The sequence below is a fragment of the Anguilla anguilla genome, chromosome 15 (assembly GCF_013347855.1).
Source record: "Anguilla anguilla isolate fAngAng1 chromosome 15, fAngAng1.pri, whole genome shotgun sequence".
NCBI classification, from domain to species: domain Eukaryota; kingdom Metazoa; phylum Chordata; class Actinopteri; order Anguilliformes; family Anguillidae; genus Anguilla; species Anguilla anguilla.
Window position 1 is genome coordinate 6052342 of NC_049215.1, and position 72089 is coordinate 6124430.

At 44.5% G+C, this 72089-nt stretch overlaps 2 protein-coding genes across 2 annotated transcripts; both read left to right on the forward strand.

Annotated features, from left to right (window-relative positions):
* The first annotated feature begins 23265 nt into the window (after window positions 1-23265).
* nme9 (NME/NM23 family member 9) lies at window positions 23266-34778 on the forward strand. The gene is made up of 19 exons (XM_035392743.1): window positions 23266-23597; window positions 23688-23745; window positions 24438-24541; window positions 24823-24894; window positions 25247-25363; window positions 25502-25577; window positions 25671-25753; window positions 25859-25951; window positions 26874-27028; window positions 27496-27695; window positions 28261-28405; window positions 29110-29217; window positions 29490-29641; window positions 30976-31120; window positions 32444-32661; window positions 33143-33196; window positions 33315-33443; window positions 33545-33712; window positions 34238-34778. Exons 1-19 carry the CDS (start codon window positions 23565-23567, stop codon window positions 34252-34254), a joined length of 2127 nt encoding a protein of 708 aa, XP_035248634.1. The 5' UTR covers window positions 23266-23564; the 3' UTR covers window positions 34255-34778.
* Window positions 34779-41661: 6883 nt separating this feature from the next.
* Window positions 41662-59908, forward strand: LOC118213778 (E3 ubiquitin-protein ligase MARCH4-like). Its single transcript, XM_035392937.1, has 4 exons — window positions 41662-43572; window positions 54376-54531; window positions 54929-55121; window positions 59253-59908. The coding sequence occupies exons 1-4, from the start codon at window positions 43081-43083 to the stop codon at window positions 59672-59674; spliced, it is 1263 nt and encodes a 420-aa protein (XP_035248828.1). The 5' UTR covers window positions 41662-43080; the 3' UTR covers window positions 59675-59908.
* The last annotated feature ends 12181 nt before the right edge of the window (window positions 59909-72089 follow it).

The window sequence follows — 72089 nt, forward strand, 5'->3', positions numbered from 1 at the left end:
TGCAGCCTCTGCTGTAAATCTGGGAGTATGCAGACAAGCACAGCCAAGAAACGTTGTCAGGCCGCTGCTTCTTTTCAAACCAGTGGCCAGAAGACGAGATTTCACAGACTGGAATGTGAAAGAGGCACTTCCTGTGAGCTTGTAGACTGTAGGGGCATGATTGACCAGCAGGGGTCCCTAGTGGCACTATCCTGATTCAAACCCTAGACCAGGGAACCCGTCCACACACTGGAACAGAGCCTTAACAGAATCAGCCACCCAGCAGCCCCTCAACACCATTTTTTTTTCAATAAAATATAAAAAGTTGTATAAGTAAATGCAAAAAAAGAGTTTTTGGAGCAACACTATCTTACGTAATAGTTGAGGCATACGTCTGAGGCTCCACTTACGTTTGTCATTTTGTGCCACAGATACCTGACTTCTGACAGATTCAGTACAAGTGTCAGATCCTGTACAGATCCCGTCACAAGTGACGATGACAGCCTAAACAGAAACAATAAGGTTTCCAAAAATCTATCCAAATCTAATTTCTATGGCATCCACAGTTGTGTAAGCAACATTGCCAGACCTGGCTGATCACTTTTCCCAGACCGATCAGTGTATGCACAACATCTTTAAAGCAGCAAATGTGAATGAACTTATTATGAACCACAATAAAAAAAAACCAGGTCCATATAAGACCATAAAGCATGCTATAAAAATCCTAAACCCTGAAAAAGTTCAACAGGAAAAAAAAATGCTCAGGGGTGGACGTAGGAAGGGAGCCAAGATTCGGAGTGAAGAGGTGCGTGCCTATCCTTTCCTTTATGACACAAATGAGGTTTTAGTAACAGCCAGGTTAGTAACAGGCAGAGAAGTTAGTTGTTGAGTAGGGAGACATTGTAAATAGAACTGGATGTCAATATGTGTAAAAATAAAATAAAAATACGCATCCAAAATGACCAAAATGGACTAGAATGACACGGATGGTCTACCACTACAAATATATGGAAACATTTCAGAACACCCAGCTCTGCACTCTCTCGTGAAAATATAGCAATGATGGAAGATCCTACACTGTAGAAAATGTAATTTTCACATTTCAAAAACAGCCTTCAATAAACATTGACAGGGTTATATCAGGAGTCGGAGGACAGTCTGAGTCAGAAACTGTGCACTGTGGAGGGGTAGCCCTTGTGTATTATTTTAAAAGTAATTTAGAGCCATAACTACAATGCTTCAAACCTCAGTTGGCTGTCTAAGGACTAATACATCAACTTTTCAATTAACACCTATCTGACAATGTAATAATGATAACCAAACCAATTACACACCATGCCGCAGCACCTGGTCCATTTAAAGAGAGAGATGTGTTTCTCTCAGTCTTTCTCTTTCCTTTTTCAGAAAGGTGCCACACATTGGTCCCAACAACTGAGATATTTTCAGAAATGTAAACCCAGCAGGAGAGCCTGAGCTCGTGAGCGAGGAGAGCTAAAGTATATGAGCAGTATATATGTCTGTGGAAGTTGCTATTGACATTAAGGGCCTGATTTACTAAGACCTTTAGTACATGCAATACCTTTCAGCACAGGCAAAACTAATAACACAACCACTGATTGGTGCAAAACATTATATGTTTGCGAAAGGTTTTGCACATGCATGCTCACTAAGAACCATATTTACGAAGCATGATGCAAATTACCATCAGCGCTGCAGAATTCTGCATCCCCACATGTTTTTGATTTAATGGGGTATTTACTATAAGAATGGTCATGTAAATGAGCACAGCCACAGCGAGTGCATTTAAACGCACTGTCGGTGTTTAAGATGCAACATTACTGTACCGCTCCATCTCTGGTGAGGTCAGGTTTTGGATAGGTGTCAGGATCCATAGATGCAATGGATATGCACGGTCACCTTTAAATGTTAACACGTCTCATTAATTTAAATTTAAAAAAAGAAAAGAAAAAAAAGGTTTCAGAACACAGTTTCATTTCAAGTTGTCCAATTGCATGCTGAATAGCACACCGTGTCCAGAATCACTGTATCTCAACTTCCGTAACAAGCAAGTGTTCCTAAAGATGAAGGAGTCATGTGTATTAAAGATTTTAAAATATTCTCTCCTTTCGCAAAAGTAGGAAAGAGTCGCCATAAACGTAACTCTTAATAAATGTAACACGGTCAATAAGTGTATGTACCGTGTGGCTGTACTGCCATTTCAGGTTTGTACATTTTCATACCATGTCCACAATGTCAAAATAAAGGGGAATCTGTCTCTCTCTCTTTCTCTATTTCTGTGTGTGTGTATAAGTGTGTGAGTGTATTCACACAGACAATATATATGAGTGTGGTGATAAATGTTTCTTTTTGAATGTCAACTTCACCCTGAAAGATCATGACTCTCCAGGACATCCGTTTCATTAAGGCATTGAATCTTTTAATTGCACCATGTTTGAAGCTAATTTATGTAATTGCCTGCTTTGATTTGAAGTGGGGAGTCCTTCTCCAATCTAATCTATAAAGTAAAGCATTACTCTGAGATGCCTCTAAAGAAAAAAAGAGATACGTGTTTAATTGACATCACTTTTGCTGTATGTGTTATCACACAAGCATCACAACCCTTCCTGTAAGGGTTCTAGTTTAACTGCCATTTAACCATCAATATGAATGCTAATTTTGCATGTTTGATTCATAAACAAGCAAAGTCAGCAATATATCCTCATGGAACAAATAGGATATCCTGACATTTGATTCATGGAGTATGAAAAATTGTTGGTAGGTGTGAGAAAGCAGATGACCGGGTGTATACACTGTGTATGAGAGAGCTTGTTGTTTCTTAGATTGTGTGTCTGAATGGGACACACAAAGATAAAAACAATAAAAGATAAATCAGTGATAATCACACTTTCTGTGCTCTGTGCTGGGCAGAGGGTTTTCCCCCCTGTCAGAATGGATACACAGCTCTACCTGGACCAGAACCAGCAGCAGCAGCACCCCAGGAGGAGATACTGCCTGTGACTTATCACAGTGCATCAGCCAAACAGACCCTGTGATTCAGTCATGGTTGTGCTCCCAAAGAAATGACAAATAGACCACATGGCTTACAGGGCACAACATATGATACAAACACGTATTAAAAAGCGTAACCTCATTTAATTGGCAGAGCAGATCTAATTAGAACAAAATTATTGACAAAAAAAAAAAAAAAAACATAAATGTGACTCATGTTACCGTGCTTACACAACAGACTTTGCAGGAATATTTTATTATATCATTGGTGTTACGTAGATGCACATTGTTCAAGCATCTGTATCAAAAATATGGCCAAAGCAATTTAAAATACGCCTGGAGCCATAGAAACAATAAGCAGAATCACATGAGACGAGTCTAAAAGCTGCAGGCCATATGGACTGTGATGTGCTGTTACAGTGCACGCAGCAGCACCGGAATGAGTGTCATTTCTTTAACGAGCTCTCGTCTGCTGTACGGATCCAAGAATGCGGCTGCTAGCTGGCGTGCTGACACCCACTGCACGCACCGAGCGTGTTCAGTCACACATTCACTGCGCTGTCATGGGCGTGGTCAGGAAGGACGCAGTCCTGTTCCTTGGTTTAACGCAGTGGCTCCCAACCCCGTTCCTGGAAATTTATTTTCATTAAAACCATAGTTTGGCACACCTGATACTGCTAATTAGCAGCTCAAGGAGATCTCTAGCTGTTGATTGAGGTGTGCTTTGCTTTGTTAGGGTTGGAGTGAAAACCTACAGGACAGTATAGTCGATCTCCAGGAACAGAGTTGGAAAACATCGGCTTAACACCTTAGTTCATGTTGCATATCATATCCTACGAGCAAGCAGCAGTCACGGGTGCCTTATGTGTGAATACAAAGCCATTTTGAAAACTCTGATTTTTCAGCCTGGAGTCCCAGTGAAGGCTGGTTGTAAGAGCAGTTTTAATATTCTGGTATGAGGCCCAGAGCTTGGGGAGAGGCTGCAGGCTCAGACCGGAAAGAAATGCTTCTGCTCCTGAAAGTCCTCAAAAGCGTGCGAACCATAACATTGAAAACAGTGCTGTTCCACCCCATTCCGACTCAATGTGATAATTGTCTCTACCTCTAAGGGAATTAACAGGGAGTGTGAGGTTGTTATTTACACTTCAGCTCAGAGCGGTAGCAGTTATAGCAGTATCCCAGGAAGAATCAGTACCCCACATTGCCTGCCCAACACGCACACACACACACACACGGCAAAACCACACAGTCTGCACCGACATGTCCACAGATCACCCCCTACAGAACACCAAGCCGTACCACGGGACAAACTTGCAGTTGACAACGCGTGGACGATGCTGTACTATCAGACAGAGAACTTTGCATGAGGAAGGATCAGAAGGGATTATTCCTTCATTTATCTAGTCATGATTCTTTGCCCACTGAATCCTCCCTCCACAATAGCCAGCTACCGGATTTGTTTCTAGTGTAACTTTGGATCCTGATTATGGCTATTATGTACTTTATCTTTTGTCCTCTAAAAGTAAATATATAGGACCACACGCTGACCAAATCTTCTCGTCGGAAACAAATAGCAACCTTTATTGTTTGCAATAATTCATTGTACCTACTATAATGATACAGAACAGAGTTAAAGCAATATTTTCCCTTACACTGCTCTGAAGGCCGGATTATCAAAAAATAGGTTATTTATCTTCAACGACCCTGGGAGAGGTTTTGGGGAATGAAAGCACAGTAATGCCTGATTCATGCTTTGAACGGACACCGAATAGACCGTTTATGAGAAAAGAAGAAAACATAAAATTCCTCTCAAGATCAATGAGTTTTGAGTGCTTTCCAATTATTATGATGTGTCTTCACCTGATGACACTGTATTGATAAAACTGACTGTGCTCTGGGCACCAAAGGGAATAATGCCATCAAAAACAAATGCCTACACAAACATAAGCGCAAGCACATGTGCAGGCACATGCACAAATGTGTGTACATGTGCATCTGCTCAGGCATACTGACTCATACACCTACTCACTGAAATATACATGTACGCACATACACACACGTCGATTCATGCATGCACACACAAATACTAAATATATATATACTGTGTGTGTGTATATACTGTTTATCACACATGCTGACTCATTTAGACAGCATGCATACACATACTAATGTACACATGTGCACATGTGTAAATAAGCACAAACACAAGCATATGGTCATGCAGACACACACACACACTCACACATGCATCTGGGACTGGGGTATGCTCCTTACATTCAAGTGACAATCACTCGCACCCAGCATCCCCCCCCCCCACATACACACACAGACACTCATGCACACACACACATCTCTCTGTGAGCATATGTGTGTACTGAATAGGTCTCACACAGTCTTTCCTTGTTTTGTTGCCCTGTGTTCTTCCGGCTTCTTCTTTCCAGAACATTCCCGGGGGTTTGAATGCTTGCCCTTTGCAGGATGCTGCCGCGGCCCACGGCATAAACAGGCCAGTGGGCTGGGCTTTTCAGCCAGGCCTTTAAATGTTCATTAAGGCCGAGGGAAGGGCGTGACAGACTGAGGAAATGAGCGTCACTCTACGAGCGCTGGAGCTGAGTAACGCAGGGCGAGCGAGCGAGCGTCCACAGACGCTCCCGAGCGAGCTCGCCCAAGGCCGTTGGAAGGTCGTCCGCTTCGAACCCAGATCGGGTAGGGGTCCCTTGAAGAGCGCCAGGAGAAGAGATTGAAGTGGTAAAGACAGGCCAAAATGGAGTCTGGAATGGCGCGCCCTGGCTCTCCTCCGCACACATTTACATTCCAGAGGTAGAGATGAAGAAGGGGGCCAGCGGTCCTGCGTCGCTGGCTTTCGGCCGAGCCGCGCGGCTCCTCCGGGCAGGGGGGGGGGGACCCACCTGTGACCCGGGGCCTTTGGCAGAAACGTCTTCGGCCCGAGCCTTTCATCTCGGAGTTCACAGGAGTCGGCTGACAGCACGCTCTCTTTCATCTCGGATCCGGCCCTAATGAAGCGCTTTCCCTCGCTGGCGCGGGCGGCCGCCTCCGACACGCGCTCCCCAAGTGCTGCTTTCATCATCGGTTTACCGTCTGACTGTTTTTTTCTTTTTCGAAGAGAGCGGCGAAAGATGGCCATTCTCTTTTTCCCCCACTTCTTACCTAAAACTAGCTCTCTGACCACTGTGGGACACATTCATTATGATACATATTCAGCCCCTGGGCATATTTTTTTCTATAGCTCTGCATCAGTGGTAACCAACCCTGTTCCTGGAGATCTACCATCCTGTAGGTTTTCATTTCAACCCTAATTTAGCACACCTGACTGTACTAATTAGCAGCTGAATGCAGGTCTTTAAGCTGTTGAATGAGGTGTGCTTTGTTTGGGAAAACCTACAGGATGGTAGATCTCCAGGAACAGGGTTGGTTACCACTGCTCTACATGGACACTAAACAACTGAAAGTACAGTCCGTCGACAGGTTCAGAGCACACTGACTCTTCTGCGACACCCAAAAAGTTCCTCTCTGTAATCTGCACGTTCACCGTTTCACTCTAAAATGCTCACTCGTTAGCAAGCAATGTCTGTATTTTCTAATACTGCATTCAACTATACCCTTCCCCACTCTTCCCTGTTATGTATTTCAGTCTTGACAGTCTCCTTAAACCCGCTATGGCTAATGAGCGCACAGTTGTATTGCACCTCCATCACCAACACCACGTATTTCGCAAACAGTGGAGAGGCTGAGCGAGCGCGTCATATACGGAGCCCGTATTTGGCAGTTACGGGCTCGGAGAAGGCATCCTGGAAGATTGAGAGAGAAAATAAACGCCCCTTAAGCTTTTCAGCCGGGATTCCTTCAAAGCACCAAAATCGATTGCCAATAAACGTGAACGGTCAAAAAATAATAATAGTAAAAGGCTCTCTCATGAAGGCAGTGGACCTCCCTTCCCATGCTTGCTCGTAATCCTCCGGTCCGATGCGTTTTGCACTGCAGTGCTTTCCGCCGTGAAGACGTTTTACGGTTGGTCTGAGATGAAGCCGTGTGTCGCGACGTCGTTGGAGAGCTGCACTGTCGAGCACATGGACGATGCGAGCGTACGGGTTCATCCCGAGCATCGGGCGCCACCTGGACAACAGACAGCGCCCATCGCTCACAGACTCACGATTAACGATTCGGCGCACACTGCACAGAGCTCATATCCGCTGCATGACTCCGGCTTCACCAGCGGTCCCAGCAGACCCCCGCCATTGTGGCAGGCGGTCACGGTCCAGTGTAATTCAGGGATGATGGGACAGGCGCACGCCGCAAAAATAAAGTATCAGTCAATGTCTCAAAATGGCCCCTGTACACTTGTGCCTGTCTCTGAAAATGGAAACAATGACGTGAAAAAATGTTAAGGGGGAGGGGTGGTTATGAGGGGGAAAGCACTAAGTACAGACGAGTCCCATTGAATATGGCATGCTGTCACACTTTGTACCCAACATGACCCCTAACTGACCTTGTAAGGATGCAGAGGTCACCATACTTGGTCTTGGAGGTTTTCCTGCGGCTACGCTTAGCATGCTTATATTCATACAAAAGTGTACTGCCTATAAGATTAGGCTAGTTAGCTTGAGTCAGTGCCTAATTACTTGTTATTATTTGGTAAAGAGGCATAAATAATCAGCTGTAGTGAGTGCGAAAGAATCTCACCATAAAAGTAATGCATTCATACTCTGGCACTTCAGTTGGCTGGATAACAAGCTTGAAAACATTTATTTTTATTTGTTTATTAGCAGTGAAATACAATCGATGAATGCTATTCACAGCTGCTTTATTATTCCAGAACACCTTCATAATTTATCTCACGTTTGTGTTCATCATCCATTCTGTTTGCTCCCTTAATTGCCTTGCCTTTTTCCTAATTAAAAAAATATAGTCTGTTTTTCCTTTTATAAAACCAGCAGCCGTGCACAGGCAAGAAAAAAATCGTGGAAGCAATTTTGCACAGGAAATGAGAAAGTAATGCTTTTTTTATTGAATACATTACCAGGACCACAACCTGGCTCAGGTTTAACTGAAGTTAACCTTTTAGTGTGTCGCACTAGTGTAAAACACGAATAGTCCTAGAACTTGCACGGTGTCTGCACAGTCATTTATAACCACAATTTTTTTTTATTCAAACAAATATTGGTGTAGGAATTGTGGTCAGAAGGTTGACCTAAAGTCAAATGACATCATGCGTTATGTAAAATTGAATGTTATGTAACATGTTATGTTGTCCTTTCCAACATGACCTAAAGACAAACCTCAAAACACCAACAAGAATGCTGTGATCTCATGAACTCAGGTCATGGAGGGCTGTTGCACCTACTTTACTGTGTACTGTACATTCACACTTGTTTATTGAATTTAGTTGTTTTCGGATATGTTCCAAGCATAAAGCAACATCTAGTTTATACATATTCACACAAAAAAAGCATCATTTATAAGCATAGTCTACACAGACTTCCAGGAATTGATTTTCAAATCCTTGTGTCTAAATGTTAGAGCTTATCACGTATGTCCTTAATTTAGCCTATTAATAAAAGCAATAATCGTGAATAAAAAGTGTACCTCTTGTGTTTACTTCTGAGTCAAAGTTAAAGACAAATGATAGATCTCACCCTCGGTCCCTGAGTAATGACATCACAACACACTTTCATTTTTGCAGTCCGAATATAACACCAGGACTACAGCTTTGTTGCGAAAACTGTTTATAAGAAGTAAGAGTTGCCTTCAGGATATCAGAAAAGAAAATACATATGTAATTCAGCGAGGGAACAAGAAATAACAGTACACTCCTGAACGCGGTCACTGGCGTGTCAGTTTGTGAAGCAGTGCCAGCCAGGAAAGAGGTAATGCATTCTCGCAGGAAGCACCCCGGGGGGACGGTGTTCCTGCGAGATGGATGGAACGCCCGTTTCTCCCTGAGCCGCGAGACGGGGACACTATGAAATTCAAATAAATGAACCGCGGGTCTCGGGAAAGAGAGCTTTCCTTATAGAATATCTGCGTCAGGCTAGAGGGGCACTATCTTTTCAGCATAATTAAAATGGACGGGACCAGCGTCAGCAAACCCGTTTTTTGTTGTAAATCGACGCAGGGACTGTTTTTAGTGTGGACCCTGCCGGGACACGAGAGGATACGGATGTCCTTGTGTCTCAGGTGCTCCCCAATTTCACCTGAGCCCACATCCATTACTGAGGCCCCAGCCATCTAAAAATGCTAGCCCGTGCGCTCATCAGGTCAAAGTGCTGAAGCTACGCAGGTGTGCACTTGGTTAGCACTTGAATTGGAGGCCTCCTGAGAAAACGGAGTTGCTGCTGAAAGGAGTGTTTTGGAGTCAGCAGGGGGCGCTCTTTCCTCCGGCTGAAGTGGTGAATGTAATGCCTCTGTGCAGCGTCTGAGGCCATGTGCTCATGAAAGTGCTGTCTTTTGGATCAGACTCACTGTAGCCATCGAGGACGTCACTTTTTGAATAGGGGTGGTAACCCTGGTGCCCTGGTCAAATTATCAAACATGACTCTCTCTACCCTCCTCATGACCCCTCGTCTGACTGGCTACACAATCCCTGCATTAAAACCCTATTTCATTCCCCAAGTCACCCCAACAAAAGAGAATGAATCAACCTGGTTAAATTAATGAGCAGTATCTGTCCCCAATTAGGACAGTATAAAAAAAACGGTTGAGAACTTACCTGGGAATCAAAATTAAAACAGCCTACAGCCTACAGCCTTCTCATTCAGAAGTTAGGGTGGACCGAATTGAATTGTGAGAACTGAGAGAGAAGATTTTGTAAAGCTTTACCTTCAGAATGAAAAGCACAGACATTTAAGCCCCAGCAGTATGTGACATGACAAGGGACAAATTGCAGCGGGGCGTAACAGCGGAGCTGACGAGGGGCCTCAGAGCGCCGGGGCTCTAACCACCCTGTGGCTCTAACCACCCTGTGGCTCATTACCTCCGTGTCACGCGGTGACAGCCACCCCTGAGCGAGCACCGTCTTCAGCGTGACAGGCCTTCAACAACGTGCGCCTTCTCCATCTGTGGAGAACCGCTGTGAACAAACCTGCTAGGGCTCCCCAAACCCCAAACCCCAAACACCATTGGGTGAGGACAGGTGTCAATCAAACTGGGAGGATGATACAGGGAGAAAATCTCAATGAATGAATGAATGAATGAATGAAAATCACTTTCACACACCAGAGGCTGCTTATATATTCACTGCAGTCCACCAGCTGAGGTGTGGATTGGAGATGCATGCTGTGCTGTGAGGTTAGTCTATTAATTTCCACCTTGCAGGACTGGCAAACATAGTTAACACTAGCGTGGCCATTTGAGTTAAATGTTTTTGCTGAAGTCAATAGTCCTGCCTTTTCTACCTTTATTTCCCCTTTTAATTCTATAAGTACTATTCATGGCCTAATATGAGGGGCTTCTTGAAGACCAGATCTCTGAAATGGCGTGGCCATTCTGTGACTATATTATGCAGTATTTTCCAAAATCCAGAAATTCAGGCGAATGCAATGTTTCTGGCTAATACATCACATCTACAGTTACTGAATAAACCATGATAGGATTGTGCAATAGCAGGAGGAAACAGGGGACGCCATTAGACGGAGGAGCCACGATAGAGAGAAATATAAATGAACCAGGAAGTGAGGCAGGGGAGCACAGGCGCAGAGGGCTGGCATGGAGTCTGTCAGGATGTCCCGGGTAAAGAGGAGGCTATGAAAGACCCCCTGACGCATTAATGAAGACCAAGAACAGGACTGCTGTCACAAGGGGGACTGCACAAAGGGTCTGTCTTAACAGGCGTTTAAGTCTAGTATTGAGACTCATCTCTAAAGAAATATAATTCCTTTCTCTTTTGTACAAAATATTAGCATGTCTGAAGTTATTGTTTACTTGACAAGTGAAAATGTACTACCCCGCAGGCAAATCCTAAAGTGAGTTGTCTCTCCTCATCAGCATTATATTGGTCTTATTTCGCAAGAAATAATAGAAATAAGACTTTAAGTCTAAATATAAGGCTTGTTGACTAATTTTTTGTGGTTTTTTTTTTTTTTTTCAGGTGGGTCAGCTGGGGCCACAGCAGCAAAATCATTTCCGCGTGGAAGGGCCCCGAGGTTTACACTTTGCATCGACTCGTCCTCTGTCTCAGCATGGCCCAGCTTGTCAACTGCGTGCCACCTGGAGGCAGCCAATGAAGAGAGAGGCTTGAATGAGGTCTATCAGATATTCTGACACGGCTCCGCGAGATCAACTGAGAGATCCGGCTCCGCTACAGCGCTCGTCTTTATTCTGTGAGCGGTGACAGGGATCACACTGACTGCTTGCCTCTGTCACCCAGAGAACCAGCTGCCCAGTACTGCAGCAAGGGGAATTAGCGGTGTTGAAAATGGCCTTCTCCGGTGACTGACAGCCTTAATTAGGCCTCTCTGATACCCTGCATTTCATCAGCTCATCTACCTGCCTGTTTACAAACGTCTTGTTTAGATAACTGGTTACATGTGTGACGTGTGAGCGTATCTAAGCTAAATACGCACGAGAGAAAAAGCACCTGCAACACGCGAGTCCGGTCAAGCATTCCACTACACCTACAGTGTAACGGCCTCTGCCAGATAACATCTCTTAACGCCACGCTAACAATTCCAACAGCAGCAAAAAAGTAAAGCGGCCACATTCTGTGGTGAGGGAACATGGTAAGTGTCAGTCCATCAAGCTGTACGAGCGTAAAAATCACTGCACGGCGTAAAAATCGGCCTCAATGCTCCACGATTTTATTCACATCATAACAGTCAATGTGAAGTGAGATCTTTTCTGTCCTTTTTAAAAAATTTAGTATCATTATCAGGGCACACAGGTAGATATACATAAAAAAAGCTGTCAGCGGCTTATTTTTGTCACAAAATAAACCGACCCGTTAATCCAATGTTTTGGTGTTAAAGATAAGAAAGGCCATTGAAGGCGTGACAAAAAGCCACCGTATCCCTCAGTACCTGCCGTTCGCCGATAGGCAGCGGAGCTTTCACGCTCTCCCGTCCTTACGCCGGGTACTTTCATCTGAATTTTAAGCGCTGTGAGCACCTGCTCAGTACCACGCATCGCGGATGCAATCAGCTCCGAGGAGACGCAGAACAGCAAATCAGCCACGGCAGTGACCTCACCGGAGCTTCACGGGCAAACATGGGCTCTCAGAATACGCCGCTCATCTTTTCCCTGAGCGCACGGGCGCGATGGCGTGGGGGGGGGTGGGGGGGGGGGGAGGTCGATACGCTTTCGCGAGGAGAAGCGAAGTCCCTCTCTTCGCTTTAGCGTCATCCGAACGGTCTCTGCTCCGCACCGCGATGGGAGTTCAAAGCTAGGCGGACTCTGGCGTGGCCCCGGGGAAAGGGACTCGTTTGCGCGGCGGGAGGACTCTCGCCGACTCGCCACCATGACGGCTCTTTGCCGTTCTCAGGGAGAAGAGACACAAGTAAAATAGCGCCACGGAGTGGCAGTAAACAAAGCCACTTCAAAATGGCTACGGCCTCAGGCAACCAGGCTTTGTTATGAAAGAGTGAATCGCTGCCCCGGTAAAGAATAACGAGTGACCTTTCGGGGCTCGGATGCAGCTGTGGGAGGAGACGGCTTTCCCTTCAGATTAAAAGCAGGCGAGTTTGCCGAAACAGGGAGGGTTACCTGTACTACACCTGTCCGTGTGAGGATGGGGCTCAGTGGTACTCAATTGTAAATCAATTGCACCTATCATTTTTGGACATATTTCATACCAGAGACACCACTGCAGTCACCTAATATAAGTTACTCATACAGGGCTCAGTCCAGCCAGATGCTGAGTGGATTAACCTCATAGTCGTGTGTTGGGGAAGTTACTGGGGATGTCTCATCCCTCTTCCCTGAGTCTTTCTACCTCTCTCTCATTAGGACAACTCATGCTGACATCACAAGGTGGGAATCAAAGAACACTGATTCTCATCATGCATCAGTTAGAGACGAGAGGGACTGTAACCAAGATCTAGCTATGCTTACGCCAAACTGCTTTCACTGTAGGTAGGCTACAAGCTGAGGATTAATCGAGGAGTCTCCAAAGCAGACCAAAAGTGAAAGTTAGCGTGAGAATACAGGAAGAGGTAAGCATGTTTCTCAATGTCCATATAGAACCACATCAAAATCTTTCAGAATTTGAAAATGCGAAAATCTGGTTTTGTACAAATACCACGGGTAGTTCATTGCTGAGGAAACCTGATCCCTCTCCTAAGATACATTTTGAGTGCTGCGCATGCTTTGAAATCAAAATAATTTGCCACACTAATTAATCACTTACACTCGTACCAGGAATTTATCATTTTTCATAAGCTTGGAGAACCCGTGGAAGTTCATTTACAACCAAGTGCAGAATTGGTGAATTTCAGACACCAAACTGTTCAAGATGTTCCAGTGTCAACAGCATACAAGCAATTTGGGAGATTCAATGAGGTCAACTGCAAATTGTCATATTTTCTCACATTTGCTCGAGGACCGTAAAGCTTTCACAGGTCAGAGACTGAGCACCATGCTCTGGGTTCACACCAGGTTGCATAATCATTCCTACTGTGTGTACAGCAGTGGGCCACATATTAAGGTCAGGCCGCGATATAAGGGTGCACTTACCTTTTGTGAAAAGGACAGACCTGTTTGAGATAATGAGATGGATGGAGAAAAGAGTAATTGCCAACAGAAAAGAGAATTCTGTTCTTTCTGTTGAATGAAGGGAGGGATGAAAAGTTACTAACTGCAGTGCATAAGCTCTTTGTGCCTCGCCTTCCAGTCAGCGTTTAGAATACCCCCACCACACCAGCCCCTGTTCCCCTTCCCTCTTCTTTTCTCTCCCTGTCTTCTCCCCAAAGCAGGCTTTTCCACTGACTTCATGAAGACATGCAGAAAAATAAGATAGACAGAGCAAAAAGAAAGGCTTAGTGAACTTTAAGAGCTTTTCTGAAACAACAGCGGTTAAAAATAGTGCACCGTTTATTTTAGAATATTTGACATTTAACTTCCGCAAAAATATCTTTTATTGACTTGATCTTTTAATACGCAAGACGGATGCTACGTAAATGTTTTGAAATGCCAGTCATCCTTTAAATCTGAAAAGGTTTTGTTTGACATTGGAGCATTCATGCATGCACATGCAACAACAGGCCTCACATTCGTTACTTCTCAGCCTTATTTTGCTAGCCGTGGGCTAACTGCCATCGTGCTGTAACATTAACCCATAACGCTAATGCAACCGCACAGGCTTTTTCTCCTGAACCTTAATGACACTACTAACACAAGTCTCATCAAACAGGAAGTGTGAGAATCGGATGTGTTAGATGTGACCTTGTCTTATTGTCAGGTCTGGTTTGTAAATGAATTTTTAACAAGGTTGTCAATTATTTATTTATTTATTCATTTATTTATTACAGACTATTTGCAAATCGGCAGTAGCAGCAATAATTCATATTCCTGTTCTCTTATGATGATGCTTTCCTACTTATGCACTCACACACACACACACACACACACACACACACACACACACACACACTCACAAACAACAACTAATGCATGACTTGATGCTATCAAACACTGAACTGCAGGCTGTGGACAAAGAAAGAGCAAGCAATCTGCTTTATTTTCAACTTGACTCCGCTGAGCATCCAGATGGAAATAAATGACTTATAAATGACTTTTTCTACTGAAGAAGCCTGTCTGCTCAGTCTTTCTTTGTTTTCAATCTATATTATACCGTTTCTGCTGTTCTTGAAACCCGTGATTTTTTTTTGTTTGTTTGTCTTATGACAAGCACATGCATGAGATGTCAAGGGGAAAAAACAAAGCTTGTGAGTAAAGATGACTAATGGAAGGAAAACCCAAATTGGCGAAAAGGTTGAGCACCAAGGAGAAACGCTCCCCTAGGCCTGCCGGTAAGCGTGGAGGAGTGATGGAGAAACTGTTTGCTCTGACCCTAATGGAGAGTGATGATGCCGAAGATGATGATGGAAATTGCAGTTGTGGTGGTGGTGGCCCTGGAGTAGGCAGTAGGCAGGCGGATGGATTTCAAGGACATCGAAACTTTAAGGACGTGCGTTTCACTTGCGTCCTCATTAAATGCTCTCCAATGCGTTGGGTACAGTGATGTGGGGACGTGGGCTGCGGTGGAGGAGGGGGGTTGGGGGGAGGGGGGGGGTTATTCAAGGGAAAAGGAGGGACTCTGAAGCTGTTCTGAAGTCTTTTGTATTTCTCTTGTATCATCTGCAGAAGCCTGTAATCCCCCAGGACAGACATCGAAAGAGCAGAGAGAGGAGACATGCTGCCTACTCCTCGTTTGATCTCGGGCAACTGATTATTCTAACCGGCAGGGTACTGCATTGAGAGCATTTTAGGGTTCTAGGGACTGGGATGGAACATTTTATCAAATATTGAGAAACTTTAATGACTTGCGTGCAACCTTAAATCAAGTTGTTTACCAGCTTCACTCAGTTTCAAGCCTCAGAAATCCAAAAATATTAATAACTCCTATTATCGCACCTATTAATAAATACTCAATCACTTATACTGCTTCAAGTGGAAGAAATAGGTCCACAAAAGAATATTTTAATAAAATAAGCAATCATAATTATTTATGAAGCTGGTTACTATGGTAACATGACTACTTGGGTCTTAAGTGCTTAGTTTAACAGAATTGATCACAAATGGACCTAGCGCAGGCAGCACAGATTCACCCCAGACACACACCGTTGCTGTATGCAGAAAGTGGTTTTCCGCCCCTTGGATAAATCCGCCTAGCAAAGGCAGTGCCTCCGGGAGCTGTCTGTGGACTGGAAAAGGACCTCTACCATCTGGAGACAGCCAATAGAGCACTGAACCCATCCAGTTCATTCTGCTGCTGTTCTTTTTTTTCCTCGAGTTGAATTACAAACGCACGTACATGAACGTGGTTTGTTCTTCAAAAACGCCATTTTGAGAATTCATTTTGATGAATAATGAACTCACCAAACTGTGTGCAAAAGCAAAAAAGGGAAAATGTTGGGTAATGAGGCCCAAACAAAAGGAACCAAAGCTGTTTCTCAAGCCCTGTCCTATGCTGCCTCTGTGGGTTAGGTGATAACGCTCAGGGAAAGTTTCTAAGAGAATTCAACAATGAGAGAAGAGACCGGCCCGCTGATGAACTGTCTCGAACGGTTTATTTTGATTTAGGACATTTCAATCACCATTTCAACCAACACTCCAGGCTCCGTCAGGACAGTCCACAGAAGGAAAGAGCATTTGGCCGAGAATGAGGGCCCGAAGCCTTCCGTCTTCATCTCTGAGAAACACTGAGTGCCAGTCCCCCTGAGCTCAAACACCCTATCCTCTGAGTTCACAACAGCTTATTCACAGTGCTTGTTGAGGCCAGTCTTGTACACAAGTTTTGTGCTATTGATTTAAAACTGAAACCGATTTTAAATACATGTGCCTGGACAGCTATAGCAGCTTTGTTTTCACTCATTTTAATGTTTTTGGGAACTATGGCGAAATTTAATATGCATTTCTGGCCTATTTGTTCCATTGCAAATGTAACTCTGTAGCTCTTTGTAGACAGCTGCACGATGTGTATTGTTGTCAGTAATGCCAGACCTGGAAATACCTTTTCCGATCTTAACAGGAGATCTTATCGCTAATTTACTTTACAATATATGCCTAATTTCAAACAGGCAAGATTTTATAACTATTAAAAATGTGCATACGAATGGGGGAATACTCAATTATAAAAATGTCTGCATTGTAAACTATCAGGGACAAACAAATAGTGACATCATGGTGAAATAAAATGTGTATTTTTTTCTGTCAGTATTAACACATTTTTTTTTTTTTTTTTGCTCAGAATAGTATGAAAATGTGTGATGCGGTCATTCAAAGCAGAGAAAAGCTGCTGAATGGAATCTTGGATGGGATCGCACAGAACTGATTATTCACCCCACGGCCTGTAGCGTTCCAACCCATCGTCAGCACAAAGCCATTTGGGGTAAACGCTAAGCATGACGCAGATCCGAATTAAACGTGAAAACCCCGTCCTGCGCAGCAGGCGCATTTATGACTGGAGACATTAGCTCAAGCATTGTAAAAAGAGCGCATCCCATCCTCAGGGTCCACTCGAGTGGCAGTTAAATTGTTCTCAGTATGCCGGAGATGGGCCTGATACAAGCTGGTGAAGACTCCCGCATGCACGCCCGATTCCTCGTGGGACCTCAGCTCTGTTTCTCTGTGGAGACCGAAGCGCACGAGAGTACTCCGCGAGCTCATTTCACCGAGGCATCTTAAAGCTTTCGCTTTTAAAAAGTTCCATTATCGCAGCTTTTCCCGGGTTGTATTAGGCTACTGTGATTACCGATTATGGCTCATCACGTCTTCTCGGTTGCCAGGTTGTCTCCCTGATTTAATCCCCTCTTTCACCTCGGAGGAAAATGGCAATCAATGCAGGCTGTGATTTATTAGGTCCGAGGAACATTTGATGGTTTCTTTCTTACTTGCCGAAATAAGGATAATTTATTTCTTTTTAAATCTGATGCAATTAAAAAAAAAAATGTCTAGTGATTGAATTACATTTTAAATTTCTGGCAGCCCACTATTTGTTATCCAGTTAGATGAGGTACACAGTAAAATGTCCTGTGTGAATTCAACTCTTAAAAGGTAATACTCGGCTCCACATTCCAGAGTGAGACCAAATGCAACCTGTTAAGAGTTGAATCAACGTTTTTAGAGCTGAATTTACACGGGACCATTTTCTGTGCAGGCAATATGACTTTAATATTCATATTTAGCAAGATTACCATACATGCTGTTAGGCAACATAAAATGCATGCTCTGAATGAGCCTACCATGAGTTTATAAAGTTATATTAATCCTGAAATTACACTTCGTTCAAGCTATTGCTCAGCGCTCTACTTTGCAGGACACTCAAACTGAGATTGTGGATGATCCATGAAATCTTAGTAGTGGGCATAAATGCTCTTAAATTGAGTGAGGTTTTAAATCTCATGCTGACACTGAGGGTGGGGAAGTGTTAACGACCACACGAAACTACGGTGAATTCAAAAAGGGGGTCTCTAAGTTAACCACCAAAGTGGAAACCACTAGGTCCCAGTAAGGGACTTGAGGGGGTAACGAAAAGAAATGATCAACTCCTAAAGGAGAATCTCAACAAGGTAAATGTCTCAGCAAGAGAACGAAACTTAAGGCGTAAGGAGAGAGTAGAATTTTAGTAAAGACTGCAGTGCAGTCTGGAGAAAAGCAAAAGAAAAGGTGCCTCGTAACGAGGAAGTCAAAAAAGGCGTATTAAGAAAAATAAGGAATAAAGCTAAGTGGCTAGTAGGACCGAAGTCTTACTACTAGTCAAAACAAAAAGCTATATTCAAAATCCTATACCATTTTCCTTACCACATTTTTCTCTAAGAGAGCTTTTCACTGTTACCGGCTTTCGTGTAACATAAGTAGACACTAAAGCGAAGAACAGACCTCACGTGAGCGTATATAAGCTCTCTCAATCAGGTGCAAACAATCAGTAGTAATCACAGGGAATCTCGGAGAACCCTCAGGCGGTTCTGAAGATTACCACACTCGGTTCCCTAAATAAGCACTCAGTTTACTCAACAGGGATACCGAGTAGCCGATTAGCACCAAAAGGCGTCGATTAGCACAAACCACGACGCGGAGTCGCAAACGGAATATGGAACCATGACAGACACGTGGAAAACACGCCATCATGGTCAGTGTGAACACATTGCGGCGGTTCCTAAAAAATGACTTCCGTGAAATTCACAGCAGGCTGAGCGAAGATGCTGCTCTTCTTACACACATTGCACTGGTTACAGTGCGCATGTAGTATGTTTTGTATGTTAATAACAATTAAGGTCATATTTAAACATATCTTTGGCTACATTTTAGTTAGGGATGGTCAGAAAACATTACTCATATCCTGAGTCATGAGTTCAGAAGGGATTTGAGTCAAATCCATTTTATTTATGTCAATTTGCCAGATAAAATGGAACTCAGTTAATTAAATTGTAATTTCCCCATGATTGTTATGGGATTTTTTTTCATTTAATTAATTAATTGAATTTTGATTTGTTTCCTGAACTGAATAAAAAGTAATATTTACCTCAGCTTTGCACAGATCCCTTGAGTCAGAGGACCCATTGTACGATCTCTCTGTCTGTTGCCACCTGATACAATCTGATTGCTGTCGCTATAGACAGGCTGGTTGTATGCCCTGCCTCAAACGGATTCACAGAGGAAACAGAACAGCAGGGCTGCTAAAGAAAAGACTTGACAGAAGGAAATAGGTTTGGGACAAGGAGGTCCCAAAGGACAAGTTGGGTGCATACTGTAATCTTATCCTTGCCCAATGAACAAAGGATAGTTATATGCGTCTCAACGAAAATGTTGCAGAGCACTTTCTTATATAGTTACCATCTGGTGTTTACAACAAAGAGAAAACAGTACTTTCCATTTTTCAGCTCAGCACAGTGGCATTGAAGATAATGATTCAAAGAAGATTCAGTTGAAATTGTTTTAGATTCGGGTCTGTTGGAATTGCACAGACTTATTCATAATTACATATTCGTAATACATTTATGTCATTCTTAACAATTTAAAAAGGAATCAGACTTGTCAGTCTGAAATATCCAGACTTTAAGTAGCATAAAATACATTGCATTTTCTCAATGAAATAATAAGATATACATTACATCACATTGCAGTCATTTAGCAGATGCTCTTACCCAGAGCGACTTACACAGCTTTTACATAGCATTTACACCGCACCCACTTATACAGCTGGCCACTATATGTACTGAGGCAATGCAGGTTAAGTACCTTGCTCAAGGGTACAAAGGCAGTGTCCTACCCGGGAATCGAACCTGTGACCAAAGCCACATGTTATTGTGGCTATTAAGTTATCGTCATTAAGTTATTTATATGGGAAAGATATATACTCTCCCGTTTCTATGTTAGAAGAGAATAAGGACCACGTCTCATTGTAGTCAAAGACATTTTCATAGGAATACATTACCACACCTGAGCTGACAACAGCCAACAAGGAAACTAACGAGCATAGAATTCTACCGCTAAATGCTTCAAGCGCTCCAGCTGATTGCTGTTATTCTCGACATTCCATGAGCAGAATCATTAAGGAAACACGGGAGAGGGAACGGCCCGTTTTCGCACTCTCTTAGCCTGGTTAAACATGAAAAGAGGCAGGAGTCCCGGTATATAAGAGTGAATTTAATCTCCCGCAATCTCAGTATTCTGAAGCAGCGTGTTTTCGTAAGGTTTTAGCGAGACAACGCTGTAGAGATTATCTTACACGCGCTTTGTATAAAACAAGCAGGTTCAACTACCAGTTTAATTAGATGGCATTGTTTGCATTGCTTTGAGCAGAAGTGTAATTTAATCTTTTGGATACGAGTGCTCTGAGGCGTCTACACGAAGCAGAAATGTGGATGATTTCAGTCTCTTAGGAAACGTGTGTGGGTGGATACCTTTATTTATGGGCATCAGTCATCTACACATTGAGAAATGACTTCAGTGTGAATGCTAATATCAAGAAGACAAAGGAAGGCACACATCAAATAGCACAATGCCCCAAATAGACTGAAAATAGCTTAGTGGTTTATGGAAAGTTCTTACAGACATTATTATTTTGTGTCCACTACAAGACAGAATCAAGCTTTCCACCTTATAATTAACATTCATTCATCTATCTATCTATTCAATACAAGCAAAAATATTTTTTTGTTTAATACACATATTTTAAAGTGATAAATCCACACCTCATGCATTCTTAGCAGGCATGCCTATCAGGGAAAACACGAAATTTCTTAGCGTTTATAAAGCATAATTTTGTAGAAATGGGTGCAATATTTTTTGTCTATTCCGTTATACGCTCTTGAGTGTGCTGTGTCAGTGAATCCTCCATCCACATCCCACCACCACCCGAAACAGATTTCAAGTTTAATTAACTGACCTCTGTGCCACAGTGCTGCCATAACTAGATTCAGCCGCCCAATTTTAGTGCACTTTGCAGTTTATGAGAGGTGTGTGCCCTGTAATCCCACATTACTCGCTATTTTTTGAACTTCAGCACCAGGGACAGATACGGGTGGCAACGAAACAGTGGGGAGGAACTCTAAGATCTCCTCCAGGTTAAGTTGGTTGTACTGCAGGAAGTGATGTAGGAGAAGAGGGTTCATTAACCCTCAAATGGATGTAGCTGACACATGTTTTCAGTGACTTAAATTTAATTTGCAAAAAAATAACGTTTTAGCGAGCAGCGTCTTCAGATTAAATCAGACAAGTCACTCTTTTATAGCCTGTAGTAGGCCTACCACCCATCATTGGATTTATAGCATGTGGCCTCACTCTCCCATAATTATAGCAGTAGGTCACTGTGTTCAGGTGATTGATATAGCCAGTATGAAAGGGTATTATTTAACTGTTTTCAAGTTTTCGAACAGATTACAACCTCTTTATAATTTCTTGAATTTGAATACAAAAAAGAAAATTGTTGATTCGATGGCCAGAAAGATCAAACAGAAAGATTAACTAAGGACAGATGACTGATGGGAGTGATGTATAGAGAGGAGGGTGGATGGATGGATAGGTAGACGTATAAGTGAGATATTAGGTACGCCATGGCGAATGAGGTCGTGCGCAGCAGGCAGTAATGGATTACCCAGAGATCTCTCTGCTCGGTATTGAGCAGTGGGTAGCCCAAGCAATTGCCCTCGAACAATAACTCTCTGAGCACACAGCTTCGCTCACACATGACATATAGATAAGGGACACAAGGAGGGGATGGAGAAGAAGAAGGTCATAGTGTTTGGGAATGGACAGAAAAAGAGTGAAGAGGGGGAGAGAGAGAGAGAGAGAGATGATGTAAAATGTATGAATATGGGATTCAGTGATAGAGGGAAAAGCTACCAGTGTAATAATTGGCAGCATTGGCAAACTAAATGATGCATGCTAATCTATACGTGTGAAATTGGAATGTTGTATTACTGTGCACAGCGCAAAAGGCAGACTAACTCTTCAATAATGAAATTTTAAAAAAGAATAAAATGGATTCTGGGTAAATAACACTTCTCATTACTGCGTTTCTGCAAAGGCAGAACACATAGATGAGTCAATGGAGCATGACTATGAACATTCCCTTCCGAATTGGATTCATGTCTGCAGCTGATAGCAAGCCAGCGCGTGTATTTAATGTCCCCAACAGAATGGCTCTATTCACTTTCCCAATCTATGTCCTGAAATAAATGCCATTTCCTGTATGGCAGCTGCTCACGTGGCCGTCTATTCACAGAATGCGAGAGCAGCAGTGTGTGGCGAAGGACCAGCAGTCTGCTGAATACCACCTGAGGTCAAACTGCACTCACCAGGCTCGTTCACTGTACTACCGATTAGAATTTTTTCCAGTTCAATTCTGCCCCACAGAATGACTCAGAATCCAGTCTTAATAAGATTTAAGTGCCTTGCGAGCATAAACACACACACACACACACACACACACACACAATCAACACCCAGTCGTGGTGTAAAACAATTACCCCTCTAAGCACAGTCTGCGTGTTCCAGTCATTACTGTGTACATGTTGTCTGGATATCACCAAGCTCTTCACCTTGGGTTTCACTCGGGTGCATAACCTGCAGCTGGGACCTGGGGAGCAGAGAGCTAAGAGGAGGCATATATTATACACTAAGACGTTACTGCCCCCTGTCAGTCGCAGAGAGTATTGCGATTTAAATGAATACCATATTCATCAGCCATTGACTATATCCTACCTACATCAGTACATAACGTTTAGATCTGAATGTAGGTTTCACTGAAGTATTTTCTACACAAATCTAATCGTTATTGTGTAACAGAAATATGTCTATACTGTGTACAACATTAGCCATCTATTTAGTATACTAAGTTAGGGAACTGCTTTAAAAGCCATGAAGCAAAACCTCGAGAGCAATGTGGAACTGGTACGGCACCATGAAAGAAGACAGTGAAAGCTTGAATCCTGCGTTCGACAACCACCGTGTTTTGAGCAAAATAATGCAGCCCCCTAAAATATTCAGCTTGTCAAATGATAATGTGCAAAAAATACGCCCCGCCGCACTACTAAATGTTAGCAACATGGACGTTGAACATTGTGCGACCGTGGCGTCACGTGGCGTGAAACTGCTAGGCAACAAGGACGCCAAACAAATCTGCTTCTTTCTTACTCGCGTACAGTAAAGGAATTGATATTTATAAAGTACAGCCAGTTTAAGAACACGTCGCAGCTTTAAGGGTACTGTTGTGCTCATTAAGCTATGCATTTGTTTGACAGAATTATGCACGAACGAAAACTTTTTAAAGCTGGAATTTAATCATATAAACGCCGTTATTCCAGCCTGGCCATACAAATGATTCCAGCGTTCAACATCTAGAACGTGACTTCACTTCTTTTTTTCTTATTCTATTTTTTTCCCCCTAAAAACGAATAGTTTCAATGGCTGGCAAAAAGAAAGAAGTGAGTTTGCAGGTACGTAGAAGTTCTTGCCTGGTTTTCTCATTGCTTTGCATATTATTATGCAAAAATAAAATAGTGATTTCTTTGTACATATATTTGCAGATGACTGTCACGAACCAAGAGCAATGGGATGAAATGCTAACAATAAAGGGGCTGAATGGTAAGGATTTGGCTTGACTGAGTACATGCAGCAGTAGGCCTTCTGTAACTTACGTCTTTAATAAAGTACTGAAAGCTACATTTCCCTTAACAACGATTGTTTTGTTATTGCATTGCCTTCTGTAGATGTATGGCAGAAAAAGTGATACCAGTTTTTTCCAACGTCCGTCTTCTTGATTTGAGTATTACTATAGCTGAACTATATTAGCCGTGACAGTATTTATTTACTTGGTCACACTGTAAAACACAGTGCACTCAGTTTTATATATCGCTTTATAATGCCATTATGTGGCAGCCAAATGGCGGTAACAAGGTTTCTTTTTATTGAAAGTTTTCGAGTGTATACAGTGGGTCTGCACAAGTTTCGCCCCACAGCTAAGGTAGTAACACATTATTGGTTTAAAAGTTCACGTTTCAGTGGCATTATTTAATACCTTACAACCCCAATTTAAGCCAATCATGTCAGCGATTTAAGACTCACTGACTGCATCCCGTTTTAGAATAGATAGTTATTCAATTTTGACGTATCCATCTATATTTATAAGTTCACATAAATTTACAAGCAAATCCGACTGAAATATAGTACCTTGTCTCCTGCTGCCATCTTGTGTGTGATTTCAGTATCACACAGTGGTACGGCATGTGTGTAACTCGTAAGGCGAATCAGCATCAGGTGTGTTCTTTTCCCGACAGTGGTCGATGTGTATCAGCAATGGTGTGGTCCCTGCCGCGCTGTCGTCAGCCTTTTCCGGAAAGTGAAGAACGAGTTGGGGGATGACCTGTTGCATTTTAGCACGGTAGCGCCGCGTTTTGTTGGTTAAATAAGAAAAGTCTTTCGAAGGCAAAATAATTCTTTAAAAAAATTCATACAGCAATGTTTGTATTGAATGTAAACAACAGTTCAACACCACTTTTGCTATTCAAGTTCAATACAAATTCTAAAAATGATAAGCACTGTAAACTGGCTGATAGTTTGATCTGAGAACAGGCTTTAAATGCAAGTTTAGATGGTTTCAGTGCTGGAAATGCTTAGACTGTTGCTTCCAGATTTGGCCATAATTGTGTACACCCTTTTCAGGCAGAAGCAGACAGCATTGATGCCCTGGAGAAGTACAGGGGAAAGTGTGAGCCTACATTTCTGTTCTACGGAGTGAGTGTTGCCTCAGAATTATTTACTGCAATGCAGAGGGGCAGGCAGCATGTGTACATGGGCTTATGAATAATTAATTCATCACTAAGGTAGTTAAATTATTTATTCATTGATATACAGTAATCATCATATTAAGTCTGCCAATTGATTTTCTATCAAAAAGTTCCATAGTATTGAGAAAATGTCAATTTTTCTCGAAATCTGGGAAAGTCGGGCTACCAATTACTTTTTCCCAAGTGGCACATACGCTCAGGGTTGTGAGGGCATATTTGTGGGGTTGCAGCTCAGGGGTTTTGATGGTGTGTTTGTGTAGTGCGAGTACGGACGTGTGATAGTGTCTGCATGTGGTTAGGGTGGAGAACTGGTTGCCTTCTTGCGAGGGGCAAATGCTCCTCTCCTGCAGAAGATGGTGGTGGAGGAGCTGACCAAGGAGAAGAAGGTTCTGGAACAGGGAGCAGAGCGCAGGGCGGTGAGACACACACACACATACACACACACACACGCACACGCACACACACGCGCAAGCTCACGTATGTATGTGAAACGCATATTCACTTGTCGTCTGTGCTTGACTGGCTCACTTCTTCAATATTATTTCGCTTTTGAGGTGAAAGATGAAGGTCTGATGGAGGAGGAAGAAGAGGAGGTCGTTGACAATGAGCAAAGTGATGAAGATGTGCTCGGTATGGCATATGCCGGTTCGGTTCCGGTGTTTTTTCTTTGTGTTATGTGGGCCCTTTATCGGAACCGTGATTGTTTTATTTGCTTGTCCGTAGTTCCTGCCAGCAAATCATACACAGTGGCGATCGTAAAACCGGACGCCGTTGCGCATGGCAAAGCTAATGAAATCATAATGAAGGTATGACCGGCGAGTGTAGGCTTGGATTTCGAGATATGTGAACAAAAACGCTCTCTCCTGCCCCATGCAAGTGATGCCACGTGATTGGCTCTCTCCTGTCGGCAGATCCAGGAGGCGGGCTTCGAGATCCTCGCCCACGAGGAGCGGACTCTGAGCGAGTTGGAGGCGCGGGATTTCTACCAGCACAAGGCCGCCGAGGTAAAGGGGGAGACGGGGGAGCCCAGAGACGCTGCGCAGGGGGAACGTCAGCCCCCTGCGGGCGGAGTAAATGTCAGCGGAGATGGAGACTCCCTGAGTGTCCTCCCGCAGGAGCAGGAGGCTAACCCTCACAGGAGGAAGCTCACTCTGACACACACAGGGCTGGAGGCTAAGTCTCACAGGAGGAAGCTCACTCTCACACACACAGGGCTGGAGGGTAACCCTCACAGGAGAAAGTTAGTGAGGCTAACTCTCACAGGAGGAAGCTCACTCTCACACACACAGGGCAGGCTGGAGGCTAACTCTCACAGGAGGAAGCTCACTCTCACACACAGGGCAGGCTGGAGGCTCAGCCCTTTCCAGCCCTTCAAACAGCGTTGCTAACTGAACGCATGTGTTGCTCTCGTTTGCCACGTAAACAAGCAGTAAACCAGGACTGGCTGCACAGTCAGTTTAAAATAACCCACGGCAGGGTTGCGTGATCTGGTCTTGACACAAATCAGAGAGGCTGTTGTGGATTCTTTTCATACAACTACACAACCAGATGTGGTTTATCCAGCCATTGTCTATACCATGGTGTGTGTCATCATTGTTGTGATGAAGTCATTGATTGAATGCACAGTTGAAACAGATTTTGTTGAACTTGCTTGTGATGCTGATGAGGTCACTTTTGCGGGAACTGCTGCATTGTCGTGCATTACACCATACTGTCTGGTCAGGTCATGGAAAAATCCCTCTTAACCAATCAGAATCAAGTATTTAACCAAGAGCTGGTGTAATACAGGATGTATGTGGCAGACCTGTCCAGAAATGTGACTTATACTGCATGCTGGAGCTCCCCTCTGGTGCTCTGGAGGATGCTGGGAGAACGAGGCTGGTCCCCTGCTCACTGGTGGGTGGGCGTGTGTGGTTTGGTTCACAGCCTTGCTTCGAGGAGCTGGTGCAGTTCATGTCCAGCGGCCCCTGCCACGTCCTGGTGGTGTCCAGCCAGGAGGGGTCTGATGATGTCATCCCAGCATGGCGGGAGTTCATTGGTCCAGCGGATGCCGAAGAGGCCAGGAGAGACAAGCCAGAGAGGTGTGCTTCTGTGAGAGAGAAGAGAAATGCATCCTGTTCCTGCCTGCACACACATGCACATGTACATACACACACACACATACACACATTATATAAGATATATAAAGTGTACATATGATAGTATACTGTATATAGTATATATAGTACTCAGAATCTGCAGTCTGTCTTTCAATTCTGTGGTTTTACATTTTAGGACATAACTAACCGTCATATAATCCTTACCAAGTCCTAACAATAGCTGCTTCTAACCTCGAGGCAAATAATACGAAATTGATTTTACTTTGTCATTATTTATTCAATCAAAAATAAGCCAACACGCTGAGGCCCACTGTGGAAGAAGCACATCCTACTGCTTACGTATCGATTAAGAAATCAATTAGCACCGGGCGCTGCTACTCCAGTGCGCGCAATCGCTTGCTCGTACAGGCGCTAGCGCGTCAGGCTGTGTTCCCCTCGCCTCTCTCCAGCTTAAGGGCCCAGTACGGCACGGAGACGCTCTTCAACGCCGTGCACGGCAGCGACGACAGTGACCGGGCCAGCAGGGAGCTGGCCTTCTTCTTCCCCAACTTCAGGACCGGCTCCGCCCTGGGCCAGGCCGGGGCGGAGGAGGACCCCGCCGAACGGACGCTGGCTATCATTCGGCCCGAGGCGGCCAGAGAGCACAGAGGTGGGGCAGAGGGGGAGAGTCGCACGCCAGGCCACAGAGGCGTACGGCGTACAAAATGCTAGAGGGTTTACATTTAATCAAGTGACTAAGAAGCGTAGGGGCTCTGTTCCTTTCTGTTGGGTTCGTACCAGCATTAGGAGTGAAGTGTCTTCAGGTGAAGGGTGGTGCAGTGGGTAGCACTGTCGCCTCACAGGAAGAAGGCCTGGGCATTTCTGTGCGGAGTATGCATGTTCTCCCAATGTCCGTGTGGGTTTCCTCCAGGTACTCCGGCTTCCTCCCACAGTCCAAAGATATGCAGGTAGGCTGATTGGCAGGTAGACTCTAAATTGCCCATAAGTATGAGTGCATGGGTGAATGATTAGTGAATGGTGTGTGTGCACTCCGATAGATTGGCAACCTGTCCAGGGTGTATTCCTGCCTCTGGCCCAATGCGTTCTGGGATAGGCTCCAGCACCCTCCACGGCCCTGACGTTGGGGGTGCTGAAATAAGCGGGTTAAATAATGGATGGGCAGGTTTCTCTGTGAGGAAGCCGAAGGTGACGGTGTCTCTATTTGGTCTCCGCAGAAGAGATCCTCTTTCGCATCCAGGAGGCGGGCTTCGCCATCGCCCTGCAGAAGGAGGTGGTGCTGACGGAGGAGCAGGTCAGGCAGTTCTACAGCCAGCACACGGAGGAGGACTACTTCCCCGCACTCCTCCGAAACATGACCAGGTAACCACGCCACCATCGCAGCAGCACGTAGAAGCATCGCTGGTTGGCCGCTCAACCACTCCGTCGTCCAATAGAAACACGGCCGGGTGGCAATAAGAGTGCTCCCGCACCACAAACAGGCACAACCTGGCAACCATACAGCCACTCCATATTCATATGGAAGCATTGACCTTACAGCTGCTCTAACTTCATTGGGTAAACGCACAGCCACTTCTGCCTGCACCACCAACCAGAACAGTAAGGGGGCCGTAGACCCATTCTGTCACCGTACAGAAACGACAGGGTTATCGCAGTTACTTCAGTGGTGCAGAGAAACAAAGTATCCAAACTCCACACTACCAGCAAGTCGGGCCAAGCACTGCGACCAAGGGTGCAGCGTTTTAGAGAAAACAGTTTGCATCATAAGTAGCTTTCAGTAATCAGATCTGGTCCCTGAGAGTCTTGATGGTCTGCAGATATTCGAAAACCAATTTTGTCATCGATAAGGAAACGCAGCGGAAACGTATCTGCATCGGCCTGCACCTAAAGCAAATAATAAAAGGTTGATATTAAACTTTGCTTTCTTTCCAAATGCAAACAACCGATAAGACATTTTTGGCTCGGTACATTGACCCTAGAGAAAACTTTTTAGAATAAACTTTTTAGAAGAAGTGCATCCTTGTAACACGGGTGTTCTGTCCCTGCGTCCGTGTGTCTGTCCGCAGCGGGCCCGTGCTGGCCCTCGCATTGGTCCGGACGGGAGCCGTCGAGCGCTGGAGGGACATGCTGGGGCCCAAAAATGTCACCAGGGCCAAGGAGGAGGAGCCTGAAAGGTGCGTCCGGACAATCTCTCACGTTGTGATCGGACTGCGATGCTTTGTGTGAAACCCATAGTGGGGTCTCCCATTAGTCTCTCACTCTAAACGCTTAAGAAACAAAAGATGTCACTCCTGCAGCAGAGCGTTATGATTTGTTAAAATCCCTGGTGGTGGCGGCTCCGCCCACTTTACCGTCTGGCCGCTGCTTCGTAAACGTAAACGCGCCGCTCGGCGTGGGGTTACGGCGCGAGGGTCATGTGACCTCTGCCCTCGGCTTCGTCCCCCAGCCTGCGGGCGAGGTTCGCCCTGGAGGACGACCCCGTCAACCAGATCCACGGCAGCGGCAGCCCGGAGGAGGCGGAGCGGGAACTCGGGTTCTTCTTCCCCCGCGAGCACACGCTGGCCGTCATCAAGCCCGACGCCCTGGAGGAGCACAGAGGTGCGCTCGCCGTGCGGGGAGGGGGGGGTGGGGGCGGCCCCTCGGCGGCCACACTGCCCAATCCCAGCCCGCCGCTCGCGCGTCAGAGTCTTTTCACTTCTCACCTTCTGACCTTTCTTCTTCTAACCCTGAAAATCAATATCGCACTTCTTTTACAATGAACAGAGAATCAGAGCCAAAAAATGTATTTCTGAACGTGTCCAAACAGTTTGAGCACAGAACGTCTCTTTGCTCTCATCTCTTCGCTCTTTGCGTGGAGGAATAGCTGGAATAGATTTAGAGGAGGAAGAGATTTTATGGTTGAACTGATGATCGCACTCAGTCCATTTTCACTTATTTTGCTTAATTAATGCTTAGCAGAATAGCAGAATCGAATAGCAGAATCGTCAGTGTTTATTGGCCGGGGGATTCAGGAGAGCAGAATCTGGCCATGCCTCAACCCAAGGCTGGGGTAAAACTTGAGTCACGCAGGCGATTTAGTCTCAAATTATTGGCCTTCACTGAACTAATTCTGTGTATCATTTCCAATAAGATATGTTTGACAATTATAACAAGACAAGAAAGAGTCTCGTTACAACGAGGTAGGAAAGTATACCTGTTATAACAATATCTTTTCTTGTTATAATGACATTTGAAAGTTTGTTTCAACAGAATCGTCTTCTTGTTATAACCAGATGCGTTGTTATATCGCTCTAACGAGAACAGGATCTTGTTATAACGAGAAGTTTCTCGTTACAATAAGACACTGAGTGGAAAATAGTTTCTCACGGTGACAGCAATACACTGTCGTGGTACAGCACTTGCTTGCATCTAATGATTATTGGACTGCATAGATTTACACTTTGCTTTCAGTTCCAGCGAGCAGCGTCGACAACGTAAATATCAGTTCATCTGCAAACGCAGCCTATAGACTGAAATTTCACTCTTCTGTATGAGGTCTTGGTCTCCAGCCTATTTAATGCTTTAAATTCAAAACTTGCGCAAAATATGCAATTAGTGCCAATCCGCCTCATTAAATTACACATTGTTTTTTAATGATTAGTTTGATTCTTTTCTTCTAAATACAATCCCTTATCATTTAGGTTCCCGAATGCGGATGTGAAAAAATAGGAAAGCTACTGCTAGACACAATTAAGATAAGAGGAATTAGCTGCCAGTGGACCCAGGTCCTTCGGATAAGCGCCGGGGTTTTTAATCAAAGGAGAGCAAACCAAAAACAGACCGGTGATTGGTGTAGAGGCGAGCGCTCTGTCACCTGTGCCTCAGACCCACGAGGCCCTGGGTTTTGAGGCGCGGGAGCTGAGAGCCTGCCCGTGTGACCCCCCGTCCCGCAGAGGAGATCCTGCGGCGCGTCCGCGAGGCCGGCTTCGCCGTCACCCGCGCCAAGGAGACCGTCCTGTCCCGGGAGATGGCCGAGGAGTTCTACCGGGAGCACCGGGACAAGCCCTTCTTCGGCCAGCTGGTGGAGTTCATGTCCCGGTGAGGTGGGGGGGGGGCGCGGTGCTCACAGCCCCGTAGCGCCGGCACCACATCCACCGCCGCGGTGTTACAGCCGAGTAGCCATTTTACCCCACAGATTACATTACAGGCATTTAGCAGACGCTCTTATCCAGAGGGACTTACACATAGCATTTACATTGCATCCCTTTATACACACTATACTACACTGCCGCCCACATTACTACTAGATCACCACCACAGACACAGTGATGGGGGGGGTTTCTCTGGGCCAGTCTGTCTTTCCAACGCCTTTAACGATTCTAGCCACCGATACCTGTGCACACGGGTAAATCATCGCTCGCCTTTTTTGATATATGGCTATTATGAAATGAATAAATTCCACACATTCATTGTTTCGTATGAAATTGAAATGCAATGCCGGCCCGTTGAAACGTGCTGGCAGGCCATCGCGTCTTCCATTAATGTCTCTTTAATGAGATTACCAAGTCGAAAAGTAGACTTGAAAGGGAGTACCAAATATTAATAAGTATCCATCTCACATAGCGTTCGACAAAAGCCGTGTCTTACGCCTAGTTCTCATTCTCATAATGAAGGCAGTTACGCAAGCGCTCAGACCGACTGCTGAAGGGCCGGGCTTTCCGGTCCGGGGAACTTTCTGTTCTTTTGTTTGACCGTCTTTAGCCTTTAACGAAAATCTGATGGGTTTGTCCGCGTACAAAACACATTTCAATTAGAATCGTCCAGGGATAGTTTCCATGTCTCCGAATCCCGGTGACGGTGATCTTGAGACAGATAATTGCTGTGTGAATTCGTATTGAACAATGCATCCGTGAATCACCAGCTTAGAGCAAGAGCTGAGCCATTTCCCCCCGTAGGCCGGATGCACTCACGGCCTCTACCATGTCTGCCTCTCTACAAGGACCCTCGCTATCGTGCCCTGGTTCAGTGTCGAGCAGCATTAGCTCCTAATAGACATTGACATACAAATGACGTCAGTGAAAAGCTTATTGCGTGATCTAGTTGCTGGGCAAATGCATCGAGGGGAATCCGTAGCGTACGTTTAAACCAGTCGTAGAGGTGGGTGTTCTAATGGGGTTTGGATTTAATCTGTCCTATGTAGTTTGCCCATGTGTGTAACAGTAGTGACTTGTCTGGAAGTTGAACATGCATCCATCCGGTGCCTCACCATAGTTCACTGATGGGGATACAGCGCTAAGGGAGGTGTAGTGAAGGCTAATGCTCCGGAGGTTTAGGGTGTTCTGGGGCTAGTAGCATGTTGCTCCCGTTCGGAACGCAGTGCGCTCACACTCTCCCCTGCGGCCCCCGCTCCGGGGTCCCCAGGGGCCCCTGCCTGCTGATGGCCCTCGCCAAGGAGAACGCCGTGGAGGAGTGGAGAGCCATGATGGGCCCCGCCGACCCCGCCCGGGCGAAGGAGGAGGCCCCGGACTCCCTGAGGGCCCGCTTCGCCGCCGACGTCCTGCGGAACGCCGTCCACGGCTCCTCCAGCCGGGAGCACGCCAGCGCGAAGATCCGCTTCGTCTTCGGGGACATCCAATCAGGTGGGGACGTCAGCGGCGACGGGGGGGGGGGGGCGGGCACGCCCCTCCGAGGTCCTGTCGTTTCAGAACAGCCCGTTATAGGGCTCAGTGCTGCTTAACACAGGCTTAGCACGCACATTCATCAGGACTTTCAATCACAAGGGCGTTTCACGAGGGTAACTTTTACCGAAACGACTGGCGCGCCGCCTCAGGGCCGTTCCCTCGATTCCCGAGTTTTAGCGATCGGCGTTCATTTTTAACGTTCTTCCGCGTAGCCGCTGCTAAACTGTTTGAGCAGCTAATCACACAGAGGGGGGCGGGAGCCCTGCCAACGCTAAGGTGTTCTGACAAGGCTGCCAAGCTCGATCAGCCGTCGGCGGACCTGCCGGGGAACAGCCAGCCAGCCGCCCGAGAGGAAGCGGGTCACGCGGACGAGCGCTTGACGATTGCAGCCCCTTGTTTTCCCTGAATTTCATTTTGAGACGCACGGTTTCCTTTGCAGACCAGGGACCCGAGCTGGGCAGGGAGGACCGTGCGGAGGAGGCTAAAATTAACGGTGAGAGAAAAGTGTTATAAAGTAATAAAAGCTGTGCACTGCTACAACAGGCTCCAAGCTGAGGAGCAGGCAGTGTACCGTAACTGCTGATGAAGCTGACTAGGCTGTTTCCCTGCAGGACTGGAGTCAGACACCCCCCCTGGTGACCCCAGTGTCACAGAGCCCCCCGAGCCCGCCCTGGGGGAGAGTCACGAAGCAGGAAGTGAGGAGGACCAATCACAGCCCGGCGGCCAAAGCGCCCAAGAAGGTAGGCAAACTGCAGCCGTTGTTCTTAAAGTGACAGCGTGTTTGTTTTGGGCACCCATAAGAAACACATTTCATCGGGGTTCTCTGCCCCTTGTAATGCAGAGACAGAGGCAGCACCGGACCCGGGCGCTGAAGCAGGAAGTGGAAATGGCCCACAGGAGGACGCCCTGAGCACTGAGCACAGCGAGAACCCCCAAAATTCACACAAGGGGGACCCCGGAGACCCGCTAGGTGAAGGGCACCACAACACCCACAGCCCAGCAGGGGAAGGTGAGGGTTATTAATGAGCAGTAGCCATATAGATGGCAGTTGAGGGCCTGGGGTTGTTACCTTAAGGTTGCAGGTTCAAATCCCTGGTGGGCAGCTGTTACTGTACTGTACCCTTAAGCAAAGCATTGTTGCTTAACTTAGTTTCCTTATTTATTCGGTGAGTGAGATGCGAATTTATATGCGTTGTGAGGTGCAAAAAGCCGTGTGCTGTCCCCATGGATAACACTGTCTGGTAAGAAATTGAATTTGCTGCAGGATATTTACATAATTTCCTGTGATGTATAGGAAAGCAGACGCCTGTCTGAACCACAGGCTGCAGAAATGCAGGACCCTGGAAAGGACCAAGGCAAAATGCAGGCTTAAATCTTCTGAACGTGTCAAGATCTTTATACATGACAGTTGGAATAAGTGCTACACGCTGTTTTGCTCGCGTGGATTTTATACCCTCGAATAAGCTGAAATCTGTTATTGACCTGCTCGTATTGTCTGATAATTCAGTCATGGAACACACGTCTTTTGTGACAGAAACGCCTCCGGCTTGACCTGACGGGCCTTGGAAGGCACCATCTGGAAACGTCTCAGGAAGAATGCGGCGAGGAAACAGGAAGGTGTCTTTGCATCAAAAATGAATCACGATACGTATCTTCCTCAGACAGAGCAGTACGCTGTAAATTCAGTAGGCCACTTTAGAATGTCTCGTTTCTTCATGTGAAGGAGGTCAAGAGGAAGTCCTGCGGTTGCCACGGTGCACATGTCTTCCTGTCTGATTGTCTGCCTCTCGACAATATACTGTAAAGTATCATTTGGTGAAACTCAGTGAAATTGCACGGGGAAATTTGAAAGAACAAGGCTGTTTTTGCGGATGTTAATTGCAGCTGAGGTATGCACTGCAGGCTACACAATCACAGTACTGCAAATTAAAATCATGTTCTATTGTGTTGTTACCTTGAAAGTGTCCATTTATCCAGGTAAGCCGGAGAAAATGAAACGTGCTTCACTTGCTCCAAATTGTATTTCACAACGTGAGTCACACGAGTCTGATTCAATAAACTCAAACTGGTTTTCAGTCGGTGCGCGTTTACTGTAAGTTGCGGAGTTTTCTGTCACTTGGAATACGTATACTGCCGTGCAGGTAGAGCTGCTCTGTCACAGAGCGTACGTGAGAGTGAACGCGCGCCCGTGTCAAACGATACCTTTTCCTCAATCACTGTTTGAAAGCCGACAAAGGATGAATTTTGGTTTGCCAGATTATGAGTCACCCATTAGAGCCCATTAGAGTATTTAAATGAGAACTGTGCTTTCCCTGCGCGCGCATGCTGATCTGGTGTGCTAATAGCTCTGAGTGATGCCCTAGATGTAGAGGGGGAAAGGGGAGCGGCTGGCGGACAGATGGACCGAGAAATAATAGTACATTTCAGAGGCTTAGCGCTAATGCGAGTAAAAGCCACTAACGTAGCTAAAGCAGGGTTTTTTTTTTCCTCTATTCCGTCTCCATTAAAATCGGCAGATGTCCGAGCCCCTTTGCCGGTCAGGCGTTCGCCGGTCCTGCACTCCAGGCCTTGTGTAAAATCTGCAGCCGCCTTGCAATGTCGGTGTTTTTTTTTTTTTTCAGCGAGGCCTGTTGTTAGCCCTTTGTTAGCCCGATTCCCGCCTCTGAGCCGTCGATCGTCGTGATCGATGGCCGCATCGAGGCTCCGCCGTCCTTAAAAGGCATGGGGGGGGGGCGTGATAAATCGGCAGTCGGACCGTGGCGTGCCCCCGTGTCTCTGGCGGGGGTGTTATCTGTCTCCGGACGGGACCCGCGGGCTCTCGTTCACAGACGCGTTAGCACGCCGCGTGACAGCAGATGGCAGGGGGCGGGGCCTCGGCACGGACGTGAGGTTTATTTGATGAGCCCTGCCCCCCACCCCACCCCACCCCACCCCGTCGTTCTCACCAGCGGGGCCGTGACTCGCGGTCAAAAATGGGGGGACGGCACTTCGTCAGCGTCACCTGAGCGCGCGATCGATCCCCACGCCGCCCGTTTTCGGACACGACGGCGCTCCGTCCGCTCCGTTTCCTCCGCTCGCCAGCGACTCCGCGGAGGCCTGCGCCCTGCCATGTTACCACCGCCGCGGCTGGCCATTGATTTACTGTATATTACCTTCGCCATGCCGCCGAGCGCTCGGACTGATTTACAGCACGCTGCCTTTGGGTTCTGCCGAAGAAAAAAAATAAGGTGAAATTCCAGTCAGGCTACAGGGTGGTTTCAGGCGACGGAGCAGCGGGTCGGGAGTAACCGCGGCGGCTAATCGCTTTCGTTAATGTGACACGCCGGCGCCGTATTAATCATCGGGAGTGCGCCGCTGCGCGGAGAGTGAAGCGCTGTCGTTTGTAAACGGAATCGTTCGCTGATTAAACCGTTTGGTCAAACGCTTCAACTTTCGTTTTGATGCATCACGACTGAAACTGTAACTTATAATGCCCCTTGCGCTTGTGCCACACAGCAGCTGAATTAGTGAAAAAATTGACTTTTTTTTTTTTAAAGACGCTTCTCCCACTTCAGAACAGAGACCGTGTGAACTGTGGAAGGTCGCCAGTGCTTGCTCCTCATTATATGGAAATGGTGCAGCTTCCATCACCAGCATACAGGAAGTGTGTCACAGAAATCAGCTCTAGATTGCTACATTAATTAATTTGGCAGATGGACAGCCGAATCACCTGAAATCCCAGCATGCAATTAATAGATTAAACTGGTCAGTTGAAGTCATATCTAGTGCACTGAGCCCAAACCCAGGCAAGGAGCTCACCCTAAAGGCCCAGGAACACTGGGACTGTTCTAGCTGACCCCCACGAGCCGGGTACCCTGAGACCAAGCCGTGGCCAATGGAAGCAGAGATAGAGAGAAGAGCGAGAGAGGGAGAAGACAGAGATAGAGAGAAGAGAGAGAGAGGGAGAAGACAGAGATAGAGAGCAAGTGAGACTGATACCCCTTTATTAGATAAGTGTCAATTCATTACACTAGAATAAAGATAAAAAAATAAAAAACTGAAAAATGCAGTTTATTAACCACCGTATCAAACCAAAAACAATAGCAAAAAAGGGAAAAAATAAATAAACCCTAGTCACAAATCATCAGCGCAATTCTTTTGACTTACCTCACCCCTAACCGCCCCTCCCCCTGCCATCACGACAACGTGATCTCACAGCCCTCCTCATCAGCCACACAAACTGCAGCCCCAGCAGAGATTATTCCCTCGTGTCTTATCTCATTCTGGATCACCCCTTTTTGCAGCAGAATTGAGATCACTAATGCGATTATTTTCCATTACAATCAATGGAGAGGGGGGTGCTGAGGCTAGAGAAGAGTGGAGACCGGGGTCAGAGGTCAAAGGGGAGTTGTGTCAGAGAGCGCTCAGGGAAATCACATCCTCGTACGCTGCGTCCGATTCGTTCTCCTCGGGGGGAAGCGGAATGCAACCGCGGCTATTTAATCAAACCCAGCCGTGTTTTTTTTTCTGCAGGAAAGGCTTATGACAGATTTGCGATATTGACTTTTCCGCTGCAAGAAAAATCCTGCTGTGCAAAAGAAAAAAAAAAGAAAGAGAAGAAAAATCACTTTATAACTTTGAGGAAGTAAATAAAAAAAAGCTTCGGAACGACAGAAGCATTCCGTCCGCTGGAAAGCAAAGTCAATGCATCATTCACAAGGCGTGTACGAGATTGTTAATTAATGACAAGCTGCAGGGTCGTTTTTTTTTTTGCGCGCGGGACTTCTGTTGCTAGCGTTACTAATTGGTGGGATGAAAAACCCCCCTGGGGAGCGTGATTCAATTCCTCGAGCTTTCAGACATGCTCGCGCACACGCAGGTCCATCCATTTTGTTTCTTTCCTGGAAGCGGCGCTCTATTTTTACGCTCTCGGCCGCTTTCCGCACGAACCCCGGCGGTACTTCCGAACGAGCCGCCCTTAATTTGGCTGAGAGACGCGGGAGCCGCGGGGGCGGGGGGCCTGGCGGCTCCGCGAGGAGGCTCAGCGCGGATGACATTAGCGGCTGCTCCTCCAGGCGCTCTTCCCGGTATGGAGCGGCTGCTCCTCCAGGCGCTCTTCCCGGTATGGAGTGGCTGCTCCTCCAGGCGCTCTTCTCGGTACGGAGCGGCTGTTACCGAGAAGCGGAATTTTTTAAATGTTAAGGGTGCTGTTAAGCACTCCGTGCTGTTTCAGGCATCCCAGTTCGCTCGGTTCCACACGACTGAGTTTCAGACGGCTTGTATATTGAAAAAGTTTATTGTTTTGACCGGTTTCATAAAGAAACCCCAACACAAACTGAAAAGGACAAAATTATGCAAAAATTTCTTTCTTTTACCGGACTCGGCCTGCAGTAGAACATGCGTGACAGCTGTATTTAACACGTAGATAATGTAGAAAGTGCCCTCAGCTTCTCACATATGTCTGGTATCATGTGCCTGACTGAGAACCTTGTCAGTGATGACACGTGAAGGCATCTGCGGAAAGTTATTGTCCTCTTAAAAATAGTTTCTCTCTCCATGAAGCGGCGGAGACGGCAGCTCGGTGCAAATGAAAAGGCTCGGCGAGGCGGTGGGATAATCCCCCAGGAGAGCGCGTCCCTCTCCATCCTCAGCATTAACAATCCCCTCACAAGCGTTTCCCAGACTGTCTGATTGACGGGAAGGTACCGGGGTGAAGCTGAGTGCGTCGGATACTTCGCTGTTTCATATCGCGCTAGCGCACCCCAAGTTTGAGGAGCCGGGGTGGGGGGGGGGGGGGGGGGGGGGGGGGCGTGGGGGGGGGGGGGGGTTATGCAAGGATATGAAGTTCGGCGAAGAGCGGAATCTGAGACTCTAATGAGAGAGAAGAGACTAATGCAACCTATGAGAATGGGAAGAAAACACAGTCAGTGCAGTCCCTTCAGCACTTCCTGATATTTAAATGTTGCTCAGTGGTATATGTAAGATCATAAAAAAAGTGCTTCATCGCCACATGTCAATAAAGATGTCTGTGATTGGGCCTCTGGTCATTGTGTAGCCAGTTGAGCCAGGAATCACCACGACCTCACCAAGTGTTTGTTTGATGTCTTCACAATAATTATATAGCAAGTGGAGAAGTCAGTCACAGTATCTCACTCACTGTGTTTGTGCAGAAAAGCAGAAGAAAAATAAACACATTTATGTGCGAGTCAAGGTTAAATGAGGAATTACACAAGCTAATTCACCTGAGATGACGGGCAGCTTGTTTTTGCTTGTTATAGGTGACAGAAGGACAGTCAAGATTATTGTAACAAAGGCAACAGCAGGGAGGTCGTGAAGCAAGCAAGCCTTTGTGGTTTTCAACAAGTCTGCCTCCTTCTAATAAAACAGAAGGTTCATTCGGTGGCTCTGAATACCAGGCTCTGACAACGCCGGCTAGCCATCTGCTGGTATTTAAATCTTAGAAAGTGGTTATTAAAGTGCGCAGAGGTGTGTTCGTAGCGCCTATCTGCCACACACTTCTGCTGCTGCCATCAGTCTAGCAGATTCACAGACAGGGCCTCACTGACATTTGTGGGTTGCTGTTCATTTCCGAGTTCTGCAACATGGAACACAGATGCTTCGAAAACATTAGTACATTTGTACATTCGAGCAAAATGTCAAATTTGCAAGAAAGAAGTGACAGCGGAGCTAGATAATCTATAGCTTTTTTAAAATTAACCCCATTCAATCTTTCTTCCTGCTTATTGTTCACTATAACAAAACATAATATATAATTATAGTGTTTTCATTAGAAAAAATTAATTGGAAGTTAATTTATAAAATACTTCTGTATTCAAGCATGTCTAGGTCTCCCATGCGTTTCTGAAAACAGGGGATCCGTCTGCATCTATTGAAAAATATCTTTGGTCGGAGGGTTGCCGGTTCAAACCCCGCCCTGGGCGTGTCGAAGTGTCGAAGTGTCCTTGAGCAAGACACCTAACCCCTAACTGCTCTGGCGAATGAGAGGCATCAATTGTAAAGCGCTTTGGATAAAAGCGCTATATAAATGCAGTCCATTTACCATTTACCATGTTCCTTCCCTTTCCTATTAAGCAACGTCAGGCAAACAGACGAACGGCCAGGACGGACAGCCAGCCGCTGTGAGTGCGTGGGAGCAGGCTCCAGACAAGACGCTTGTCCTCCGAAGCTCAAGGCCGGTGGCGTTGACCGAGTCAGACCGCGGGCTTGCCCTCTCCCCTCAGAAGGACGCTAACACCGCCCTGCAGCTCCGAGGGCAGCCGTTGCCAAAATGCCAGAACGCCACGGACTGAGAAAAAAGCAGCAGACTCCTTCTACCCAGAATTCCTCACAACGGGGAGTGGCTTAGTGATTTTCTTTGCAGCTTCAAAGGCACCATTACTGTGCAGAGTGCTGTAGGTTACATACAAGTAGGTAATTGTTAATCTATATGCCTTTCGACTTCATATCAGTCCCTCAGTATCCATCAGTGCTATTTCAACCGCTATTTATGGACACTGCAGACACATACGTACATGCATACATATATACTCAGTACTCAGACAACTTCAGTGAAATTTGATCATGTTCTTTTTCTTGGCCCAAGACTGTGATTGGTGCTCTTTGTGAGCCCAGCGTTGTGTCAGCTCTCAGCTTTCTGTCAGAAAGAGCCAATGCCCTGTGCTTAACGAGGCTCTGACACTGCTTTTGCCCACTGACTGTTCCTGGGTACTTGTCGAGGGACAAGAAAGAAAGCTATGGATCTAACAATGCATTACGGTACCTCCATGTACACACTGAAGCTTAACTGACAAGTTGGGTAATTATTACAGGGTTTTCAGGCGACATTTTAATGTCAGCACCCAAAAAGTGTGACAACTGTGCAGAACTACAGTCAAATGCCTCTAAAATGTCAGCTAGTTAGCGCAATCTCATTTTTCAACAGTTATAGTAAAACATAATCTACAAAACGGTCGGAAAATCAGCTGTCATTTCTGTAAAGACCTCCCCACAGCCTCCTGAGCGTAACGAGATTATCATTGCGAGCTTGGAGCCTGGAGGCAGTGCCCTGAATGCAGGCTAGTCTGATGTGATAAGCCACGCAGATAGCCGCCCCGGGATCGATCGGGCCGGCGGAGTACTCCGGGCTGCCCGGGCGCCAGCGGAGGAACGAGCTTTGTCACCTGACAGATCACATCAGCGACTACGAAGATCTGAATAAGCCCTTACAGGCACGCTTAGGCAAAAAACTCATTACACAGGGACGAGAGCGCTATCAGAAGGTGTGTGTGTGTGTGTGCGTGTGTATGTGTGGGCGTGTGTTTTTTGTTGAAAGTGGTGGAGAAACTAATAACACCTTCCCACACCACACACTTAGATTTGCTGACTCTTGCTTGCGATGAAGAGCTGAAGAGCGACTCTGTGAGCAAAGCGATCACTATATATAGCCATATAATGCATTACCTTGGCAGGCTTACTGAAGTGTAAAATATATACAATCTAGACCAATATATGGCCGTGTCCATGTTTTATTTAACATGAAATACTATGGTGTGAATGTAGGCAGATGTACATTTTTGAACTGTGGGTTTGTTTTCAGAGAATACACTTAATGAATGTATCCAATACACATGATATCAAATTGAACTATACATATATTTATTGATACAATAAGAATATCCACATAAAAATGTGTTACATGTTTTTTTCATATTTATTTTTCTTTGATTTTATTAGATATTGACTGACCTCAAAACGGTTTTATACAGAACCATCACCCACAATATTTTTGGAAGTATATTTCAGAAAAGCATTGAAAGCATTGATAGACATCTGTGATATTGTTGTTGTTGTTGCTGTTCATCATAATCATAATCATAATCATCTTCTTTTTGTACATATTTTTTTTAACTTCTAATGATTTTAATGTTTTGGAATTCTTAATTAATATCTCGAACAAAAATTAATGTTCCATGATGATGGCCATCTCGGAGTAGCCCAGTGCCGTGGTGGTTCGCTCGTCCCCCTCTTGCATCACTCCTGTGCCGCGTGACGCGCCCGTGCTTGGGAGCTGTCCCGGGAATCATGGTGCTGAAGGCGCTGCACCAGCAAGCAACCGCAAACTGCTGAGAACATACCCACAATCAACAGAGGATCTTTTCCTGAGGACAGTCCAAATACTTTGCTAGAACATAGCGGTTTTGTTTTTACGGATGTATTAGCGACCTGTCGTTGAAACGTGGATATTCGGAGACTACAAAGAAAATGTTTATGTTTAAAATGAGCGTACTCCCCGAAGAGCAAAAAACAACTCGGCATCAACTGCAACGGACGTGGCTTTGATTTTATAGTTTAGCGTAATCCCTAAAAAACGTGCATAATTTTTGGAAGTAAGGTAGAAAGGTGAATTGCTGTGGTGACCATGTTAAACGAAGAAAATGTCATCGACCGTGTCCGCCGTGGTGTAAGGTGTCTGGCTACTAACGGAGGAGCACGAAGCATATTGACACCTCACCTCCCAGGACGGGACTGAAGCTGGGCTGGTCATTGATACGTGATCATATCAACGACATGTATAATTGAAAATCGCAGGATGATCATTTAATATATGACACCGCCGTATCATGCTGTTCCATATATCTCGTGAAACGAACAAATTGCATTAATTGCCATAAATTAAATCAAAAATATATACAAGAAACGAGACATACTGGATTAGGAAATCCTGATTTGATGTTGTTGCAAACAACATTGAAAAATGGGGGAAGATCGCATTTTGAATGATGGATTTGTAATTATCCTCTGAAGACAGCTGGGAACCGAAAAAGGGAGAATTTCCAGTACTGAAACGCGTTTCGATATTTGCTCGAGGGAAGGCAGTACATTTGAGGCATTAATTCATGGAGTTATACCTTCCTTAAAAACGCATTTTCCCCCGTATGTTTGATTATTGTGAACAGTTTATAACACGCTGCGTCGAGATTTCAAGTCGTTCTCCAGAAGCGTTATTCCTGGGACTTCGAACATTTGTTAGCCTTTAGCATTGACTTTACAACAGAAACAAACAGTTGAGCATAGTGGGTACGTAAATAACGTAGGCTGCCCTGCAGATACGTTAGGCTACTAAAGAAAAGTATGCCGCGCATGAATTGCCCTGATTGTTCTGTAAAGACTGGATATTTTTGTGCAGAAAGAAATTATCATAGCCATATAAAAGGGACAAATAAATATGTTAAATGTGTGATGAACTAAACCAAAGCCAAAAGTCCGTCACAGTTAAAATCTGAGTGTAGGGGAATTCACCTCCATCAAAACGACAGCGTTTGCATACTAAACGAGTGTTTTTTCCCCCAAATCTATATCACCTAGACCTGCACCTTTAAATTATAACAAAACGGGCACATGTTGTTTGCAGTTGGTGTCATTGTATGGTGCTGGGGATTGTTGAGTCACACACAGATGCACCGGCACCAAGCAATGCTGAAGAGCCGCTGCTGCGTCCTATTCAGTGACCTGAAGGTTTTCCTGCTCAGGCCACCGCCACCTTCGGCGCCACCACCAGCATTAATCCCCATGAGCGGCCAAAACACGGAAGCTCGTGCGAACGGAGCCGCGGGAGACAGCAGCGGTGTGGACAACCACCCTCCGATAAATGCCCTTCGTTCGGAGGGATGGACTGCACCGCCGACAGGGGGAGCTGTCCAAATCTACGAGGACAGAGCAGCGGGAGACTGGGCTGGAGCGCCGGGCGAGCAGCAGGGGAGCCCGGACTGTAGCAGCTCTTCGGATGACTGTTCCAAGGAGAAGTCCGAGGAGAGGCTGTCTCTCGCCAGCTGCACTGACAGCGGCTTTAGGACTCCCCTGTGCCGTATCTGTTTTCAGGGACCGGAGCAGGTAGGCGGATTTCGCATTTCGCAGCACGACCGTTGGTCAGAACACTTAGAACGTCTCAAATATCAACTGGTAAAACACTTCTTTTTTTTTTAGCAGTGAGATTTTGCTACAAATGAAACGGGACTTCAGTTGGAGAGTTCAGTTCAGTGGAGTGTGTGTGACTGTGTGCAGTACATGTAAGGATTAAGAAGAGCAGGTCACTAATTTGCAACATAGTTTGTATGTCTTGGTAGCCTATGTCATCACTGGCAATACGGCAAAGTAGAAAGGGATGTCTGCAGCCCAGGCAGTATTTTACCGTATTACTGATTTGTTGCTTCTAGAATCCCTTTAAGTTGCTTCATATTTTCAAACACTAAGACTAATTTAACACAAACTGTGTAAGTTTTGGCAGAGTGAGTCAAATACACCTGGAAATGAATGGCCCTCGTGATGTCTGGTGTGTGTAGGAATGAGAGGAGATCATTCAAACAAGAGGCCATACCATACAGGCAAGCAGTTGCATTATTAATACTTAATACATCATCAGTGATGCATTAATAATGCAGCTGGGGAGGGGGGGGGGTGTCATCTAAGCAGGTGTAGGAACATGCATCAATCATTCAGTAAATACTTGTTATCAAAATAAGAAATAAATAAGTAGAATTACAGGTACAATTTACTGTGAATTTAGTGATGAAAGCAGTTGCACACACGTACGGCTTACAGTTTTCACAGACTGATAGTTGGAATGGCTTGTGAACACAACATACCTGGTAACTGTTATCAAGGTACTATTGAGAGAGCGTGTGTACTGAGGGAGCTTGTGTGTGTGTGTGTGTGTGTGTGTGTGGGGGGGGGGGGGGGGGGGGGGTGTTGAACCAGAGAGAAGAGCCGAAACACCTTTATTGAGCAGACCTCATTAGCTCTTTATACGCGTGCTGTTGGGAACTGCTGGAACTGTGCAGTTTTTGACCACGAGATTTAAAGCAGCCATGCAAGAATGCATATTTTAGCGCGACACATTTATGACCTTAGGCTGTGGCCCATGGGGCGTAGAGTCCCGCTGTACACCGGCTCAGCGTCCCCTACGCCCCACAATGCATCAGCTACCATTCTCATTTCATATCCCCTTCCATAAAATCAGCAGTTTTTTCTTTTACTCCGCGCACCAATTACAGGGAACAGAACAATGGCATTTCATCATTTGGGAGATGTTTCTAATGGCCAATCGGTCATGTCGTCCTTTCGTTCATGTGATGCAACAAAAGATGGATGGGCCATAGAACATCATGAAGATTATGTTCTCTATATGGGTCTGTAGGGGTTATGCTTTTCTCTTGGAGGAATCAGAGGTACAGTAGGCAAGGAAACAATACCTCCTTAATTATTTGCATGCCGAGTGCAATGCCATTCGCGCTGTTGCAGTTACATGCTTGAGAAGAGCAATAATGGTGTTTTGTCTTTGCCATGCGCCATAACTCTTTTTGATCCTGGGTTCAAATTCACATTAACTGAGAGGGTTCTGGGAAACTCTCAGGGAAATGGACCTAAAACAGACTGGTCCACCTGGGCTGACATTTCACGGCTTGGAAATGACGTCTGTAGACAAACCAAACCACGCCAAGCGAACTAAGGAACACACAAACTGGGGACTGGACCGTGTAGACAAGACGGGTCCAGGTGCTGAGAACTGCAGGGGAAAGCAGTAAGGATCAACTCATACTGAAGTAGGAACCCCAGCTTCTCTGAGCTTTGAAAAGCCTCTCTCATTTATATTCTCCTGTCTGGTTATCTAAGTGAATCTTGTATGTTGCCACTTCTCACAAATCACAAAAGCCAACGCTCAATTTCTTTCCATATATGGAATGAATTAACACAATTGCATGTGATAATTTCAAAGTATCTTAATCTGTGTGCATAGACGCATCATATATCTGTTTTTATTCGGGCTAGTAACTGCGTTCTTTATCGACACAGACCTTAAAAACGTGTCGTTTCTGTGCTCCCATTGGCTGTTGTTCTTTAACTAAAAGAATATTGACAGCGCAGTACCCGTGACTCACTTTAAGGATGTCCCCCTAATTGCACATTTGGAGTGCCCACTGGTTTGTGCCCTAACCAGCTCTGCCTGCGCTCTTCCTGTCTGAAGGGCTCCCTACTGCCGTCTGCCAGGATTACTCACCTGAATAAGCAATGTGCCAAAAGTTACACCTCTGGCACCACTCGAGCCCAGAGGGCATGCTTTCAGGAAAGTTGGTATCTCAGAGTCCAAACACACACACACACACACACACACACAGGCATACACACACACACACACACACAGTATCATGCCCTTCTGTTATTGCTATGTTTACAGATGAGGAGTCTCTCCTTCACTCTATATCAGTGTCTATCTGTGTGTGAATCCTAACACCTTGGATAAGGTGCTGGTCCCCACGCGCACACACACACCCACACACACACAAAGACACCCACGCACAAACACACAGGAACACACACACAAAGACACCCACGCACAAACACACATAAACACACACGCACACACACACACACACAAAGACACCCACGCACAAACACACATGAACACACACACACACACACACATAGACACCCACGCAGAAACACACAAACACACACATGCACACACACAAAGACACCCACGCACAAACACACACAAAGACACCCACGCAGAAACACAGATAAACACACACACACACACAACGACACCCACGCACAAACACACATAAACACACACACACGCACACACACACACACAAATACACCCACGCAGAAACACACAAACACACACAGTCCACAGTTCTGCAGTCCAGAACATATGTCCTACCCCTGCACAAAACCCCTTTACTGTGGCAGCATCTTACAATATATACACTGTGCATTTTATTACCTCCAATATTGCCTTGTGCTCTGTTAACAGAGCTTTCTACTGTCGACCACATAACCGTTTTTCTCCGATCCATCTGCTGAGATCTTTTTGTCTGGTACATCATCAGCTGCAGGTATCATGATGCGCATGCTGCTATAATGATGATCAGGGTAATATAATAATAAAAATAATAATATCAAAGAACACTGAACATATTATGTAGATGTCCCGCAGCCCCGAAGCGATTCTGAACAGCGGCGAAGCCCAGCGTACGGGATTAAGTTTGGACGCGTGGAGCCTGCCCGAACCTCGCCATTCGTAATACAAGCGGTAATGTGCTCAAGCTCGGCGTCGTCCTCTGATCTCGCGCCGCGGCGAAAATAACACCCCTCGCCCCTTTCGAAGCTCGCCGACGGCGGAAAATGCGATTCGCCTCGTCCACGCTCCGGGCCGCTCGCCGGTTTCGCGGGGGTCTTTCTGAAAGCCTCCCTGCGTCGGCTGGCACCCGCAGGGCTGTCAGCTCCCCCCCCCACCCCCTTCCCCCTTCCCCCTCTCTGTAGAACTGCAGGTGACTGATGGGGCAGTCTGGCCCTGCTCAGGGGTGGGGGTTTCGTATGATGTGGTGGCACGGTTTCTGACGCTGATGGAGGGCTCTCGTGGGGCGGGTGGGGCCCCTCTGGGAGGTATTCGTCCATCAGTGAGGATTGAATAATGCGCTGGGCTGGGTCGCCTGCTTCCACACGCGTCTTTTTTTTTTTTTTACCCCACAGCGGCTCGTCTGAAATGCTGGACTTGTGGCCCGTGCCTTTTACGCATTTTCAAAATGGAACTCTCGCTGGACTGGAAATGGTATGTTGTTATCAGTGTTAAGAGGATTCAGTGAAAACCTTCACTTAATACTCCCTCTCTCTCACACACATATGCACACATGCACGCACACGGGAACACACACTCACACATACACAGACACACACATACACACACATGGATGGACACACATACACACACACACACACACACACACACACAGGGGCGTAGCTAATGGGGTATAAAGGGGAAAGCTTTCCCGGGTACTAGTGACGGGGTGTGTGTGTGTGCATGTGTCCAAGGGACCCTTTTTTCCTACACAGATAATTTCTAGTTTCGTGCCTGCACACATACGGATGAATTAATGCACGCATGGTTAATTATACGTGCTCATAATTTGCCTCACAAAATGTAACGTACTGTAGCCGCTAATTCTCTCAAGCCTGTGCTTAGTAATTAGCAGATGGGTCAAAAGTTTGAATTTGGATTTCAGCCCAGCTCCTGCCTGTGGAGCCATTGGAGTGTTAGATTGCCCTTTTGCAACGCAGTCGTTCCAGTCGCCTGCGCTACATTCACTTACTCACCGCCCCTTTTTAATACAGAATCAATTACAGATCCGTTGGTTTAGTGTAAAAGGTGAAATGTGTGGCCACGTTTCTCGCTTGAGGGTAGCAGTGGAGATTATGAATCCCCAGTCATTTTATTTTCAAGTCCAGCGCATCCATTCTCTTGCTTATTATTATTATTATTATTATTATTATTATTATTATTATTATTATTGTGGTAATTACGCTTTGTTTAGTCCCATTCTCAGCAGGAGAAATAACTGAATCCCTCCCCACATGTAGGGGGAACCAAAACAGAGCTCACAATCTAATAACATTGAAATGATGACGATAATGATATCATTCCTCTCCATTCACTGACTTGGAGTTGAATGTTTATGAGTAAGCCAATCTATTCTCCATTAGAAAGCATCCGTTTGACTCATACCATACAATGTAATTTCATAATGCTTGGGGTTTTTTTTTCCCAACCAGATTTCTGGGTGCTTTTCTGGGAGACAGGAGTCCAGTCTCAGCGAATCAGAGAGCGAGGCGTCATACGACACACTCATGTTTATGGAATGGCTCAGCATTACAGTTTTGCATGTGAGAGGAATGGAGCTCTGCTTATTCTACTAAAACTAAAAAAAAATATTCCAGAGGTTTATATGGAGCTTTTTATGCCATGTTTATTTAGCATGTGCAGCTGAGTGCAGAGAGTGAGCAGAACCAACCTTAGATGGTGATGTCAGCATGTGATTTTTAATGTCTCGTCATAGCCATGTTTTTATTAGGAGAATTCACAAGGCTTTAGTATCTGTATTTCGATTCCCAATTTTGTGCTATTTGTCTTATGAAAACAAGTATTGTGATATCTAAAAAAAAAAAAATTAAAATTAAAAAAAACATTTGACTCCTATATAAATAATAATAACAAAATAAGCACTAGGTGTTATTATGTTAGTATTTAACGTGTCAGCAGTTTAGGGAACTGCAAAATAATGAATGTATATGCTCTCTTGGCCAACTGAAAACTGTTTAAATTTGCACAATTCTTAAGTCCTCACCTTGTTTGCACTATATGCAAATTAATTGTTAGGTCATTGCTGAGTCAAGATGTGGAACTTAATCACTTGATACCCTGTTTTCCATTTTGACAACACCTTGGTGCTGGTTTTACACATGTGTTAACAGCAGATTCTGGTACTGATCCAATGTAAATTTGCTGCGATAGTGTATCGGAAGCACACCTAGTGTGTTTTGGAGAAAGAAAGAGCCTATAATTAAAAATCTGTAGTAGACCTACTGTGTCTAATATATCAGATACTTCCTAAATTAGACTTTTTACTTAGTCTGTACCAATGCACCATACTGTTCTGGAAGCCTTACTTGCATTATCCACGTGCTGATTATTGGAGTACACATTTAAATCGTCATGGGAACCGTATATTTTTTATATACTGCAGGCTACCTCACAATCATGGCCTTTTCCATTGGCACAGAGGAGCATCTTGTTTTCCAATGTCTGTGTTGAGCCCATGGAAATATTTTTGGTGGCTGGATGAATGAGTCATGGCCCTCGTGGAAGAAGTTAGCGTTGGATGCCCAATCATATTAGCTGCTGTGCGCCCAGACATTTTACCCACCGAGCCTTTTCATCGGGGAAATATCCATCCTGCCCCGTAATTATCACCGTGGCGATCCTGTTTAGAAATTCCATTTCAGCGTCATGCGGTGGAACCACTCTCTGTCAGGCCGCATTGCTGGTGATGTGCATTTCAATGGGGCTAAAAATCCATTGTCACTCAGTACATTTGGTCCTGTGTTCCGTTAAGGCATACGCACGCATATATCGTCCGCTCGTAGCCTCTTTGTCTGTTTTTGAAGTTGTACGCATGCCCTAATTATCCTCATTGAATGTCAGTGAATTCTGTTGGCCACATGCAGCGATATTGTCAAAGCCAACCGGTCTGTCATTGGCTGCTTGTGAGTGCCAAATCATGTAATGTGCATCATTATTACATGATTGTTATTACAGACCTTATGGCTGAGGTCGACAGGATCGGCTTTCAGATTATAATTGTGCACTTGCAGGTTCAAATCTTGACAGAAAACACTGTTGCTGTGCCCTTGAGGAACAAGCTTTGTCAGATTTTCCCTGGTAATGACTCATCTGTACTAAGGGTTGAGAGAAGAGACTTAGCCTACATGTGCAGGACTTGTTTCCTGTGCCTTTTTTGTTGTTGTTGATGCTGAGTCAGTCTGGACTGTTTCTCAAGCATAGAACAGCAAGGCTTGTGTTTCAGTGGCAGCTGGATGCCCTTTGGTGTAAATACCTGGGGTCCCACGCCCTGTCATGTGACATGGCACTCTGTACTATATCTGAGAACAGAGATACAGAATGCTCAGATTTCCCTACACTCAAATTGAGGTACAATATACGTATATTTCTGTACTCACAGGTACACTTAAAAAATGTATCCTCAGAGGTACAATATTAGACTTAAAGTTACATTTTATATTTAAAGATCACATGGGGTATGTAATTGTACTTTTAGAGGTACAAATGGCTGGGGTATGAAAAAGAGCCTCATGTGTGGGGCGGAAAGCACTTGCGCTCTTATAAGTACAATTTTCTGCTTTGTTTTCTGTGTTTGTAGCTGTAAATGCTTTTGTTTCATGAATGGACACGTTTTTTGACTAAGGTGAGAAAGAGAGATCTTCTATTATTTTCTACTGTGGGTCTGGTACTATCCATAGACAGGCACAGTAAATGGCTTAAGCACGTTCCAGAAATCAAATGCAAAATCTTGCTCGCTGTCAACAGCCTCTAGGTTTACAGGCAGACGTGTGGTCTCAAATGACGTCCATTCTCCTATATAAGCAACCACTGCTCCTGCCACACCACGAGCTGAACTGTCCAGTTTTCTGAATGTGCAGGCCCTCGCTCAGGAAGCTCAGCTACAGGTGTGCATGACTAGCCCGCTTTAGCCTGACTGATTGAAATCAGCTGTGGGGGCGTTTGTCGATTATTTTTCAGTGGCCATTGCCAGAACATGCCCATCGATTACCACTCTAAGGGTGATGGGACAGGGATGTGTGTTAGCTACGATTTACCCAGCTATGACTTTTTTTTTTTTAACCCATATTGCCTGAACTGTTGCTGATTCCACACTGCCAGTGTGCCACTCTTCCATGTTTGCACTTTGAGATGCATTCAGAGTTAATATAGCAACCCTAATTCCTGGGTATATGTAGTCTAATTGTTTCCTTAATGTTGAAAGTACCCGGCAGGCATTAGCAGTCAGATTATGTCATGCCGCATTGGGATTTAGACATCAGCATGGCGGCATTTTTTAATGACCCCGCAACGGGAGAGCTCCCTGGGTGGTGCTGCTGCCAATTATGCATCACCCTGTGGGCCCAACCGGCTGCACTTTGCACTGGCAGAATCAGGATTTGATCCCGGCCTGTGGGGCCCGTCCGTGCACTAGAACGGCGCTTTAACACGATGAGCCACCCGCGGCCCGACAGCAGCGTTAAGCTATAAAACAGAGAGCTGATGTAGGACTGATGCGCTGTTAAACACTCGCACCCCCAACCCCCTCCGCCAGCCGCACCCTGTGCAGCTCTCTTCGCTGCAGTCGGCCAATCAGGGCAGGGTCTGAGAGGCCCCTGGGAACAGCCAGCCCACACTGCAGCCTCTCACGGGCTTTTTTCCTCCCAGTCAACTAATGGAGCTTTATCTCTGTCCTCTTCCTGCCCCTCTGACATCACAGTCACTGATCTGTGTGTAAATCGCTCCCTTCTGTTATTGCTGAATTTACAGACGAGGAGTCTCTTCTTCACTCTCTATCAGTCTCTACACTCTCTGTGCGTCTCCTCACACCTTGGATAAGGTGCTGGTCCCCAACCACGCAGAAACACACACACACTAGCACACACGCACACACCCACGCAAACATACTGTACACACGCACAGCCACACAAACACACACACACACACACATGCACAGCCAAATATTGTGCTTCAAACCATATACTCCATCCCATCTCAAAAAGCCCTTCACTGTGACAGTGCCCTACAGTGTATATAGTGCATTTTATTACCTCCAGCGTGGCTGGGGTTCCTGCTGGCTGGTAAGAATCTAATCGAAAAAACTGCTGTGAATGGAGGCTTGTGAGGACTGCTGACATTACTATACGTTGATAGGACCTTGAAATCCACCTGAGATTAAAGTTAATTAATTTTGAGAAGATAGAAAGAGAACTTGAAAGCAACTCAAGCTTGTGTGGTTGTATAGAGTATTGTTTTGTGATTTTTCTGTAAAATTGAATGGATTTTCATTGTTGTTGCATAAAAGTTATTTTCTATGGTATATGGTTACTGCAGCAGGATTATAAATTCATTATATGTGTTCATGAACCAGTGATATAATGTATCCATCTACAAGTTTGGAACCTGCTACTTTGTGAAACAAGTAATAGCGTTTAACAAAAGAACTACATTTTCAAAGAGGCAATCACAGGAAATATTATTGAAATAAAATCCAGCTATGACGTTGATAGGAGGGCTCATTTATGTTTTCCCTCTCCTCTGTGTCCTCAATAAAAACTCTGAAACGTCACCTGTGGCTGGAGGTTTTGTGAGTTCCATAGTGGGCGGAGCCACAATAGGCTGCCAATCATTTAATTCCTGCTACTAATAAAAATCTTTTTGCTCACCACAGCTAAACTCAATGACTGGTTCAAATCAGTGAGACACAAATGGTAGGTCCTCCCATTTTCAGTATACAGAAAGCGTCAGTCTTGAATCTGTCACGGAAGCTCAAACAAGGCTTCTTGTTCTCTCTTCATCCTTCCTCCCTTTAAAGATGGCATTTTATCCCCTGTGAAATACCCAGACAACTTTCTTTTTAGTTCTTGAAAAGGAAACACATTTTTCCCCAGCATTCCCAGGAACAAGGCTGCTCCTTCTGTTGCCGGCTTGTGTGACCACTGAACCAGGCCTTAAAAAAGAGAGAACGCAGCCGAAACTGGAAGACAGGACAGATGGCAGAATCCTTTGCACGACAGTTCCCCCAAGGATCCGTTCAGACACCCATTCTCTATCCATATTCAATGACAACTGAAGTAGAGTCTGCAGACACTGACCTAGATACTGTATAAGCGATCAACGTTCAATTCACTGTTTCCGAACTGTCTGCACTTCAGTTTAAAAAAAAAGAAGAAGATATTTAGCATACACGTCAATGCTGTCCTTCAGAGTGAGTCATTTGTCATAAATCGCTGTACAGGTTTATGAGCCTTTCTTGGTTCAGCAGAGGCCAGCACTGCTGCATGGCTTTGAACATGTGGGGCACGCGTGAATCTGACAGTCAGCTGACACCCAGCAGTGGTTCTGTTCTGGCACCGTCTTCTCTGATACTGTCGTGTCAGCAGCAGCGACAGTTCTGTCCAAACATTGGTGAAATCACGCTAAGACAGAACTGCATCTGCAACACCTGAATTAGCATGCGGATTTCTTGCAATGCATTCTTTAGGGTAGACAGATGCCATGTAACCATGCCCTGTAAATGTGATCTGCTGGGCCCAGTGTTGGACGTTGGTCAATGGTGGGCGACAGTTGCCAGTGGAGGGTTACTCGTATTTGCAGCCTCACATTTCATTATGCTACTTTGTTTATTCCGCTATTCCACCTTTAGATGCCATTTAACCAACGCTTTGGTGGAATTCAACTATTTATAATATGGACAGGTGTATTGGTTTCAAACCATGGTACCATTTCAATTTGTGCACATAAGAGTTTCATGAAGGGTAGCGGGGAAACTGTTGTGTGTGCGGGTGGGCCTGTTTCATAGATCAGTAGCTACTCCTTCAGTATCGCAAGAATTGAGGGTGAGAGTAATGAAAATTGTGATATTCTAACTGGGCGTGTGCAGCATCTCTGCCCAGATCAGTTATCTAAAGGTAATTAAGGAGGTTTTGAAGGATTCGAGTTAAGAGGCAGATCTCATGAGACGCTAGGAATCTCTTAGCCAGACAATGATCTGGCAGCAGAATGAATTTATATATTTAAGCGCGTGATGCGTTATTAATCCATGTCCTGTTGGCCGTGATCCCAGACAGGTATCATCCTGGCAAAGCAACCAAGGCCCATATGTACTCAGACTATTTTAGCACAGCGTGACTGCCAGTTGGGCGAATGCAGGAGCTAGTGTTAAACAAAATACGGGGCTCATGGCAGATGGAGCCTGCCGATTGGTGTGGGCGCGTGTGTGGGCGTGGCATATGGAAACCTTGTTGCGGAGGTTTTGTTGCTGCTACAGGAGAACATTTTTGTCTCATTTCAAAAACTCAAGAGAGGACATTTTGTGCTGAAAAGCCCAGTGAGACAGACCCAGTGTCTTTGAGCAAGAGAACCATGACACTAGTCACTTCCTGTTTCAGCAATCCAAACCAGTGTAATTTAATTGTATTTGCAGGTGTTCTTCAAACGCAGGAGATGCTGATTGACTGTGCCTCAGGGAGCGGTGTCTGAGTTTTCGTGGGATGTGATTTTCCTGTGTGTGCCTGCAGGGGGAGCTGCTGAGTCCATGTCGCTGCAGTGGGTCTGTGCGCTGCACTCACCACCCCTGCCTTATCAAGTGGATCAGCGAGAGGGGGTCGTGGAGCTGCGAACTGTGCAACTACAAGTACCAGGTCATCGCCATCAGCACCAAAAACCCGCTGCAGGTGGGGTAACAGGACATGGACGTGGTTTTAGCCCCAGTCCTCCGAGCCTTCAGGCAGTCCTTTTAGTTATAACTGCTGTTCAGAGCAGAGACTTAACTTCTGTTTAATTGTTTATTTGTAAGGGACCATGTATGATATTAAAATGAATGTTTTCATTTAATGTGTTGCGCTAGAATTACTGTTGCTTGAGCCAATTTACGTCTGCAGCCCCACTGGCTGGTCTTCAGAGTGGTCTTTGAGAGATTCACCCTGCATTGCAAGAATGCCTATATTACTAGCACGTCTCTAACATACTCACGTATTGTCAGATTCGGGATCGTATCGCGATTCCCCAGCAAAAGAGGTGACTGGGTGACCTGGGAATTTCATGTCGGCCTGTCCGTGTGTCCCCTGGCAGTGGCAAGCCATCTCGCTGACGGTGATCGAGAAGGTGCAGATCGCGGCGGCCATCTTGGGCTCCCTGTTCCTCATCGCCAGCATCTCCTGGCTGGTCTGGTCGTCCCTCAGCCCCTCGGCCAAGTGGCAGCGGCAGGACCTGCTCTTCCAGATCTGCTACGGCATGTACGGCTTCATGGACGTGGTCTGCATAGGTGAGCGTGCGGCCAGGTTTGGAACCTGACTAGATTTAGACTGCGGGGGTGTGGCCTGTAGAGACGGCAGCACCATGGAGCCATCTGCTTCTTTACTGTGAGGAAGAGACTGCCTGAGATGAAGCCACTTATAAAGTTTTTGATAGACCGAAGATGCTCACTGTTTCCCCTGCAGAGAGGGAGCTGACTGTGGAGTCCATTAACTCCGCAGTTTGCATAGATTAGCCTGTCATCTCTGTCATTAGACAGTAGATTGGCTGAGTTTACCTCAGTTTACCAGAGAGAGGGAGGGGCAGAGAGAAGGGGGGAGAGAGAGAGAAAGAAAGAAAGAAAGAAAGAAAGAAAAAGAAAGAAAAACATGGAAGGCTTAAGGTTTGACGGGCCTTGGCCTTAGCATTGCTTGGAGTGGCCTAGTGGCCTTGAGCTCGCAGGGAGTGCTAGCCTCTCTTGGGCCTCTGTGATCTGGGGTGATTTGCAGTGACACTGAATCAGGAGCTTGACAAAGTAGCTCCATTGAATCATTCATACTTTTGGCAGTAGATCGAATTATGTAAGATTTATTAATATTTCCTTTCAGCGTTCCACATTACTCACCAGCTCACTTATCCAGCGGTGAGCGGTGAGAAATATATATATATATATTTATATATACTGGTACCCTGATTCACATTTTTACCAGTCAGTCCAGCATTATTTATGTATTTGGTTATGGAATAGCAATGAAATGTGGTGTTAAACTGTGATACATACAGTTCCTGCAGGGTACAGTACATGTAAACTGTGAAGTAATTGATTATGAAAGAGCACAGTTGGGCGAACAGCGAAATTTATTCCAAACAAAGCATATTTTTAGTTCTGCAGCATGTTGTACCTATTGTTGCAGATATCATTGAAGGTGGCTGTTATCTCTGATCAACCAATTTCAGCCAGAGTATGACAGGCTGAAAAGAATGTGTAATTTTCCCTGTCTTGTATCTAGCCTATCCATCTAATCTTCTTTGCTGTGGTCACTGCAGATTATTTAAATTAATCGCTGTTGCCCTGAGACAGGGTCTTCTGAAGGGCACTGCCACAACCATAAATATTTTTTTACGGTCTATTTAAATTTTCATTAAAGCATCTAACTTGTAATCGGAGTCCTCCAGCTGACTGGTGTCTGTCCTTTTGTGTTCGTACTTCATTTAAAACATACTAGAATAGTGTAAACACAGACACCACTTTGTGTTAAAACCTTCTGTAGCACAACAGAGATATAAAACTGGAGTAAAGTTAGGCATTGAAAATCAATTATTCTTTTAAGGAAACACAAATCAATTTAAATTAATTAAATGTACTGTAATTAATTAAATGATTACTCCGTCTGAATGATCCCATATCCAATTATAACATGTTTAATGAGAACAATTCCTTGAAAAACAAAACACTGAATGAACAAACATCCAATTCAGCTTTCCCCCCTGATTAAATACCAATATTTGTGGTTCAAAGACATTAATTTAATTAACTTTCGAAGTCCTGATTCACAGCACCATAAAAGTGAAAAAAAAAAGACTGGAAAAGTAACTACAGCTATAAGAAGGTGGATTATGGGGACAGCTGCTCACACCGCAGTAGGGTGAATTCCCTGCTGTGGAGAGAGACATTCACAGCACCACCACGGGGACTTATGAAATCATAACAGAAATGTGGCAGAAATGTTTCACTGTCATCTTTTTTGCTATGTGATGCTTGAAGTTGTAATGGCTCTTGAAATTGGGATTTTTATTGGGGAAAAATATACTTCAGTGTCAACAGGGTTTTTGGAACGCTGCAATGGATCCACCCGATTCATCCCCTCCTCTGCTCTAAACCAATCGATGTGCTCGCCTGAACTTACCACCCCATCTTTCTGCTGAATTTATCATCCACCATAACCAAGCACACAGAGCAGATTGATGAATTTGCAGAAGAGAAACAATTGTGCCTGACTGGATCTAGAGCAAAGGGGGGAAAACTAAGATTTTTACGAACTTAAAATCTTTCACTGGATGCTTTGGTGTAATCTGTGAGGTGTCATTCATTGAATATCTTGATAATTGTGTGTGTTAGAGTGGAAACAACAATAAAGATTATGAGAGGGCATTCAATAACAATGTACTAATTAGATAAATATAATGATAGGAAGCCATCTAACTTTTTAACTATTGGAGCAAACTTATGTACTTATGTATGGTGACAAATAAATATCTTAAAATTGTGTCTTAAGTCACCCCAGGGCCTGTAGTTTGGAGACTGTCATGAATTAAAGGGTGTAGGGTAGGGGGACACTATGGAACAGCTAACTTCTTGCTTCCTGTTAGAAAAACACAGAATTTGAATGCATGCTATATGAGGACAGAGATTTGCTACCTCCATTGTGGGGAGGGTCATTAGTTTTGTACTTACACAGATTAACCTGTCAGTCACCTCGCTGACATTAAAGAATGGATCGGCTGGCTTTCTCTCATCAGTTGAAGGGGAAAACACAGGGAGAGGGAGAGAGAGAGGGAGAGAGAGAGAGAGAATTTCTCAGAATTGTTATACCCCAGAGGACACACATGTATATTATGAAATCTTCAGATGTGAAGTATCTGCTGACTCAAGCATCAGAAATAATTGGCTCTATATTCTGCTTCTAATTCTTTTCTATAATTAGCTCTGCTCTCACAGTCAAGTGTGTGGCCCGACAACAGAGTTAGGATGGGAGCACTGTGGCACATCTGAGCCAGAAATAAAGCCAACGAGAGGCTACCTTTTCGCTCACAGCAGCACAGTGTGTTCATGAGAAACACGCCTGCTCCAGCACGAGGACGTGATCTGCACTCACACAAAACAGAATGTGCAGTTGCAAGCTCCTAGCACATCCTCTCAGTGTTGCTGCATTCAAATTTAAGGCATTCCTGCTTTCAAAAGGAGAAATCTCTCAGATTTCTTTTTTTTTTAACCGCTGGGGAACACCTTAATGGCTGTAAATATTTAATCTAGGGAAAGTCCTTGCTGTGCACACACCAATATGACTTAGAAAATCTCTCAAATACAAAAAGGTCTATAGTTTTTACAGTGAGTCTATAATAAATGGTACCACATGTCATATGTACATTATATCCTTATATCACTGCCAATTGTCAAGAAGAAACATTTTTGTCCAGATTGTGTTATACTGCAGTAGGCACATGGTTTTTTGGTGCATTGATTGTCTGACTTTCGATGAACAAAAATTGTGCTGAATTTACATACTAACTGGGGGTTTCAGGCAACAGAAATACTAACTTCCCTGTCATGCTACTCTGTGGGATTTATATTGACACCACATATATAAGGTATTATGCAATTCTAACTAATGGTGTTATATAGGCTTACAATAACATTTTCAATGTGGTTTCATGTAATATTATTATATAACAATGTTGGAGGAGTGTTATGGCATTTTCATAAAGTAGGTCTGTTACCTCAAATCCTCCAAGATATTTTTAAAGCATTGCTTTTATTTTTTCTTTTATTTTTTTTCTTTCTAGAATGTCAGCAATTTATAGGTTTGCAAAGCTACTTGAATTTATTGCATTGATGATCAGCACCACCACACCAGCTTGATCTTGATATCTGGCAGTGATATTAAACATCTACTGGTTGATAATTAGAGAGTTCTGTCTGTTCTGTCACAGAATGTCAGCCCAACACAAACGATACATGATCCAACTGTTCATAATAAGGTCCATACTCATTACATATTAAAATTTAAATGTATTGGACGTAGGTGGAGGACACGTCATGCAAATAAAAATACCCTTGCTAGTGTATAACACTGTGCTCAGGCATTCACAGCAGGCACCAGCTTATCTGCACTGTAGACCTCTGAACAGGAGGATTGTCCCATGCTGCATTGCAGTATTCATCTGTGATCAAAATATCGATGTATTGTAAGTGTCCTGTAGGACCTATTAGGGTAGAACTATTTAATATAGCACCGTGATGGCTACCAAACCCGACATGAGATTTGTTACAAATGTGAGGGGTCGCGGTGCCAAACTGTTGTCTGGAGAGTGAGAAGGGCAGCTTCGCGGAGCTGAAGTGTGGAGTGCTGAACGCCTTGCCTCTGCTTCCCCCCCCCCCCAGCGCTCATCATTCACGAGGGGCCCTCTGTGTTCCGTATATTCAACCGCTGGCAGGCCGTCAACCAGCAGTGGAAGGTGCTGAACTACGACAAGGTCAAGGACAGCGAGGACACGAAGGCCGGTGCCCACCCCAGGACCCTTACGCTGCCCGCGCAGAGGGGCGCTGTGCGCCCGGAGGGGGGCACCTCCGCCTCCACCTCCTCCCTCATGGCGGCGGCCATGGCCACCGTCGTCACGGAGACGCCCACGGCGACGGGCCCGATGACTCAGGACCCCTCCGACCAGAGCAACGGTCTCTCCCTGCCCGACCACCACTGTACGTACAGCATCCTTCACCTCCTCAGCCACCTGAGGCAGCAGGAGCCGCGCGGACAGCCCAGCAACAGCAACCGAGAGCTGGTCATGAGAATAACTACAGTCTGAGGATTGTCTTGAGGCCTTATTATTTTCCTGGTGTGGGAGTCCACACTTGCTGACAACAGCTGTAAAACAAACACTAACTTTTTCAGAATAAGACAGAAGAAAGGCCTTGCCAACCAGGGAAAATGGCAAAGTGACGACCGGTTTGACGAAAGAGTCGGTTTGGACGGGCGCAGATAACTTTTGTTTTCAGTGTTTTGACATGTGTGAAATAAAAATGATGGATTTGGATTTCTTGATGGCTGTAGCTGAAGGACTTGTCTAATGCTGTTCTTCCACTGTTCTTGGTGCCACGTTGTGAAAAGAAGCCGATGTATTTGGGGACAGACAGACACCTGTTGAGTTCCTGTAAGATATCTGTACCTATGCTACAATCAAAGAAACAGCACTAAGCCGCGCTTCAGGGATTCAAATAATTCAGGTGGAATTTGAGCTTTACAAATGGGCCTAAAACTGGACGTACTTAAAATCTCGCTTGTGACCCTTTTTAACTGTACATTGACTGCTCTGTCGCCTCATTTGAGGCCTCTCTGTTATTCACTGTAAAGATCTTGCGCTTTTATTTTTATGTGAGACCTAAAGCACAACAAGTGTATTTCACTCTCAAGCATAGGGGGCCAACACACCCTCAGGTTTCTTATATTGAGAAAGTATTTTCAGAGCCTTCAGAGAATTCTGTAACACAGCAATCGAGGTGAATACACCCGAGCCTTACAGAGAGTAAATAAATAAATGTGCAAGTGTTTCGGTATCTTGCTGTCCAGCCACAAAGTGGCCATAGCAAAAAGCCATAGCATGATCCCCAAAAAATCTATAACAAATTGATGACTGTATAATACTGTGGCTTTCTAAGCATTTTCAGCTTATTTCTTTGTGTGTGTGTGTGTGTGTGTGCGTGCGTGTGTGCATGAGAGAGAGGGAGAGAACATGCTGTCTTCTTCTGAACAGCACACCAGTTCCAGAATAAGTATAATTCCCCGTGAGTGCTTGCTCGTGTAGACGCACATTGTATTGCGGTTTCTCCGCTCTTTTCCCCGCCTCGTGCCGCTGTCAGGAACAGTAATGCCTGTGCATCGGCCCTTTCTGTCTCAGCCCTCAGGTATTAATGGGCAGGCGGCGAAACACCGCCTGAGCGAAAGCTGGCTTTCCGACAGAGCAGCCAACGGACAGTGGGCTAGGCAGCAGGGATGGGGGGGATTGAAACAGTGATGAGTCTCCCTCCTGTCTTCATTCCAGCAGCCTGCTCTTCTGTGGCCTTAATGCATTTTTAACAAGGGTCCATGACCTCGTGGAGACTGTGGGAGCTGCTCATGCATGCTTTCCAAACGTTTCCGCGGTTATAATACAACTCCCGATCCTGTTTCCCAGGCACCGTATATTTGTTTTTATATATTTATTTAATTGAACTATTTTTTACATGGACATTGAGCCATTCTTCGTATTTCTTCCTCAGTATCGTCATTTACATTACGTGGAGTTTTAGGTTGTTTCGAGAGACCAGGCTCTCTTGTGTCACCAAGTAATTGAGGGACGGTCCGTCATCTACTCATCATGTCTGTCTGCTACCAAACCAGTTTTAAAGCTCATTTTCTACTGGCTTCTCACGCGTTCCTTTCGACCGGCAGACATTTCACGGCTCGTATTCTTCGTGAAACGTCCAAACTCCTCAGGGCAGCGCTCAGTACTGTACAACAAGTGTGCGTTCGTTTGATCTGAAAGATGTCTGGGCTTGAAAGAGCCCAAAACATTGTCCAGTGGCAAACCTGGACACAAATGTAGCACATGAATGTAGCACATTATTTGAATTAAAAAAAAAAAAGACATTATTTGAATCCCTGAAGAAACAACCAGCGTGAAATAAGGTCACGGCTCTCAGAGAGTTCTGCTCTGGACAGTCTGAGGGGCATCGACCTGGCCTCTTCATGCACGGAATACTCGTCTGCTGAGAAGTCTGGTAACTGTGGCTGAATAATTCAAGCCGTACGACGCTGATATTGAGGGGAAGGGGGAGATAGGGGAGGTTGCACAGAGTTCGGCATGAAGTTCATTTCTGTGCTCAGCTGAATTTTTATTAATTTATTTTTCTTAAAAATCTCAGACAGAACCCAAAATCAAAAGGTAACCTGGAAAAGAATTTTCAACCACGGAAATATGGCGATATTTTCTATTTTTAAAAATATTCATTGTTTATTTTGTTTAATCTCCACACATAACGTTGCAGCAGGAGGGTTGGAACGGTGATGGTCTCACGAGGCATTCCGAAAACAGCGCTCCCTTGTAATGCCATCCCACCAAGAGGAGCCATGCTGAAAACATCCAAGAGAAACAGAGATGATAGTAATATCTGCCAGTAATGTATCTGTCTCTCCTTCTCTCTCTCTCTCTCTCTCTCTCTCTTCCCCCCTCTCTCTCTCTCTCTCCCCCCCTCTCTCTCTCTCCCCCCCCCCCCCTCTCTCCCCCTCTCTCTCTCTCTCTCTTCCCCCCCCCCTCTCTCTCCCCCCCCCCCCTCTCTCTCTCCAATCCTCCAGTATAAATATTTCATGAGTGGGTTGAAATCGGACTTGGGAGGGTAGTGCGGCTGAATCTTTGTAAAAACAACGGCCTTTTAATTCACTGGCCAGTTGCCGGTTCCCTATGGTAAGTCTAATGCAGTTATCAGAGTTCAGTGTGGGTTCGTGTTATCAGACGGAGGGCAGCTACAGCACCTGGTTGAGTCATCGCGGCCCGCAGTAATTGCTCTCCGAGGGCACGCTGATATTTCATAACATTCACATAAGCTGGTAAAGGATTTATTAGTGTTTGCCGAAGTAAAGAAAGTTAGATTATGCCTGAGATGTGTCAGAGTTTGTCTGGTGCAAGACAAGTGCATCACTGTAATGGGCTTTTTTTCCTTTTTTCTTTTGCCAGTTAGTTTCCTCTGCCTTTTCCAGTCCAACACTTCATTTTTCCAAACAGGAGTTATACCTTAATGTACCAGCAGGCCCCCTACACGTCAAAGTGGTAATCCAAACCCCTCCCCCTGCTATGAGAGGCAACATGGCTCCTCATTCTCTCTCCAAGGGCTTCCAGGAGCACGTGCAGGCTGCTGAAGTTCAGCATTTCCCTTCTCTGTGTTATCGTTTCAGACAGCGAGCTGCAGCAAAGCATTGTGGGAAAATACAACTATTGTTTTTATTTTTTAAATTATTGTTACATATTAGTGTAATACAAGGGGTTTCTCTGAATGGTTTGATAATTCCCGATGCTGACCTTAAGTCAAGTGAGATGTTAAAAGGTGTAGGCCATCTTGACCAAAATTCTGACTGTTCTGCTTCTCCTAATTTATCTTTCTCTGACTCTGAAATTGCCTGCCAGTGTTTCCCAGTCATCTCTTGTCTTTCTTCAATGTCAGGCCAAAATACATCCCATAAGTTCTACCACCAACAAATACCTGTTTTGTTTACACCTGTAAATGTGTAAAAGAATATGATACATAAAAATACAGAAGTTATTATGTGGTGTTGAAGTTATTATGTGGTGTTGCCATAAAATACTCACATTATTTTATTTTGCTCCTGTAAATGGATGTCGTCCAACATTTGTCCAAAGCCGATTTATTCAGCTAGTGCTCTTAAGATAACTGACTAAGGTTATGACTGTTTTTACTCTCTCTTTCCTATGCCAGCAGTCTCAGAAATGACTCCTAAAATGTGCAGCCATGAAACAGAAATGGACTTGCTCCCATGAAAGACGGGGCAATGAACTTTAAACTGATCATTGTAGTCTACTGAACCTGTTTTTTTAAATATAATATTAAAGGCTTTCATGAGGATCTTTACTGTTATTTTTATTAGAAGAATAATTCTATAAAGCCAAGAGAATTTACTAGGAACCACAATTAATGAGTGGTCTTAACCATTTAAAGTATGACATCAAAAATATGTGATTATAATGTTCTTATCTGAATATTCTAATGCTGATGTCTAAAATCACTACTAGGGATTGGAAGCATGAAGTTCTAGAACACTGACTTAAAATTTAGAAAAAAAAACATCTTAAAAAACCTATTCTTCAAAGGGGAAAGTGTTGCCAATTTTAGTATTACCCATCATCAACCAAGCCATCCTCATTTATTTATCTAACCCACTCCTGCATGCTTTATTAAAATGGGCAAAAAGGTTATCTCTTGTATTTTTCCATTTTGGATAATAATAATGGCCTTAATTGCTTTACTTGTTGAACTCACCGAACTATGCTTGAAAAAAAACTTTCCTCACTGCAACTTTTAAATTTAGGCATAATCAGTGAAGTTAAACAAATGAATTTAATCTAGCCCAATGTTCCAATGTGCAATATTTTGTGACTTTTGCAATTAACTAATTATATGAATACATCCCCTTACCCTTAATGCATTGTAATTGTACATTATGCACAACTGTCTCTGAAGGGTGCAGTGGTTAAAGCTAAAATTAGCATACTGAGCAAGCAATCAGGGAGCTGACTCACGGAGTAAAACAAACTGTCAGATATAGCCTTAACGCTCTAAAGGAAGCTGAGGAAAGCTTAATAAAGGTTTCAGTTCCATATCACATTGCATATCACGTCCAATGGGAATGTTTGACGATAAATGAAGATTGAAGATTTAAAAAGAAATGTTACCAATTTTTTAATTTGAGTGTTTCCCAAACTTTTTATTATGAGGTGTAAGGATTCAATGAAGACCACATAAGTACTCCTATTAAAACGATGAAAAGGAACCAAATGCTGATGGGGGACCTTCAGTAAAATCTTCAAACTTGTTGATCACACACAAGCAATTGTAAAGCAGTCTAAAGGTTGCGAAAGCAGGCAACTAGGGTCCTGGTACTCCCCTATTTCCTGCACATGGGCCATCTCTGACACCTAGCATCCTTAGGAAAAAAAATCCACCCATTTTTGCTCAAATTCTTTCTTTCTTTCTTTAACTCTGATAAGGATGGTGGCGATATAACACATATTTACAGTTTGTTCCATAACTTTCATACCGCAAGTCCAATTGATACCAAACTTAATTCCCAGATCTACAACTTTGACGTTGGGGCTGCCCATGTCCACCATCTTGATTTCCTGCCATATTGTTTTATATACAGTTTTTTAAATTATTGGTTCTATTTGCATCAAACTTGGTATTCAGCTTCAGGAAACTGAGACACATAAATGTACCATAATCTGAACCAATCACATGAAACATTTGGCTGCTATTAACAACTAAATTAGCACATGATTGGTCAGAATTCCTTGGCAGTTCAATCATGAAACGTGGTTAACCTAAGATTTTATTTATATATGGACACTTCACTTAAAATTGTCAACAATTTTTTTTTTTTTTGCAAATTCCCATTAGCTAGTTAAAGTTTGCATGCTGAAACTTGTCACCAACAGCCATTAGCTCGACAATTAACAAAATTTCAATTTCAAAAAGTAGCACTATATACACCTTCCAAACTCAAAATGGAAGAAAAGGCTAAAATGGGTCTATGATCTTAGCACTTTGGCCTAGAGAGCTGCAGTATTAAGGACATGTTGGTTGAAGTGAGAGAAATCATTTGTAGACAGGCACCTACCACTGATTCCGACATTGACCCACTCTGCTTATAGCAAAAACTGCACAAAAACTTTGACCACATAGTGTTTTCCTCTTAAAGAGTCGGTAACAGATAAAAACCAATATGATTTTTGAAATTCAGACGTTCATTAGCTTTTATACAAAAAGTGTTTAATGAATATAGAAAACTGGGCATACCAAAATGTCCAGCTGCATTTAGTCCTGTGAATTGACAATGTGAGACCTTCAATGCATTTTTATGAATCTTCATCAAACTAAAGACTTATGTTATGTTGTCTGTAAAGACATTTTTAGTTCGAATGATGGAAGGTCCTAATAAAGTTATAATAATCCTATGAGGCTGTCAACATAGCTTAGACTGCTGTGACACTCCTCCTGTTACAACCCCATGGCCTAGTGGTTATGGATCAGGCTTTTGATGTGCAAGCTTGTCAATCTGAATCACAAAGTTACTATCTTTGTGTGAACTATTAGTGGAAACAGGGTGGTATTTATGCCATTTTATATCTATTTTAAGGTTGACTAATGGAGAGATGAGTCACACTTAATTGATCCCACACATGGAAATGTACACTAATTGTCCAACTTGATCCCAAGGCATTATCCTCCTACATTGCTGAAAGAAGATGATTTCCTTGATGGCCTTCTGTCATAAACATATCAAAAGATGGAAGGAACTAATAAAGATTCTGAGTTTCAACATAGCATGGACTGTCATGACACTCTACCCCTTACAACCCTCCCAACCATCCAAAACCAAAAGGTTGTTGGTTCAAGTCCCTAAGTTGCCTTTTCTAAGGCATGAGTAGTCAGCTATCAGAAAGATGTTTATGATCCCACACATGAAACTTAAATTATCATACTATGATTTTGTGGCAACTGGGAAAAAAGCTTATTTATGTACTTTCTAGAGGAATTTGATGATTCATAAACTTCAAAATGTTATGCCTAACAAAATTAGTCATAACTGCCTGTCCAATCCTCATGAAACCTTTGCTTATCTGTCGGTCTGTGTTCCATAATGCTATTTTTATTATGGGTGCTTGTAACACTAATTACTGCTTGCAGCTATTTAATTTGTTTTGTTTTACAATTATGTAGCATTTGATGTCATGTTGGGATAAATCTTCTATAACTTGTAATTAAATGATATGAAGTGTGCCTGCTGAGATTCAGAATTTTTAAGCAAAACTACCAGAAGTATTTTCTGGTGACAATGCTTTTGTGAAGAAATGGCCAAAACTCAGCTAATATTTACTTTTCCAGTACATTTCATTCAGGATTTCATGTAGGCTATGGGCTTCTTCACAATCAGTCTGGCAAGTTCAGTAAATGCCAGACTTAACTTATAGGCCTGTGTGGTGAGGAAAAAAAAAAAAAAAAAATCTTACTCTCCACATATTTGACAGTGTCAAGGTAATGGGAGGTGGGACGCAATTGCGGACCGAGGGGATCTAAAAGTTAACCCCTAGGGGTAACCACAAAAACTGCCAAGCGATTTTGAAAGGGACAGGGGAAACACCAAATAATAAAGAGCTCTAAATAATCGCTCCCATTACTCACTGAATCTTCTGTCAGTGGACTCAGAAAAACTAAACACCACCACAGCGTAACTACCAAGAAAGTAAAAACCCAATAGGAAAACAGAGTGGAATAACCTACTAAAGAAAATGACACTTGCAGCCAGGCAGGTCAGAAAAGGTAAACTAAAAAGATGAGCCCTAAATGTCCTCCACAGCACTAAGAGTGAATCAGCTCAGAAGAAACTAAATGGTGGTCAAATCTCGCAGATAGGATCCACCCACACACCCACACACCCACACACCCACACACCCACACACCCACACACCCACACACCCACACACCCACACACCCACACACCCACACACCCACACACCCACACACCCACACACCCACACACCCACACACCCACACACCCACACACCCACACACCCACACACCCACACACCCACACACCCACACACCTAGAGCAATGACAAACAATGAGTCTGCACTGAACCCTGGAAACCAGGGGCTAGATATAGGACTCCCACACCTGATGCTCATCAGGGACAATTAACCCACAGAAACCAATGAGTGAATGGTGCTACCACCTCACAGACAGTGAAAGAGAGAAGACCAAATGTTTATTGAATCTAACCCGTTAGCCTCCCTTGAAATGTGGATGCTTTAACTTTGGTAGGCATAGGTCATGCCAACCGCTCCCATGAACACCACTCGCCTATCTAGCTTTTTACTGGGTTTGCTTTTCACTTTCAAAAATGCTTTTGAATTCCTTGTCTGAATCTTTTTTTTTTTTTGCAAGAATAAACTTTCTATCCCACCCACACATCAAAACTGGTTCATGACTGTGGTGTGGGGATGGCTGGTTTAAGCAGCCACACCTGCCCTGGGTCAAGCTAATTAGACCTGGCTGATTAGATAATTGGTTAAGCTAATTAGATAATTGGGCAGGCTAATTGGACCCGGGAACAGGGGTGGCTGCACCTGTGTGTAATCGGTGCGCACAGGTTAAATCTGCCATCCCCACCCACACAAGGAGAGCCTCTCTGTCATGACAGTGTTTTACATCTGCTCCTTGGCTGTAACATCTTGCCACCCTCGCAAATAAATGTGGGCTGTCTCTGTGCTGGAGGCGCAGTGCAACCTTCTTACCTGCACACAGATGCCAATATACAAGCAAGTGTTATGACGCTGCAGGTATATGAACTACCAGCATCTTCTCATGCCAGAAACAGGTGTTTAATATCTCCTGGATGACTGAGAGTGTGTATACCTTTATGTCTCAAATATCTCAGGATAATGATCTGTTCCTTTCTATTTCAGCATAGCAAGCCATTTATGTGCTGGAATGTTCCATAAAAAGCATTATTCGCTATAAAAGCTACCAGTCTTTCCAGCATAATGTCATACTGCTGCAGTTTATTTGATGTTGCCCTTGTGAATCATTTTCCTTCTAGTATAGAAGAGCTCTGTTTGAAAAAATATAGCTCGCCATCATTTAAAACAAGATGCAGCACAACTCACCATTGTTTAAATTGTAATTGTAAAAAAAAATAAATTAAAAAAAATAATAATAAAAAACTGAATCTTGTGTGTAAATGAGTTCTGAGGGAATCCGTCCCGGCACCAGGAGGGGGGCTTCGGAGGCCAGTATTATTCTGCCTGTAATTTGGCTCCTGATGCGTTCCCTGCTGGTATGCTGGTCCCGAAAATCAATAAACAGATAAACGCTTCAGAGTTAACTTTGTAACCACATTGAGCCAATGCACATTCTGTGCCCTTGTCCTTAGAAAGGGGTTCAATCAAAGCAGACCCTTTGCTTGCATATAGGAATATTGTACCCAGAGAGCATACATATATATATGTGTGTGTGCGTGTGTGTATGTATAAAGTGTGTGTTTTCGAGGATTTATGTCTCACATTCTGCTGATGTTAACATGCTAGTAGTGGGTGCTAGCAACTAGTTCATGTTAATAGTGAGCACATCAGTTACTGTACATTGTGTTGTAGATGCAGCCCCAATTCATAGTTTGTGATGGTACAAATGAATCGACATTACATATGCTTTGTAATTAAGTCATCTAGTGACATTTTGAACTTCCAGTAGCTACCTGGCCTGGAAAATAGTTGGCAGCAGTGAATTTTAGTCTGTAAATGATCAACTATTGATTCAGTAAACTATCGATTGATGCATGACACACTTTATAATGTATGTCGCTGATGTTTTACTCCAGAAAAACTCCTTCTAGAGCTCGCATAATTTCCAACCGACCAACTTGCCTGCCAGAATATGGAAAAGCAGATTTATCTATATCATAATGACAAGGTCTTCTTTACCTTCATCACTGCTTTCTTATACACAGATAACATAGCTCAGAAAAGAGTATGTTAGGGGCATGAATATTTACATTTCACTTGTTAGTCACGTAAACATGTTTGTAATTGCAAGAACATTTTCTGGCAGCTATTTTGGATTTTCCTTTTTTTTAAAATCCTTTATGCCATGTTGGATTTCCCTCTTTAAAAAGCTGTATATGGTTCTAAATTTTTGAAAACCCCTTTGAGAGTAACTGTACCAAATTGGGTACTACTCTCTGCAACTTACTGTAAAAGTTTGTCCCATTTTTAAGCTTAAAACTGTCTTGAGTCATATGCCCTAATAGTGGGCTTGATAACTATTCATGGGAAGAGGTTAACAATAAGTGACCTATAGACTATAACTCCTTGGGTGTGGAAACAAATTTAGTATAAAAAAAGAAGTAAAAAGCATCATTACCTGCCGTTCTAATCATTAACATACCTTGCACAGGGGCATATTTAAAATTTCACCCTATTCAGAATGGCTTTTTGGTGAATTTCTGGTGTTTGAAACAGTGTAAAAGTATTTGAAGACATTTTAATGGGCAATTCTGGGAACACTGCTGCATATTTGTCCATAAGTCCAAATGTCAAAATAGGCATAATGTGCCAGCTTTTGTGAATCTTATTACTTTTCAGGCAGCCATTTTGTTTGTATATAATTTCATGGGTCAGAAATTTTGGGCACCTCCTCTGAAATGGTTCGTACCAAATTTAGCGCTTTTATCGATTGCGTTACAGTCTGATCCTTTTTTGAGCTTAGTTCCCCCTTACAAACTGCTTTTAAAAGCAGCAGGCATTTTTAAAGTGCACAAGGTAAAGTGGCACCAGTAATTTTCCTTTCTTGCAGGGAAAGGTTTTCCCTCTTTCCAGAATTCAGTAGCTGGTATTTTGAATCAGTGTGTTGTGAAATCAGAGCATTTTCCAAAAACATGGATTGCCAAGAGTTCCATGGAATTTTCTTCAGAACTCCTCTCCCCTATGCCTTCAGTTATGTTTTAATTCCTGTGAAATTCATGTGAAACAGGACATATCCTAAAGTAGAGTCCAACTGAACTAAATTGCATGAACTGACTTGTTGGACTATAATGTGCACCATAATTTATATTGCTTTAATACGATAGGCAAGAGAGCCCTGGCATAGAGTGGTGCTATTATACCACAGCAGATGCTAATCACCACATTATAATGGCAGAATGGGTGAAAATAGTATAACCACGACATAGCACTGTGCTGCTCTGTGCATTTGTGTGTGTGCAGGTGAAAGCAATGTACAAATGCACGTATCTGTCATTTTTTGCTGTGTAGCTGTTCCCTGGTGGAAAAAAAGCATGCGAGTCACTCTGCTGGATTGCAAACCTGGCCACTAGGGGTCTGCCTTGGTCTTCCTAGCACGGCTGGAGCAGTGGGGATTGGGGGAGGGTTTGTGCTACAGAAAGCAGAGGCTCATAGCTGAGCTGGGCTGTGCCTGACTCCACAGGAAATCAATCTCCTCTGTTTACAGCAATTAGTCCTGTTTGTCTGGATTTAAAAGCCGATTTGGACCGTTGCCATTCCCTGCATTGAGCTGAGACTTGGAAGTCGACGCTAGAAAAGAATAAGACGAAGAAACTTGTACAGTTGTATTTTTTATGTAAAATACTTAAAAAGAGGACCAGTATTTAACCACAGGGCTACCTATGAAAGAAATGAAACATGCTCCCTCACATATTGCTTGGAGCTCAATCTGATAAATAACAATGCATTTTCTCAATGTGCTGAGAGTTAGCTCAGGGGCAGATATCATCGTTCCCATGCAACACATTCAATGCATACTCAATGCGTATGGATGGAGAAGGTTAAATACAAATATCTTTGTCAAGACCGGAAATATCAGACCATATTGTTCATTTGTTCATACGTTGTGAAGAAATATTATACTTCGCTGAAGGTTCAAGCCTGTGCAGCTGTGGTAAAGCATGTTGCATTTAAACATTACTGTCACTGAATTCTGTTAGTGGACTATTTGTGACCTTGAACGGTCTGTAAAAAGCATCATTTTAAGGAAAGGAGGATTCCTGGAATAAGAAGGGCCAGTCGACACCATTTTTACTCTAATGTGTCGTGCACTGTGGATAAGCCATTGCCCTCCCATTCGCGGAAGATGCCCTGCAGAGTTCAGTGATGGGCCTGACTGTGGATTCCCTGTTAATGCCTTCACCTTGGAGACAAGTTTGAGAAAGAAACGAGTTTGAGAAATAAATTCACGCTACTGCCAACTCCCTAATAGCACCGCACTGATCTAGCTCCAGCAGCTGACTTTCAGGAGGATCAGAACCAGGCTGCCGCTCCAAATCTGTCCTGCGCCAAACATTTTTTCCCCCCCTACATCCTCACAGATGCACAAGTTCAGTTCCACAGTTGTAACAAGTTTGCCTGAAACTTTTTTCCACTACATGCAAAAATGCCACCCGCAGCTTGTTTTCTGGCACGTTGGTGCCCACGGTCCTGTAAAGGGGGTATCCTACTGGTTTGTTAAAAAAAGGCGAACGAGTACAGCGGAGGGTCATGCTGACATGGCCCATAATAAAGTCCTCTCAGCAGGAATTTTGGAGGAGGGAAATTCTTCATGTTCTCCCATTCATCACTGGAGTGATATACAGCATCCCTGTGGTGAAATATACATCATGAGCCGTCATAGTTTCCAATACTGAGCAGCTACACATGCTTGATAAATTAATCACAGCATTATATATCATTAAAACGTTTTATGGTTCGTCAACATTGATAAATATTCACAAATAGGATTTTAAAAAGAGGAAAAGGGTTCCCAGAAAATTCTCCACCAAGTTATTATCAGTTTTGATGACGTGTTACGTAAATTTTGCTCCCCTAATGATTGCATGGAATGTCTCCATGGAAATGTTGCCATATTTACACAGATCCAAGGGCTGTGGATATCTAAATTTGAAG

Excerpts from the sequence above, each read along its gene's own strand:
- nme9 (XM_035392743.1), top strand. The coding sequence starts at position 23,565 with ATGGCTGGCAAAAAGAAAGAAGTGAGTTTGCAG. Across the intron at positions 23,598-23,687 it reads AGAAAGAAGTGAGTTTGCAG|ATGACTGTCACGAACCAAGA; the intron begins GTACGTAGAAGT and ends ATATATTTGCAG. Across the intron at positions 27,696-28,260 it reads GGCGGCCAGAGAGCACAGAG|AAGAGATCCTCTTTCGCATC; the intron begins GTGGGGCAGAGG and ends TGGTCTCCGCAG.
- LOC118213778 (XM_035392937.1), top strand. The coding sequence starts at position 43,081 with ATGTTGTTTGCAGTTGGTGTCATTGTATGGTGCTGGGGATTGTTGAGT. Across the intron at positions 43,573-54,375 it reads GTTTTCAGGGACCGGAGCAG|GGGGAGCTGCTGAGTCCATG; the intron begins GTAGGCGGATTT and ends GTGTGCCTGCAG. Across the intron at positions 55,122-59,252 it reads CATGGACGTGGTCTGCATAG|CGCTCATCATTCACGAGGGG; the intron begins GTGAGCGTGCGG and ends CCCCCCCCCCAG.